The sequence below is a fragment of the Pinus tabuliformis genome, chromosome 5_1 (assembly GCF_031772625.1).
Source record: "Pinus tabuliformis cultivar Carrire ecotype Pingquan chromosome 5_1, CPIR1, whole genome shotgun sequence".
Lineage (NCBI taxonomy): Eukaryota > Viridiplantae > Streptophyta > Pinopsida > Pinales > Pinaceae > Pinus > Pinus tabuliformis.
In genome coordinates this window covers 17,147,458-17,219,546 of record NC_142305.1, presented here as the reverse complement: position 1 = coordinate 17,219,546, position 72,089 = coordinate 17,147,458, and positions in this window count along the sequence as shown.

Below are 72,089 nucleotides of genomic sequence, written 5' to 3'. Positions count from 1 at the left end.
TTGGGAAAGGAGTACAAGGGAAAGGAGTGACGCGAATTTTTTGTGTTTTAGCTTTGGGATTCATCTTACTACAGGGGGGAATTAGGAAACTATTTTAGCTAAAAGACAAATGACATGGGAAAAAATATACACAAAGCGAATAAAGCTTTTGGTGATTGGATGGAAGTAGAAAAGTGGTAAAGAGTAGAGCCATGGGATATTTATAAGTGAAATAGGGCTTAATTTTCCGTTTAAATCTAGCCGTAGGTAATTTATTGTAGAGGAGCAAGATTAATGTCTAACGGAAGGGTGAATGGTTAATTAAGGCTGGAAAGGGTATAGGAGCGTATGGAACAACGGTTTTTTGACATGGCAATTTATGAATAGCTGAGAGATAACAGATTAATGACATGGCGGGGTCTGTATGGAGAAGGGGATAACAGGTGGATAATATGGCGCGGGAACGAGGTCAACGGTTGGAAAAAAGGAAACCATTGGCGGGATTTCAGGGGGGCTGAGGTGGTTTACAGTTTGTGCTTTGGGGGCCTGAAATGCTACAGGAGTGCCACATAGCAAAAGAGGGCGACCATTAAAACTGCTTTACAGACCACACCCCTCGCGTTAGCACGAAACGACTGAATGGGGGCCGAAACACTTCCTCTGCCATTGTTCTGGGTGGAGTGAATTGTATCCATTGAAAAGTGCCTGACGTTAATTTGGTGCTAATTTGACGTTTTGTCACTGCCGCCCATACAAAAAAATCATATGTTATAACTATTAAAAAGGTAATCAAGTTTATCACAATAATTAAACCTTTATTAAGGAATTTAAGCATTATTTAAAATAAACAACAAATTTCAAAGGCATGTTTGAACTAGCATCCTTAATTTTTATTTTCTAGAGCAACTACCCTATCATTTTTTATGATATGGACCTGAAATAATAATAAATCCTAATATTTTTTATTTTCAATTTTGTTTTTGGTCCATATCCTAACTTATCATTTTTCTATGGCATTTTGATTTTTTTAACTAATGGCTAACTTATCAGAAATAAAAGTTCTACAACTCGGCTCCAACTGGGGACTTATTTCTCTTGTAGAATGCAGAGAACTTGTTAATCCATGTGCCTTCTCCTCGGGCTCTGGAGTCTTTGCTGTAAAAATCATACTGACAGTTGGAAAAGTAGAATAAAACTAGACTTATTACAATGATGGTAGTAACATGTATTTCAAGCTTCTCAATACCGAATATAATGCTTTAGAAATCTTCCATTAACAGGAAATGTGGAATATTATTCTTGTAGATTTTGTAACACAAAAGTGGTGTTCCCTTTTACTTCAGCAATAGCTAGAGGTTTGAACCATAGGTTGTCAAACTTTCCATGTTTTCCTTTGTCTTCTCTTCTGGAATCCCATCTTAGAACTAAATCTCCCTCCTTGAAGTCCCTTTCCCTGGCTCTTCTATCAAACAGGCTCTTCATTTTATTCTGATATTTTTTCAATTTGTATTGGACTTCATCTCTATTCTCATTTAGTTCAATGATTTTATTTATCCTCCTTGAAAAATCATCAGGTTCATCAATTGATTCCTGTAGAAACTTTAAAACAAGGAAAGCCAAGTTGGTAGGGAAAATTGCATCTTTCCCATAAACTAACTAAAAAGGAGACTTTCCAGTAGATCTCTTTGGAGTAATCCTATTTGCCCAGACTGCATAAATTAGATGACTGTCCCAGCTCTTCTTATGATCTGCTAAAGTTTTCTTGATAACCTTTACCATACTTTTATTAGATGATTATGGAAGACCATTGCCTTGAAGATAATATGGAGTTGAATGGTGTAAAAACAATCTGATATTTCTCGCAAAACTCAATCATTTTAAAACTGGAAAATGTTGTGGCATTGTCAGTAATAATTCATTGTGGGAAACCAAACTTGGATAAAAAAAAATTTCAATAAATTTGATCACTACTACATCAATAACATTTCTTACTAGAATTGCTTCCACCTATTTAGTAAAGTAGCCTGTTGCAATGAGGATCCATCTACGTTGATTGATTGAAGTAGGATGAATCTCTCCAATAAAATCTAATCCCCACTAGGGAAAAGGTGTTGAGACCAATGTTGGAATTAGTGGAAGAGCTGCTAGTTTTTTCTTACCAAAGAACATCTGACAAGGGACACAACTTCTGTCCTTTTCTCCTACTTGTAAGAACAATGTTTGCCAATAAAGTCCTGCCTTAATATCTTATATGTTGTTGTGCATAATGTCCTCCACAAAATCCTCCACTAAACTGATCAATGATCCCTTTAGTCTCTGATTATATTAAACATAATAACAAGATATTGAGAGGGTCTTTCCAGTACAGATTTGCATTTATGATACAGTATTTGACTACTTTCAATTTGAGAGTTTTACATTGACTTTTGGAAAATGATGCAGGACATTCAAAATGAATCAAGAAATTTACAATATCTTGATACCAATTTGATAACAGAAATTTCTCATCAATATGTACAGAAATGGTCTGATCTGAAGGTAAAGGTTCTTGTGGATTCTTTTCTTTAGGATGTAGGGAAGGTTCTTGTGGATTCTCCTCATTTAAATTTTGGGAAGGTTCTTGTGGATTCTCCCCTTCTGCATAGACAAAAGGTTCTTGTGGATTCTTCTCATTTGAATTTTGGGAAGGTTCTTGTGGATTCTCCCCTGGTATTTCCAAAACAGAGTTGATGCCTAGCACTTTACAGTTGGACTCAGCTAGAAGCTTAGCTAATCCTTGACCCTTTACTAGCTTTGTAGTTTTGATATTTATATCATACTCTAAAATTTGGGTGATCCATCTACCTCTCCTCCCATCAATATCTGGTTGAGTGAGAATAGGTTTAACAACATTGTTGGGGAGATAGGCTATGATGATTGAATGTAAAACATACATCCTAAAAGATTTCAAAGACTGGACTAGGGCATAAGCGTGCTTCTCAATTATGTCATATTTGAGCTCAACATCTCTCATGAATTTGTTGAAAAAAGTTGTAGGTTGGTCATGGGAATCTTCATTCTTTTGTAGTAAGACAGCAGTAAGGGTTGTTTCAGAGGCAAAGGAAAAGATGCTAAATGGTTTGGTATAATCAGGACAGGCAAGGTTGAGGCGAAATAGATTTCTTAATTTGATCAAATGCATGTCTAGAAGTGATAGTCCATTTAACCTCATGACCCTTCTTAAGAATATCAATTATATCTTTGACAATTTCAGCATAATTGGGTATGAATATTCTTAAAAAGTTGATTTTACCAAGAAAATATTGAACTTCCTTCTTATTTCTTGGTAATGATAATGTCTGAATGGTTGATACTCTGTTTGGATCAATGACTACTCCATTTTTAGAAATTATATGACCGAGAAATTTCCCTTCTGTGATAGCAAATAAAGACTTCTTTGGATTCAATGATATTCCAAATTTCCTACATCTTTCAAAAACCTTCATCAAGTGCTTTAAATGATTTTGATCAGAATTAGAAAAGACTGTAAGGTCATCAAGATAAATAACAAGAAATTTATTTACCTGGCCTACAAAAGCTATATCCATAGCTCTTTGGAATGTAGCTCCTGCATTTGTCAAACCAAAAGGCATCCTAGCATATATAAAAGTACCCCAGGGTGTTGTGAAGGCAATCTTTTCCCTATCTGCCTTGTCGATCATAATATGATTATAACCAGAAAAACCATCTAACATAGAAATTATGTTAGCTCCAGAAACTTGTTGAAGTAACTGATACATTTTAGGTAAGGGATAGTTATCCTTTAGTGATGCTTTATTTAAGTTTCTAAAATCAAAACAGAGTCTAATTTCACCATTCTTTTTCCTGATAGGTACTAGGTTGGCAATCCAATTAGAATATATTAGTGGAAGAATAATTTGTGCATCTAACATTTTCTTAAGCTCTTTCTCAATAGTTGGTAGAAGAACTGGGTTAATTCTTCTAAGTTTTTGCTGGTAGGGTTTAGCTTCAATTTTTAATGGGATCTTATGTTCAATGAGGAATCTGCCATAGGTTTTAATATCAGCATAAGACCAAGAAAAAACATCTTTGTATTTTTTAAGTAACTTAAGATATTTATTTTTAACTTCTGGGGCTAAAGTTATAGAGATTTTAATATTTTGCACTTGTTCTTGGGTTCCAATATTGATTTCTTTAATGTCATCTTTAGGAGAAATGGATGGAGGGTTTCGAGGGGCATCATTATAATCGAATAGTCTCTCTAAAGGAATTAACCCTTTAAGAATGAATTTGTTTGATAATTGTATGATGTCATGATCTGCAATATTGGAGTTTAGTTATGGATCATCATTAGCTTGAGGACTACTCATGTCAAGATTGTCTTCATCAATTTGCAGAAGATAAAATTCACCTACAACTTGAAGGAAAGATTTTAGTTGTTCATCATCCTCAAACACATGCCAATGCTTTTGGTTATCTGGTATGGATGGCCTATATTTGACCTAGATTTGGTATAAGACTTGTGTTTGATTCGTAATCTTAAATGAGGTTGCAAAGACAGCTAAAGAATCTACATGTATGTTTTCATTTCTAGAGACATAAGTTATGTTGAAGGCATTAAAGAAATTTTCAATGGAATCCCAAATCTCATTTTGATAATACCTAAGCCTAGGATGCTTTATTTGGTAAAGATTCCTAACCTGTCTCACAATGAGTTTGGATTCATTGAAAACACTCAGGTTGTGTAACTTTAAACTCATGGCTAATTGTAGTCCTAGAAGGAATGCCTCGTATTCTACTACATTGTTGGTAACTTCAAAATCAAATTTACATGATTGTGTGTTGTTTTCTTTTTTCTGGTGAGATTAATACTACCCCAACCCCTACTCTATCCTTTGTATAAGAAACATCAAAGAATAGCTTCCACATATCAGTTTGATTTGATATAGTGTTTTCATCTACATCTTCAATTTTTACTTGAGATTCATGTATTTGATTTCAAGAGAGTTGAAAGTAGCGAAAATCTTGATCAATTACATAGATGGGGTGGATCCTTGGTTGATCCATTTTGCATACAGTGTGCACAAATCTAACTTCTCTATACAACCTAATTTGTTCTCCCCCATAAACCGTAATAGTGGCGTAATACATGTCCATCTGAAGAGTTCCCCGTAATTTGTCACAGAAATAACTTGGAAGGAGCATTCCAAATTTGCGAGGGATATCAGTGACAAGTATATCTAATACTATGCTTTTTATTTGGATTTGGGCGAGAGTGACTACTAACTCCTTAATCAATCCTAGACAAGGTACCCTCTTGGAATCAAAGGTGCATAAATCATGATAGGATCTAGTTATATCAAGATTTAAATGATCCATGATGGTTTTTGGAATCATATTATGTGATGCTACAGAATCAAGCATACAGTTGTATAACATGGAATCATTTGTCTTTAGTGTCACATAGAAAGTGGGTACTATTTCATCTATAATATCTGAGCTAGGACCAAAGATAAATGCTGGTTTTTCATTCTACAGGCTAATAGCATTGCTTTCAACATCAACATAGGTGTTTTGTATCCATTTGAAAACTTGATTTTTATATCCATGGTTTTTTGAATGTTCTGAAAATGGTATAGGGATCTTAACTCTTTCTAAGTCCTTTTCAACATTAAATGTAGTTAAGACAATTTTATCACTTTGAGCTGTATCAGTTGACTGATTTAATGGTCGAATAGTAGTTGTATGAGTCTCAACAGCTTTGGTATGACGTTGAATTGTTGGAGGTTCCTTAAGAGGTATTCTGGGGGCAGGTCTAGGTCTAAGATCATATCTTTTGTTTAGCTCGATAATTAGAAATTCAGAGAAGGCATGGTATTTGGAAATCTGTAAGGATTCTTGATATTCTTGAACTTGTTTATTCTATGAAAGAGGAACAATAATGATCTAACAAGAAGAGGTATCCATATTGTTAATGTATTTAGTGATATTCATGGTATTGTCATCAAGCTCTTGATCATCGATCAATAAAGGAGTTGGAACCTACTGATCATTACTAGGCCTTTGAAGAATTTGCAATTGTGGAGTTCTTTTGTATTGACCTTGATTCTGATTTTGAGGTCGAGTGACCATCTGTTGAACTGTTCTGGGTTGAGTTTCAATCTTGGAAATTCTATTGGATAGATTTCTAAGAAGTGAAGTGATCTCATCAATTTTGGAATCTTCAGTTTTAGTTTTTGAAGAAGTAGAGGCCTCTTGACTAGATTTAAGCTTTCTTTGGGCCTTTTCCTCTTTAGCTTTCAAGGTGGCTAAGGCAGCCCTATTTGCTTCCACTTCTATAGAATTAGTTTGCATGTCTTCAAGAGTCCTAGAAGTTCTTTCTCTCAACATTACAACAAAATCATCTTCAAAGGCTTTTGAAAACCTAGATTTGGCTGTTGCTACAGGGGGTTTGCAATCAGGGGGCATCTTATGGTAAAGTTTGTTGAACCTTTTAATAAAATCAGCTACAGGTTCACCAAAGTTTTGTTTTAGTTCTTCAAACTCAGTCAAAAAGTAAAGAGGGTATTTCTTCACACCCCATTGGTTTTTGAATATATTTGTTAACTCCTCCCATGACCTAATGGAATTTGCAAGTAACTGCCTAAACTAGGTTCTAACATTTCCCTCAAGAGATTGGACAAAAAACCTCATATAAACATTTTCTTGTTCTATGATCATATTATCTGCAAAATCAAGAAATGATTGAATATAGTCCTTAGCCGAGGAACCAATTTCTCCATTATACCTAGGAAGGTGTTTTAAATATCCAAGAGGGAATGCATCGAGGTTTTGAGGCAAAACTAAAGCTACATATCTAGCCTATACAATGGGTTGGAATGCCATAGTAGAAGATGGTGTATGAGGTGTTTGTGTAGATGATGAAGAAGAAGAAGAGGAAGATGGTGATAAAGAAGGTGTATATCTGTGTGGAGGTGAAGAAGAAGGAGATGAAAAATATGGAGATCTCCTAAATGACTTTAAGGGAGTATTTATAAATAACTTCTGGACCTGTGACTAAATATCCTCTTTTGTTTCAAAGAGTGGGTTTGAGTGTATAGAGAAGGTCCCTTCAGGTGGTTTAGAAGTAGAAGGGAATGAATAAGTAGTGGGGGATATGAAGTTTGTAGGTTTGAATTCAGGTAAATGAACCCCCAATTCAACCTCAGTTTTAGGTGATTTTATTGGTAGTAAGGGTTCTTGACATGTTTCAAGTGAGTGAATAAGGAAAGTGGATTTAAAATCAATTCCCTTACCAAAAAGTTCAGAAACCCTAGGTGATAATTGTGTCCAGTATGGATTAGATGGAATATTCCTAAAGGGATCTGATGATAACATATCTTCAAACTATAGGGCTGAAGAAGAAGAATATGGTTGAAGTCTTCTTTTGGAATTGGCCCTTCTCATAAGTTTTTTCTAGATACAGAGGACTAACTGTGTCAAATTCAAAATGGGATCTAGTGTGCTTAAAAGGTTCCAATTTGGCACAGTGGAGTTGCCAGGTGAAGAATTTTAACCTATCTAGACCTTTAGTCACCTTTAAAGGACTAGGATTTATATCATTGTCCCGAGAAAACTAATCAAATTTGAGTCCCCAGCAATGGTGCCAGATTGATGTTGTACCTCTGAGATGAAAATGGTCAATTGATCATGCCATAGCATCTAAGATATTTGTTTTGGCATTTTGGGTTTTGGTTTTTATGGAGGACCAATACATAAAACAAATTATAAGGATGATGTATTTAACCCTTTTAGACAGTACTAATAAATAACCAATGGGCTGCTACTTAACTTCACACAGTGATTTAAGTTGATAAGATGTGCAGAAGGAATAGTAAGGATATATGATTACTTTAAATTTCAGATAGAAAGATAAATCATTGTAAGTGGGAAAACCTTGTACCAATGTTCAGAATTTAAACAAAATATGCTTAAAATGACATAAGATACTGACAATTTTATGATTTAGAGGGAGCCTTTCAGGCAAATAGTCCAATATCTCAATCTCTTTATAATAATAAATTCAGAAGGAATTGCAAGAATAATTGTAACACATTTATTCTCACCTGATATCTCTGTAAAACTTAAACATATGCAGAATTAACAGAATGATTGGAACACATGAAAGACTTACAGAAGAAAATGAGATTGTATGATATAAAATTCAGAATCCCTTGCTTTATTATCAGTGATTTAGAAAGATTTTGTACATCAATGCTTTATGGAATTTCTTATGGAAAGGTACCACCTTCCATAACTCATAGAAGAGAGTTATTTATACTAGTTTGGATAGTGAAAAAATATTCTAAACTGATTACAAAAATAGCCTGAAATAGAATAGGAAAAGAAAATTGTTGAATGATGTGTCGCTATTAGGTAGGAAGTTGCTGATGACTATTCTTTCAAAAAATATTGTGATGTCCTCTTGTTGGGATGGAAAGTTAATCAATTGTGTCACACAATTGATCCCACCTCTACTCACTTTGTATCTCTAGATTTACTATTCTTCTAAATATATCATCAACTTTGGTATATCCTTAAAAATTGCGTTTAGTGAGAAAAAGATGTCCAACTTCATATTTGATTGTGAGGTCAGGGCTCAAAGATTCCAAAAGCTCTTTGCTAGTAATATGTCTTTTTACCCCTACAAATTGACTGTTGTCTACTCCAATAGTATATAATCTTTTGCAGTAATCATCCAATTTTACTAGCTGATCACTTGATGTCACTAACTCTGGTAAACCTTTCTTTTTCAAAATACTGAATTTAGAATGAAACCTTTTGACTACAATGTTCAAATCTTCACACTTTGTTTTCAGCTAAGTCAGTAGATTCTTCTTGATTAGGAATTTCTTAATCTCCAAAATAGTAGCTATCCTATATGGAATATTTATCTCTTGTAATGGTTTCCTAGTCTTAGAGTTTAGTACTTTGATCATCCCTACTGCTTCTTTGGGTTTTACGCCCAATGCTGCCCTCTGATTATCTATCTCTGCCCTGCATCTAGCAATCAATTCTTGCTGCTAAAAAATAATTTGAATAGATGGCCATACTTTTGTTATGGAGTGGTTGATATCTAACGAGATGTCCTCTTTGGCCTGGGCCAAAGTGTCTGCCATTAGAGTCTTACTCTCTAATTGTTCGACCTTTAGTTCTAACCTGTGTGATTTTTGAATTTCCTCTACATACAAGGTATCATTATTTACCTTCTATGACTTTAGGGCTTGAATCTTCTAGAGTAACTTTTCATTCTGTTGTTTGTGTGCCTGTAACTCCTGTGGTAACCTTGTTGTTTCAATTGTTGTTGAAGAAGAAGCAATGCCATTAGGAGATGAGCTTGGATTTGTACTTGCTATGGGAATTGTTGTCACTGAGGTCACAGCAAGCTGTGCTGCCTCTTTTTCCTTGATTAGTTGTTCTATTTTCTCTTCCATTTTCTTGAGTTGTATGCTTTGCTCAATAATGAGCTTCAACATCTCTTCTCTTTGTTGTTCATTTTCTGCCATCTCTTTGGTTTGTGGATCCTTAGTTGAAGGTAGTTTCAACTATTTCTTCAAAGTTGTTATCTCTATATTATTCTTCTCGAGTATTTCTTCAATTTCTTTACATTCTTGGGTATCATATCCAATTTTGACAATAATACCTTCTAAAGACTTTAATTTGTTATCATTAGCTAAATATGATAGTTTTTCAATCTTAAGTTGTGATTACACATTTGACAAGGCAGTTCTGAGCTTGGAAAGAGACATGGGAATTGTAGTCATTGTTGAAAATAACATTTCACCTTATTGCCTATACAAATCCATTTGATCAATCAGATGTATATGGTTTACATCAAATGAAAATATGGTCTTCTTGTAATCTGCTATGGATTTGCGAAATGGAATTTGAGCTTGAAAAAATTCCATTTGCACCCTTCCTCTTTTACTGTCAAAGGTAGAGAGAATTTTGTGATGAGAAGTGGATGTCTGTTTCAAAAACTGACTATATACTTGTGATTTAAGACTTTCATTCTTTTCTTTGATTTCCAAAAATGTTGAGAAGATATTAGTATCTTCTGTTGATCTGGTCTCAGTTGACTAAATAATCTACATAGATTCAGTTGAAGAAGGACTTCAATAAGTAGAATGGGTTTTTCGATTAGTGGTCCCTGGTGATGAAACATCTTCTAAATCTCCAAGATCAATTATTTGTGGTGGCTTGCTCCTTGATGACATTGACAATCCAACGTTAAATTTCTTTTGTAGTATATAGTACTCTTTAACTAATTTTGTAGCTAACTGAGTTTCCTCTCTGGCTCTTTTGTGTGGAGTACTGTGAATGGATGGAGTATTTACCTATGGAGTGGTTATAACCTATTCATCGGATTTTAAGAGAGTCCCTTTAGACCATTACTCCTGGTTCATAAACGTCTCCAATTCTCGCCTGAGAGTATGATTGTAAGGTGTTGCCTTCAACTGAGCTCTAAGGGCTGAAATGAACCCAAAAGGACAATAAGACTAGGCGAAGCTTGGCTAGAGATTCATGCTCTTCAATAGTTTTTCTACCTCTATACCTGTAGAGTTAGTCTTACAAATGAAGGTCCTTACCTTGGCTTTGAGTTTGAACAGTGACTTTTTCTTACTTTAGACAAAATGTACTTCATCCATATTTATCATCTTCTTGATGTATTCCAGTGATAATATCCTCATTGGCACATACTTAGGAAGTTTGTATGGAGCCAACTCACTCCCATATAGCCTAATCTTGGTGTAGTTCTGGTACAGATACTAGTCACCAGTCTTGGTCTGTTCAGATAAGTGCAAAGTCTTCTTAATATCTTCTCTAATTCTGGGCTCTACCTGGCTATTGAGTAATTGAAGAACTGGATGCACAAAAGAATCTATAAACTGAGAGAATGTAAACTTTGATGATGCTACATTCACTAACTCTATCCATTGAATCATTGATTGATTCACTCCCTTCTCATCTTGCTTGTTAAGCTGAATGTGCAATGAATCTCCCTACTGAAACAAGATCAAATTGATTATGACTGAGTTATATCTAAACACTCCTTGTGTGGTGAAATTCATAAATTGTTCATCTATATTATCAGCCAGAAATTGGCTATAATTATACGTAAAAGAAGGTTGATATTATTTACTGAAAATGGAAAAGAATCCAAGGATGGATTCATCAACAAGTTAATCATCTTCATAGCCTAGGAGATATGATAGTATGGAGATGATATGTCTAGTGGCTTTAGGGAAAATAGAAGATGAATAAGGTGGGTTTTTCTTGTGTAATGCAACATTGTCTTGCAGAAAAAGTTCAAAAATAAGGGATATCAATGGGAATGTGAGTTTATTATAAAGGTCCATGAGAGCTACTGGTGAGAAATGGCTAAGGGATTCGGATGAAGGTATCATTAGCATTTGGTTTATACTCTAATGCAATAATGGTGATCAAGATCTTTCCATTCTGAGTCATCACTGTTCTTTGCATAGAATCATACCTGGCTTGACACCAAGTGATCAAATCAGGGAAGTGATGAGTCTTGGGAAAGGGGTACAAGGGAAAAAGTGTTTCCTAGAAACTAATGGGATCTTATTTATCTGCATATTTTTGTTTTAACGATAAATGCAATTCGTGGAAATCGAGTTCACACTCACAGTCAGTGACTTTGAACAGGGAGTCTACAAGGGGGAGGTGATCCAAGTCAAGAAAGGTTGTAGACAGATTCCCTTCTTTGAAAGTTTTCTATGTTTTAGCTTTGGGAACCATCTTGCTACAGGGGGGAATTCAGTGTTGGAAATAATACTGAGAGGCAGGGTCGAATCAGTATTAGCAAGTCAATAATATTTCATTTCCATATTCTGATTCAAATATGTTACTTCAGCTAATGAAACTTGCATGCATACGCACTTGTATCAAGGAAAATGTGCATATACGCACTTTTGAAATGCCGAACCAGAGTGTATACATGTCTTTTCTATAATGAAGCTGCATACATATCTATAAATGATTATTTTAACCTTTACAATTATTCAGACATCAGTTATACCCAGATCATCATATTTACAGATTACGACATGTGCCAATTATTCAGATAAAAGATCAAAACCACACAAAGATACTTCTCTTCAAGCCTTAAGATCTTGACCCATCAATAGAACTTATCATTCATCAAGCACTCAAGTTCATCCTTCATTTAGATCCAGCTGTGCACCATAACCCAATCACCCGTATACTAGATCTTGTTCTTCATTAGATAGTCAATTCATGAGTGACTTTGCCTAATGATCTTCTCCTCCTTTTATAGTCTTAGGCCTTGCTCAATACCATGGTCCAAAATCACTTAGAATCAATACCATGGACTAAATACTTGGGGTCAACACTTCAGACAAGATACCTTGGACCAATACCATGGATCACAATACCATGGTCTAAATACCATGGACCAAAACCAAGTTTTCCAACATGTACATGCCTTTCAGTCCGTGAAAGTGCATGTGTACACTCATAGGCACATTTTGGTCTGTGAACCCATGTGTACACGCGGCTTGGTCAATGGGAACCTGTGCATACCTTTCTTTCTTCATTTTGTGAGCCTGAACTATGATCTGTCATCTGTGAGAGTTTCCATCAAGGACAACACCTATGTCATAGAGCCAAATTTGTGTCATAATGCAAACAATCTCCCCCTTTGGACTTGATGGCAACCCCAAGTCACTCTCCCCCTTTTTCATCAAGGGCAAAGGGTTATGCTCCCCCTAAGTACATGATGAATTCTCTGATATGCTGAAGTGTGTCGTCTATGCTCCCCCTGACTATAAGCAAGGTCTGCAAAAAGATGTTCTACAAGAAGAACATGACTCTATACATCATAAATGACCTTCCTATCACCAAATACTCATACATACATCCATCTCCCAACCAAGTGGGGATATACCAAGATTGACTCATCCACCCAACCAAGTGGAGATATACCAAATATTTATACATGACAGAATAAGAACATTACATCATCCATCCCATGCATAGCAAGGAAACAAAATAGGTCGTTACATGACCTCGATAATAAAAGATATACAAGACATAGAGACCAAATATCCAAAGCAAGACCATGATAGTCATCAGCAACTATCATCAGCAGCATCTGTCAAACACCATCCAGACCAGCAACCCTGATCTCCCCCTGAACTTGTTCCACTTGAAACAAATCAATTGTGAATTTGTACCAAGATCTTCTAAGATAATGCCAACAATGCATTATTATAAGTATATGTTCCCCGTAAACCTGTGCCAGATGATCACTGTCAGACCCATATTAGACCCTTTTCATCTTGAGACTGGCCCACTGTTTTTCTTCAAACCATCATATAGGCGACTGTATCCACAACAACTGGCATATGTACACAGATATGCTTCATGAAACTCACGTACAACCACTTTTCTTTGAAACAGATAAGTTTCAACAACAAGATGATGCATCAAATACTCCTAACTTCTGCCTAAGATATTCAAATGTCTCTCTGGGTAGTGGTTTGGTGAATATATCAGTAACCTGTTCTTTGGAGGGAACATACTCCAATTTGGCCTTTTGTTCAAGCACTTGTTCACAGAGAAAATGATATTTGATAGGTATGTGCTTGGTCTTGGAATGCATGACTGGGTTCTTTGAAATACTGATTGCACTTTTATTATCACATAGAATGGAGATGGGTGGAGTACATGTGATCTGAATGTCTTGCAAAGTTTGATAGAATGGAGATGGGGGGAGTACATGTGATCTGAATGTCTTGCAAAGTTTGCATCATCCAAAGGAGTTGTGTGAAGCAATATGAAACAACGACATATTCTGCTTCAGCTGTAGATAATGCAATTGAACTTTGTTTCTTGTTGAACCGGGATACTAATCTGGAACCCATATAAAATGCACCACCACTAGTGCTTTTTCTATCATCCATGCTTCCTGCCCAATCTGCATCTCTATATGAATGAAGTGTGAGATCTATATCCCTAGGATACCATAAACCAAAGTTCTCTGTTCCTTGAAGATATTTCAAAATCCTTTTGACCGCCTGAAGGTGTGATTCCTTTGGATTTGCTTGGAATCTTCCAACTATTTCCAATGCATGCATGATGTCTAGTCAGGTACCTGTTAGATAAAGCAAATTGCGAATCATGTATCTATAGGTTGGTTGAAGCAATGCCACTGATTCATCATTTGAACTGAGACTGCATCTTGTTACCATAGGTGTACGTACTAGTTTAGAATCTTCCATGCCATATTTTTTCAATATCTGCTTGAGATACTTGGTTTGTGATAGAAAAATACCATCTTTATTTTGTTGAACTTATAAACTAAGAAAATATGTGAGTTCACCAAGAAGGGACATTTCAAATTATTTCTGCATTACCAAAGCAAATTTTTAACTCATGGCTCCTTCATTGCTACCAAAAATGATATCATCAACATACACAAAAAGTATTAACAATTTATCATTGTCAATCGTTGTATATAGATTGCTATTAGTTGATTTCTTTGAAAAACCTTTTTGATGGAGGTATTTGTCAAGACGATAGCACCAGGCCCTTGGAACTTGTTTTAGACCATAGAGAGCCTTTCTGAGTCTACATACAAGTTTTGGATCATTTCCAAGGATGAATCCATCTGGTTTCTCAATATATACTTCTTCTTCTAAGTCTCCATTAAGAAAGGCAGATTTTACATCCATTTGGTATAGTTTGAAGTTCTAAAAGCTAGGAAGAGCAAGGAACATTCTTATGGCTTCAAGTCTAGCAATAGGTGCAAATGTTTCTTCAAAATCTATACCTTCTTGTTGAGAATATCCTTTAAAAACAAGTCTAGCCTTATTTCTAATAACTTCTCCATTTTCATTCAACTTGTTTTTGAATATCCATTTGGTTCCTATGATATTCTTATCATGGGGTCTAGGAACTAATTCCCAAGTATTGTTCTTTTCAATTTGCTCAAGCTATTCATTCATGGCCTTGACCCAACATTCATCTTTGCATGCTTCATGTACATTTTGAGGTTTGATGGTGGAAAGCAATTCTAGATAGCTTGAAGATTCTGTAATAGTTCTTCTTGTCTGCACAGTTACCTCTTTCTGTCCCAAAATTTGATTCTCTAAATGATTTTTCTGCACATACCTGGATGGAGTCTTTTCTTCTACCGTTATCTGTTCTTTTGGTGCTTCATTGGTCTCTTCTTCAGAATTAGTTTGATTTGATGTGGAAGGATAATCCTCATCTTCTTCATAATCTTTGGTTTTTACCTGATTTGGATTTTTGCCTGCTTCATCAACCACAACATCAATAATTTCAACAATTTTTCCAAGTCTTTTATTATAACGCTTATATCCTTTACTTCGGGAAGAGTAACCAAGGATAATGCCTTCATCTGATCTAGGTTCAAACTTGCCAAGGTTTTCATCAGTCCTTTTGATGTAACATTTTCTTCCAAAAACTTTGAAGTATTTTACAGTGGGAGTCTTACCATACCAAAGTTCATGTGGAGTTTGAGTGTTGTTTACCCGAACATTTGTTTTTTTTAGAATAGTGATGGCAACAAATGCAGCTTCACCCTAGAAGTTTGCAGGAGTTCCATAATCATCTAGCATGGCATGAGCCATTTGTTGAATAGTTTTGTTCATTCTTTCTACCACTCCATTTTGCTAAGGAGTCCTTCTGATAGAGAATTCCCTTTTTATTCCATGTTATTCACAAAAATCGAAGAATTCATCTGAGGTAAATTCCCCTCCTCGATCAGACTTGAGGAATTTGATTTTGCAATATCAATCATTTTCAACCAATGCTTTGAAGGCTTTGAACTTTTCAAATGCTTCATATTTATGCTTTAGAAGTCCTATCCAACACATTCTGGAAAAGTCGTCAATGAATAATATAAAGTATTCTTCTCGACAAGGTGACTTTTTCCTTGATGGACCACATAAATTGATATGAACAAGCTCAAGAGGCTTACTAGATGATCCTTCCTTCTCAGGGAAATGAGCTCCAGGTTTCTTACCAAATTGGCATGACTTGCATATCATATTTTCTGGAATGCTGATATCTAGAAGATCACGAACAACCTTATATCTGCATGCTTTTCTTATTTGAGAGAAGCTTAGATGCCTCAATCTTTTGTGCCATAGCCAGTGTTCATCATTTTTTCTTAGCTAGCATTGTTGCTTTCCTCTCTTGAGTATGTATAGGTTATTTGGAGTTCTTATACCATTGATCACTATTTCTCCTGTATCAAGCTCATGAACAACACATCCATTTGATCAAAATACTACCTCATTTCCTTGATCATGCATTTGACTGACACTCAATAGATTATGCTTTAGACCATCAACATACATAACATTCCCAATTTTAACATTTTATTTTAAGAGAATAGAGCCTTTACCTTTTATGACTGTAGGAGTATCATTTCCAAATGAGACCTTCTTTTCCTTTTCCAAGGCATTATGTGACTGAAGTTTTTCTTTATCACTTGTCATGTGTTTCGAGCATCCACTGTCGATGTACCACTGATTTTCTTGTCCTTCTGCATACAAGGCTATACCACATATTTCTGTTTTTGGTTCTTTCTTTCTCCATGTTTTGGAACCTAATTAAGTTTTCTCCTTCTGAGATGTTTCTTGAAATTTACTCCTGCATTCAGAATCTTCATGACCGAAATTGTTACAGATAGAGCATTCTATTTCATTTTCAAGAGCAGAAAAGTTATTGTAGGTCCTTTTCATGATCCCAGTCACATTCCTTTAATATCATGCTTCTCTATTCCTGATGGTCTTGTAAGAAACAAATTGAGCAGCTTTATGTCCAAAATTATGACATGAAAAACATTGGCCATTAAAGAAATTCCTGCGATTATCGTACCTACTGACCTGGTGATTGTAGTTTCCAATGACATTCATTCTTGAAGAAAATTAAGTATGATTTACCTGAGGTTGGTTGTAGCTTATGTTCATCCTTGAAGTAGATTGAACCCGATTTACTTGGTGATCTGCTTTATGCCTTTGCTGACCATTGTCAAACTGTTCACTTCTCCTTGCTACATCAAGATAGCTTTTGGAGGTTGATGGCTTTTGTGCTTGAGATGCTTCTTTAGTATATCCAAGACGTGTCTTTATCAGAGGAGAACACTGCACTTTGATAATTTCATCTAATTTTTTTGATCCTTTAACAAATCTGAGATTGAGATCTTTTGTTTTCTCAATATCATTTCTTAGACCCACAATTTGACATTCTAATTTTTCATTGTGTTCTACCCTTTCAGTGAGTTGGAATGTTAGAGTATCTATTTTGGCTAGTTGAATTGTTTATTGATTAAACAGTCAAGTACCACATTAATTTGTCAACCCGGGAAAGTCCTTTTATTTCAAAGGTGACTGTGTACTGTATGTACTTAATTCTGAAAGCATCAAAAGCTATAGTATACACGATTCTGTTAAAAATCCTTACTCTATGTTATAACAGTGTATTGCAAAGATAAAATGAAATTAGTTAACTAGGAATACAAATCTGAAAAGAGAAGTAATGGATGCTCTGTTAGCAGAGGATCAGGACCCTATCCTCCAGGTAAGGATGTTCAGCACCTGCCCCTGTAACCAGATTGCTAATACACACTGCAATTCTAATTCACCGGTGAAGTATTCTTTTACAGCTTCAAACGATTAACAAACAGAGTAACAGCAAAAAGGAAATTATCAGAGGTAATGCTACAGAATCCAAACAGAGTACCAGCAAAAAGGAAATTACCAGACACACTTACACACTAACAGGAAATAAATGGGTGAATATTGTGAAGAAGGTGGGTCCTGTACCTCTCACAAGATTCCCCAGAACACAAATGCTGGATTAGGTGCTCAGAACAATCTTCTATTCATCTGCCAAAAGGTCTAGTTACAATAAAAATTCAGACTTGCTGTTTGTCTTTCAAAACTTCCCTTACAACTTGTTTTTCTCCCCCCCTTTCTAATGTAGATGTCTCCTCTTTATAGAGGAGACATCTATTATAATAGACTATCATCGTTCATTCAGTTAAACCTTTTTTGTCAAAAATAAGAAATCCATCCTTGTTACAGGATGCTGTTACAACAGTGTGACAGTGTATTCTTTCTTGGGTCTCTTATTGTTACACAGCTGGTAACCAAACTTCAACCGTCTTCTTGGAATCCTCGCACTATCCTTTGCCGCTTCCCCATTGTTGTTGATTTAGTAAACTCATGCTGTTCCTGGTGTTTTAGCAACTGTAACCGTGTTTTACCCTTTTTGGACAGTTGTTGATCATGCTGCGTCAGCATGGAACTCTGGCGATCTTCTGATAGTTGCCGTTTGTTATTTCCGGTATTCCAGTTGTTTGCAAAATAACATTTCCCCGCTTTAGATAGTTGTTGTTGCTGGTGCTGTAGCAACTGCGTAATTGTTGTTTCTGGTGTTGCAACAACTACGTAGTTGCTGTTCCCGGTGTTACAACAACTATGAATTATAATTTCTGCAGACTTTAGACAGTTCAACGGTTACTTAGCAACTTGGTTAACTTTTCCAAAGATAAATATAAAGATAACATGAATATGTAATGAATAATTAAACATATAGTCATGCGGAGAGTTACTTCATACCTTGGGATGATTAGGTCATTATATAATCAAAGCTTTCAACTTATGGACTAAAAAAGGGTAATATTATAGCAAAAATACAAGGTCGAAAATGGTCAATTTGGAGTCCTAACATCTATAATCATATTCTTTTGTTCTAAACAAATTTTAACTTTAAAAATTTCTTCATAAATACCATATTCATCTAAAGCATCCAAGAAGTCATCATTTTCAAAAGCCATCAGAAGTCTATAGTCATTACCATGTTCATCTTCATCACTATTTGATAAACCAATGCTATCTTCATGCATATAATAGCTCTTCTTACTTACATTATGTTTTCTATTCCATTTTGCTGATTCCTTACCTTTATCAAGCTTATCTTTATGAGGAAATTTGGCCACATAATAACCGAATCTTCCACAAGCAAATCATTTGAAAGGTAACCTACCTCTAAATCTTCTAGAACCCCGTTGAAGGTTCTTGACAAAGTTTGCTTCTTCCTCTCCTTCTGAAATATGTCCTGATTCATTGAGTTCTTCTCTTCCTGAAGCTTTGAATGTCGCTTATCTCATATCTAATGGACCCCCTTTTCTCATTTCAAAAGTAGTTAGGCTTCCGCGTAGCTGTGTCATAGTAATACTCTGAAGATTTTGCTTTTCCTCTATGGCAGAAACTTTTGATTCAAACTTAGAAGGCAAGGATCTTAAAACCTTTTCAACTACAATAACTTCTTTTATATCTTCACCCAAGTTTTTCATGCGATTAAAAATCTCATCTATACGTAAGAAGTAATTAGCTATACTTTCATCATTGTGCATTTTGAGAGTTTCATATTGAATTCTGAGAGATTGTAGTTTTTCACGTTTTACCTAATCGTATCCTTCATAGCTTAGAACGATCTTGTCCCATATTTCTTTGGTGGATTTGAGCTTCATAAGCTTGACAAATTCTAATTGTGACAAACTCCCCAATAATGTATTGACAGCCTTACCATTTGTTTCATACTGCTTTTTACCTATCGTATCTGTAGGAATTTCTGATGGAAATGTGTATCCTCCTTCCACGATTTCCCAAACATCTTCTCCAAGAGATTGAAGATAGGCTATGGTTCTTACCTTCCAATAGACAAAGTTTCTCCCATCAAAGATTCGTGGTCTAATTGATCCCTCTCTTTCGTAGGTACTCATGATGATAGATCTTCCTTCAAGCGATCAAGCTTCTTCTGAAGGACCTACTCTGATACCAATTGTTGGAAATAATACTGAGGGGGGGGGGGGTGAATCAATATTATCAAGTCAATAATATTTCATTTCCATATTCTGATTCAAATATGCTACTTCAGTTAATGAAACTTGTGTGCATACGCACTTGTATCAAGGAAAACCTGCGTATATGCACTTTTGAAATGTCGAACCAGCATGTATATGCGCCTTTGCTATAATGAACCTACGCAAAAATCTGTAAATGATGATTTTAACCTTTAGAATTATTCAAACATCAGTTATACCCAGATCATCATATTTATAGATTACGACATGCGCTAATTATTTATATAAAAGATCAAAACCACACAAATATGCTTCTCTTCAAGACTTAAGATCTTGAACCATCAATAGAACTTATCCGTCATCAAGCACTCAGGTTCATCCTTGATTCAAATCTAGTTGTGCACCATAACCCAATCACCTATATACTAGATCTTTCTCTTCATTAGATATTCAATTCTTAAGTGACTTTGCCTAATGATCTTCTCCTCCTTTTATAGTCTTAGGCCATGCTCAATACCATGGTCCGAAACAACTTATAATCAATACCTTCGACCAAATACCTGGGGTCAACACTTTGGACAAGGTACCTTGGACCAATACCATCGATCACAATACCATGGCCCAAATACCATGGACCAAAACCAAGTTTTCCAACATGTATGTGCCTTTCATTTCGTGAAAGTGCATGCGTACACTCATATGCACATTTTGGTCTGTGAATCCACGCGTACACACGGCTTGCTCAATGGGAACCTGCGTATACCTTTATTTCTTCATTCTGTGAGCCTGAAATGTGATCTGTCATCTATGAGATTTTCCATCAAGGACAACACCTATGTCATAGCGCCAAATCTGTGTCATAATGCCAACATTCATAAACTGTTTTAGATGAAAGACAGATGACAGAGGAAAAAATATACACAGAGAAAATAAAGCTTTTGGTGATCGGATGGAAGTAAAAAAGTGGTAAAGAGTAGAGCCATGGGATATTTATAAGTGAAATCAGGCTTAATTTTCCATTTAAATATAGTTGTAGGCAATTTATTGCAGAGGAGCAGGATTAATGTCTAACGAGAGGGTGAATGGTTAATTAAGGCTGGAAAAGGTATAGGAGTGTATAGTGCAACGACTTTGTGACGTGGCAGTTTTTGAATGGGTGAGTGATAATGGATTAATGACGTGGCAGGTTTTGTATGGAGAAGGGGACAATGGGTGGCTGATATGGCGCAAGAACAAGGTCAACTGTTGGAAAAGAGGGAACTGTTGGCGGGATTTTGGGGGGCGGGGTGGGGGGTGAGGTGGTTTATGGTTTTGTGCTTTGGGGGCCCAAAACACTACAAGAGTGCCACATAGAAAAATAGGGTAGCCATTAAAACTGCTTTTTGGACCCCCCCCCCCCCCCCCATATTAATGAGAAATGACTGAAGGGGGGGCGAAATGCTTCCTCCGCTGTTGATCTGGGTGGAGTGAATTGTATCTGTTGAAAAGTGCCCAACGTTTATTTGGTGCTAATTTGACATTTTGTCGCTTCCACCCATACGAAAAAATCATACGTTATAGCTATTAACAAGGTGATCAAGTTTATCACAATAATTAAGCCTTAATTAAGGAATTTAAGCATTATTTAAACTAAACAACAAATTTCAAAGGCGTGTTTGAACTAGCAACCTTAATTTTATTTTCTAAAGAAAATATTTTATTTTATTGCTTATATAACACTTTATCATTTGCCTTCCTTTATAGAGAAACTACCCTATAATTTTTTATGATATGGACTTGAAATAATAACAAATCCTAACATTTTTTATTTTCAATTTTCTTTTTGGTCCATATCCTAACTTATCATTTTTTTTATGGCATTTTGATTTTTTTTAACTGATGGCTAACTTATCAAGAATAAAAGAGCTACAACAGTCACAATATAATCAAGGCCAACATAACAATAATAATATAAGGGCACAAAAATAACAATAGTGGGCTTCTATGGGGCACAATAATAACAATATGGGGACAATAGGGGCACAACAATAATAATAAGGGCTACAATGACAACAGTAATGGGGAAATCACTAGTGTTATAGGGACCTAACATGCCCCTCTACTTAAAAAAAGTGTTGTCCTCAATGCTTGAGTAGTCCTGGATGCTTCTATATAAAATTCTCAACCTCCCATGTGGAATCTTTAGTAGGTAAGTTCTTCCACTTGATGAGATACTCTGAAATTGATCGATTTCGTAGCTATCGAGTTCTTGTTTCTGTGACTGCTTTAGGTTCCAATATGATTTTTCCTTGCTCATCTAGTTCTAGAAATATTGTTTGAACTAGGAGCTTGTCACCTATAACCTTATTTAAGCATGAAACATGGAAAACTGGGTGCACTTTGGAAGCTGCAGGAAGCTTCAATTTGAATGCCACAGTAGCTATCTTTTGGAACACCTTGTACGAACCATCATACTTTGGTGATAATTTATTATCCTTCTTAGCTTCCTTGAGGGACATTTGTTTATATGGTTTTAGCCATAGGAATACCTAATCACCTACACCAAAACTTCTTTCGCTACGATGTTGATCTTCTTGTTGTTTCATTCTATTCTACACCAAAGTGAGGTTATCCTTTAAGAGTTGGAGAACTTGTTGGTGATGCTCGATGTGATCTTCCACTGCTTGAACCTTAGAATTTTATCTTAAATATGATGTGATGGATGGTGGATGATATCCATAAATTTCCATAAATGGGGTCATTTTTGCTGCAGTATGGAAGGAAATGTTATACCACCATTCAGCTAGAGGCAACCATTTGACCCATTTTGTTTGTTTGTTAGATACAAAGCAACGAAGATATCCTTCCAAACATTTGTTTACTATCTCAATTTTCCCATCTGATTGAGGATGATAAGATGAGCTATGAGCTAACTGAGTACCAAGACAAGAAAATAATTCTATCCAAAAAATTCCAGTGACAATGGGATCTCTGTCACTTACAATAATCTTTGGGTTTCCATGTAGGTTTTGAATTGTTTCCATAAACGTATTAGAAACTGTACTTGCTTTAAATGGATGATATAATGCACAAACGTGTGCATAATTGGTAAGTCTATCAACTACCACCATGATAACACTCTTTCCTTCAGACTTGGTTAAACTTGTGATAAAATCTATTGAAACCTCCACCCAAAGTTGTCTTGGAATGGATAAATGTTGTAATAGACCTGGGTGTTAATTATTTCAACTTTATTTTGTTGGCAAACCTAAAATTTTGCCACAAACTTTTGAATATCTGATTTAAGGCCATCCAAAAAAAAATCATTCTTAACCTTGTGGTAAGTTTTTAGAAATCCTAAGTGCCCTCCTATGGGAGAGGTGTGCAATTCCATAAGAATATTTTGATTGAGTTGGGAATTCTTACATAGGTATAAGTGATCTTTGTACCATAACGAATCATTTTTCCAGCTAAATGTATCAGATGTACTGGGATCTTATTGCAACTTTCGAATGAGTGGCCAACTTCTTCGTCATTCTTCCATTCATCCCTTGCTTCATTTATTCAATCTATTTGAGTAATAGAAATGGCACAAATAAATGCTTTCACATCCTCGTCCTTTCTTGAGAGTGCATCTGTGACAACATTTTTCTTCCCTTTTTGTAGATTATTTCAAAGTCATAACCCAACATATTTGTGACCCATTTTTGTTTCTCTTCGGAAGATTATCATTGTTCTAAACAATATTTAATACTATCATGGTCCGTTTTTACCTTGAATGTCTTCCCATGAGGTAGGATCTCCATTTCTTAAGTGCATGTAGTATTGCCAACATTTCCTTCTCATAAATAGCTTTGTGTAAATACTTTCCTTTGATTAGATGAATTTCGAAAGCAATGGGTCTTTCTTCTTGCATTAAAACAACACCAATTCCATTTCCCAAGGCAACACATTCCACAATAAAGGTTTTTGTGAAGTCTAGCGTAGCTAAGACCGGTGCTTGGCACATTGCCTCCTTAATATGTTCAAAGGCCTTCGTTGCTTTTGGAGTCCATGAAAATGCATCTTTCTTCAATAATGTTGTTAGAGGTGATTTATTCTCCCATAATTATCAACAAACTTGTGATAATACCCTGTCAACCCAAGAAATCCTCGCAGATGCTTTATGGATGTGGGGATTTTTGATTCCTTAATGATTTTATTTTTTCTAGGGTCTACCTTAACATCTTCATCAAATACAATATGACCCAGATGTTCCACCTCTTGTACTCCAAAGAAACATTTGAAGAGTTTTGCATATAATTGTTTCTCTTCCTATTGTTTGAGCAGCCTGTCAACATGTTGAACATGATCCTTCTAAGACTTGTTGTAGATTACTATATCATCGAAAAACACTAACACAAGTTTTCTAAGGAAGGGTTTGAAAATGGAATTCACCAAACCTTGAAATGTAGAAGGTGCATTGGTAAGACCAAAAGGCATGACCAAAAATTCATAATGACCCTCATGAGTTCCAAATGTTCTTCTCAGAATGTATTCAGTATTCATTATGATTTGATGATATCCTGAACGAAGATCCAACATGGTGAAGTAAATTGATCCATGTAATTCATCCAATAATTCATCAATGACAGGAATGGGAAATTTATCTTTAATAGTGAGCTTTTTTAGCTCCCTATAATCCAAACACATGCACCATGATCCATCATTCTTGTGAACCAATAGTACTAGAGCAGAGAAAGAACTTTGACTAGGTTGAATTATACCAACCTCTAGCATTTCTACAACCATACGTTCAATTTCACGCTTTTGGGCATAGGGATATCTATAAGGCCTAATGTTTGGAGGAACACTTCCTGGAAGAAAATTAATAGCATGATCATAATGATAAATAGGTGGGATGCATTTGGGATTCTCATATACCTTGGAATGATTGTCCAAGACTTTTTGGAGATCTAGAGAAATAAATATTTTCTATGTGGGAACCTCTAATGAACATAATTGTGCAATTATGTCTCCTTGTTATTTATTTAGAATATTTTTCATTCTGTTAGAGCTGATTATCTTTCCGGGTTTCCCTGTGATACCCCTTAATTCAAATTCCTTTCGTTCTAAAGAAAATTTCATGAAAATTTCTTGAAATTAAAAGCTATTGTACCCAAGGATTGTAGCCATTAGACTCCTAGTACAACATCAGCACCACCCATTGGAATGGAAAACATTGGGTTATTCAATATATATTCTCCCATGGATAGCTTGATATTATGGTAGTTTCCAGAGAAGTTTATGGTTCCTCCACTTGTAACCATCAGTTGACACTCTAGTGCTAGGTATAGGAAGCAAATCAATTCCTTCGCTATCTTACAATGAATAAAATTATGGGTACTGCCTGAATCAATCAACATAATCACGTTCTTCTTCTTGATATGTCCTTCTATCTTGATAGTTTGAGGAGTGGTAATTCCAACCAATGCATTACAAGATATGGTCAGATTCATTTCTTCTTTATCTAGGTTTTTTCCTGGTGTATATCCTCTTATTTCGATGTTTCTTGCTCCTTTTATTCCTCCTCTTCAAAATCTATGTAACATAATTTCTTCTCAACACACTTATGACCTTTTGTGTATTTGCTATCACAACTGTAACAAAACCCTTTTTCTCTTTTTTCTTCCAATTGTTGTGGTGTCAACCTTGTAGGTTGTGGAAGGCTAGGGGAAACAAAACTTCCATCTTTATAATTGTGAGTGGTAGGCTTCCTTGTTGCCATAATTTTTCTTTCCATTTTTTTTGCCAACCTAAATGTCTTCTCCAATGAATTAGGTTCCTGAAGGTGAACCTCATGTTTGATGTTATCCTTTAAAGTTTATATGAACACATCAATCCTATGATCCTCTCTGATATCTTTTACCCTTATATTCAATTTTTGGAAGTCCTCAATGTGCTCCATCATTGAACTCTTTTGTTTGAGGTTTATCAATTGGCTTAAAAAGTGTTGCTTTTTGTATCCTCATAATGTGTTATCATTTCATCCGTAAAAATTTCCCTAGAGACAATTTTTTTACGAGAGAAAAAATTGATACCATACAAACTGATTTGGTTCCAAATATAAAGTTGTAATGCATACCATTTTTGTGTTTTTCACATTATGGAGATCAAAATACCGGTCCATCTGTAGTATCCATGTTACGGGATCCTTGCCATCAAACTTCCTCATATCGATCTTTAGAACATGGTGGGTCTTCAATCCAAAGTTAGAGTATATGAAATCATGATTAACATTTCTTTTTTTCTCATCATGAGTTTCCTTTACTACCCTTTCGCCATTAGTAAGAATTTCTTGTAGAAACTTTGTCAAATCTATCTTCAAATCATCCATCTTAGCTTCCACGCCTTTCTTTAAACCATCCATCTTAGCTTCCATGCCATCCATCTTAGCTTTCACATCATTCATCTTAGGTTGCACATCATTCATCTTAGCTTCTACGCAATTTCTTCAAACCATCCATCTAAGCTTCCACGCCTTTCTTTAAACCATCCATCTTAGCTTCCATGTCTTTCTTTAAACCATCCATCTTAGCTTTTGTTACTTTTTGTGAGAGTGAATTTTGTTGCACCTGGTCTCGCAATTTTGATATATCATGTTGCATTTCTTCCTCTTCTTCATGAGTCATGCTAGAGCTTTCAAGTTTCTTACTAGGTGTTTCCATTTTCTTTCTTCAGGGCATCAATTAATGACAATTATGCCTCAATATGCCCTTTGAATTCCTTCAAACTAATTTTTCAAACCAAACGTATGGAAAATGTTTTAAAAAACTACACACCTTTTTTTCACTTTGTAGGAGCTCAATATTGTATCTGATGTATCTCTGAAATTTCGGATCCACAAGGTCTGAAATTACGAATTGTGGTAGCCCTTTGAGTCTTCTTTCCAAAACCACTAGTCTAATCGAAATTGGATTCTCCAAGAAAGCATTATGCCCAATATCCCAAGATGACCTGATCATACACTTTTTCAGTAGAGCGAACTTGTAAAAAGTTCCACGCGTCATTGTTTCAACCTTCAGACCTCACAATGATACATAGAAAATGACAGCTTGTCCTCTTTTTGTAACTTATTAAATTTCAATCTGATACTCAGAGAGAAAGTTATGATGATTTTCCCAAGATCACATGTCTGGGATGTAATTCAGGAGCCTGCAAAAACCCTAACTTCTTTGGATCATATCTCTAAACGTATAGCGAGAAAATATCTGAAGTTAGGACCTAAGGATCATTGATATTTTGCCTCAAATGGGTTTTTTTTAGCTTAGGAAATGGAGCAGGAAAAACGTTATAGAGAAAATTCCATGATGACCTGTTTTGGAGCAACGAAACCCTAGAATCCAAAGCTCTAATACCAAATGTTATGAAACCAACTCACAAAAAGATAGAAAATATAGATCAATGACACAGAAGTTAACCTCTTCGAGGGGGAAACCTCCTCTACATTACACAAAGGAAAAATTATTGGATGATACAAATGACAAAACCTCCTTTCTATATATAGGAGTGTAAGGGGCCGCAATATAATCAAGGCCAACATAAAAATAATAATATAAGGGCACAAAGATAACAATAGTGGGCTTCTATGGGGCACAGTAATAAAAACATGGGGACAATAGGGGCACAACAATAAAAATAAGGGCCATAATGACGATAGTAATGGGGGAATCACTAGTATTATAGGGACCTAATAGCCGCATATCTTGTTCTTGGTACCCTTGCCACCTTTTCTACATCTGGTGAGAAATGTAGCTTCTTAGCACTTTTCCTATCAACTGATTTGTTTTTAGTCAAAGAGTTTTTGGCTGAACTTGATGTTGTAGGTGAAGCTTCTGTAATCATAATTGATGGGGTGTCTTTCTTGGTTTTTTGACTATTTGAAGAATGTTCTACCCATCCTAAAGAAACTAAAAACTCATGCCATGAATGCTCCTTCTTCTCAAGCTCCTTTATCACCAACAATTTGGTTAATGAAAAATCAAACAAATTAGCTTCAATGTGATTTCCTTTTGGTTGAACTTTGTTAGCCATCTTACATATAATCCTAAATAAATAATAAGGAAGATTAAATGAATTAAGATCCTAATGTTATAGTGATGCACCTTACTGAACCTCCCTTCACATCTGAAGTATTTTTGAATCACCTCCAACAGTTTACTATAGTGATCTTATAAATAAATCCTTGGAATAATAGAACCATACCCTTTCTGGTGTTTTAGCTTGAGAAATTCCTTGAAATCAACCAAATAAAAATCTATACATTTGAACCATTCCTCTCCACTCAAAGGGATCTTAGTGGCCTTAGTTATTGATTGAGCTGAGACTAGAAAAGTTAGACTTCCCACCTTTGTTTGCACACCATCAAAATCCCTAAAAAATTCCTTTGCCAACTATAAATTATACCCCTAATTTTTCTCACTGAATCTGATGCACCCTACTTGTTCAATAGCCATTATGATGGTTGGGTCAACATTTATGGTTTTGATATCATGTGGCTCAAAACGTACAATGGCTCCCCCTTTGTGATTTTTCTCTTTGGGAGTTGACATAGTTTCTCTTTTGTAACAATGAATAGTTTTAGTGTTATAAGTAACTTGTTTGTGTAACAATGGAGGTGTTATGGTATTTAAAATCTTCTAAAAATTACTTAAGACATATTCCAACAATTACACCAAAACTTACAATTGCAGACTTTCTTAGGAAAACCCTATAGAATTTGGAATTTCATAACTGTTGGAAAGAATTTAAACTAGGGATAGTCGCAGTGCACAAGCCAAAAATGCAACGTTGAAGAAATTTGACTTTTTAAAACACTTTTGAGCATAAACTTTAAGGGAAACAATTTTGTTACAGTTTGAATACCAAGGCACATATTTCATGCAAGGGCTCATATAGCGAAAAGGTGAATTGAAAATGAGAAAAAAAGGGATATGACCCATTGTGTGGAATCACAACAGATTAGGATAAAAACGTAGTGTAGAGGAAGAAAATGCAGTGAATTTTAGAGGAGAAATGATAGTAATTTTATCCTTTTTTCATGATTTAATTGGTTTATGTTTGCCTCTTTATAAAATTTTAGAGTTCTTTCAAGACTGAAGGATAATGATGCATCTATATTTGCACCTGTAAGGTCATTTTGACAATTGACATGCGAGAATTTGAGCATTGTATGAACTCGCAGTGCCCCTTCCACCCTTTTGCAATGAATGAAATGAGAAACCTGAGGATTTTGATGCAGAATATGAAGAGTTGAATGATATGGGATGAAGAGGCAAGTTCAAATGATCATGTGGAATGGCTTGGAGCAGAAATGAAGGTGTTGATCATGATATAGAAAGAAAATCATGAATGTGCAATGCTTTTCTGAAAATGCAACACATTAGGAAAAGGAAGGACTATCCTTTTGACTATTATTTCCTGGTGAGATCATGAGTTTTCCTTTTGAAATGACATTCAAATTGATACTAAAGAGCCTCCAAATTTGTGCCAAGATCATTTCATGATTTCTTTTAATGTATACATAGCCTCTAGACTTAGGTGACCTACTAACAATGACTAAGAATGATGATCAACTCACAATAACCAAGGATTTGTAAAACATGATTCTTGTACCTTTTCTAAAGTTACCAAATACTTCCCATGGTTACTCTTTGTAAGGAAAACACATGACTTTAGACATTGGGTTCTTAACGAAATAAATACCTTTACATGACACCCAATATAAACCTAGACCAATTTGAACATTAATAGTCAGGTGATCATGACTAATATTTACAAATTTTCCCTTAGGTACATAGCAATACTAACATGAGAAAGATTCATAGACATAGGACCCTCACACTGCCTACAAAATTTTTATTTATTTATGAAAAACTTTAGCAAGCTATAACTTTCACATACGGTGTCAGATGGAGGTGTCATTCATGGCATTGGATTCAAAACAAAGAGCTATTCAATTTGAGATATATTTCACTGAGTTTCATGGAATTTCAAAATTTGGCCATTTAGGATCCTCCTTGATCATTCCTCCCCACTGAGGAGCTTTTGGTCATCCAAAAGCATGAGTGCAATCTGCAATCTGTTGTACTCCCTCATTTGCACAATAAGTCCCCTATCAAGTGACACTTCCTTCTCCTTCACCATTTTACTTTAGATCCATAAGTGATGAACCAATACCTGGATTTTATGCAAAATTGTAGTACATTATTTGCAAAATACATGTTCTTAATACAATTCCAATCATGACCCAAACAACCCCATACTTGACAAGAGTTTATAACACACTCTTTGGTCACGTTTACATTGGAATCAAAATAGAAACCAATACCCAAGATATCAAAAAAAAGGAAAAAAACATCATCATGTTGCTTTCATAAGTGATGGGAAACACTTCATCACTTTTACATTCATTTCAAAACATGTTATTTACAAAATGCGGCCATGACAAGATACTATATCTAATTAAACAATATCTCACCCAATAAAGAGAATGGGTCATCTCCCTCTTATTGATTTGATTATTGAATAGCTTCACGAGCTAGTTCCTTCATATGTGCCTTCTAGTCATGGAGTAACTGACATGTGGCTTTCTGATGTCCGTCCTTATTGTAGTGATTGCAATGATTCTTTGTCCTCCAAAATTTATGGAGAGTCTTGGAATGTTTTTTTCTAGTGCATCCTTGATGAGGAAAACGTCTTATGGAATCTTCACTATCACTGGAATGTGGTGATGTGCTCCCTTCATCCGTCATTGGTTTCTCACTGGTTGTCTTGGAGCATTATCCAACCTCCTTTCTGACATAACCAATTCCTTCATAATGTGGCAATTCATCCACTTTTATAGGATTCACAATGCTCTGGTCATTAATGTTGAGGCCCTTTCCTTGATGCCCCATTTTCTTTATCAATTTCGATCCAAATCATGTAGTATTTTTTTAAAAAGAAGCAAAATCATCATCATAAAGAGAACATGAAATTGAAGAATCACTTTTTACCTCAAGCTTGTTATGCTGCAACTTTTCCAAGGCCTCTTCCTTGGCTTGTAACTTATGTTGTAACCTTTGTTTTTCCTCCTATGATTCTTGTAGGAGTCTCTTTAGTTCAACATTCTCCACTTGAATTCTTTTGGTTGATATCTTCAAGTTCATAGAGCCATGTACTCTTTGGTTCCATTCTCATCTTTGGCACAACATCTGTTGAAATTTTTTTATCGTCGCCTAAATCAAAACCCAATTCAATAGGTTCATATCAAGCAATCCCAAGAGCTACAATATTCATCTCATCACCTGAGTCTGATCCCAAGTCAATTGGCCCAACACTTGCAAATCCTGCATTTCTGATCTTCTCCTCATCCTTTTATTCAGATTCTTATTTTTATTGCACAGTAGCAACCATCTTCTGCTTCTCTTTTCTGTCATTCCTCTTTGGCATCAATTCTGAATGTAAATTCTAACAATGCTCTTCATCATGCCTTTCTTTCTCAAAATGAGCACAAGATGGCTTTGCTTCCTTTCTCTTAGATTTTGATTTCCTTGTTGGGTTGTGTTATATTCTTTCCATGACTAGCCCACATAGTTAATTGGGGGGCTATAAGGGGGGTAGAGGCCCCCCTTCGTTGCATTGATTGCATAGCGGGGGGAGTCACAGGGGGTTTAAAGGGTGTAGGTAACCCAACTGTATGGGGTCTGGGGCAGCACCCCAGAAAATTTTGGTTTTGGACCATGTGTTAGGTTGCGCAGACTTTCCTATGGTTTTGTGCATGATTTTCGCACATGGTTTTGGATGCGATAGTTTTCAGTCCATGGTTTTGGACGCGATGGTTTTCAGTCCATGGTATTAGATGATTTGGCATGTATAAGTATGTATTATAACATTGAAAAGAACATAATGAAAATTCAAGCTAGTAGTCCCGGTTTTGGGATCCAGGGGAAAATCTCTGTTTATATGTGTTTTATGTGTTATGCTCTCACATTGTTTAATTTTTGTTCTTAGAATTTGTATGCAGATAATTTCTATACAAGGTTAAAACCTACATTTGGTATCAGAGCTATTTTGGCTTCAAGGGGATGCCTTTGTTGCTGAGGGGTTTCACTCGGGCCTGTGGTAGACCCTGTTCCGTGGGAGATCTATGAGATCGATTCTAGTGGTGAAAGAAGATGGCAAGCAATGGAAAGATAGAGATCAATAAATTTAATGGTTAGAGTTTTGAGTTGTGGAAACTCAAGATGGAGGATATGTTGGTGGATAAAGATCATTGGATCACAGTAGATCCATGTACTAAACCAATGGGAGTGTCTGGTGAAGAATGGAAGAAGTTGGATCGGAAGGCAAAGAGGACAATATGGTTATGTGTCTCAGATTCAGTACTGCTAAATGTATTAGGGGAAGCTACGACAAAGGGTTTGTGGGACAAGTTAGGGACTTTGTACCATTCTAAGTCTCTAGTGAATAAATTGTTCTTGCAGAAAAAGCTATATAACCTGAGGATGAAAGATGGAGACTTGGTGAGAGAGCATCTGAATGCGTTTAATACTGTGGTAAGTCAGTTATCATCTATTGATATCAAAATTTCAAATGAATATAAGTGAATTAGTTTGTTGTGTTCTCTACCAGATTCATGGGATAGTCTGGTTATTGCAATAGGTAGCAATGCAACTGCCTTGCAATTTGTTGAAATAATCTCATGCTTGTGACAGAGGTGATGAGACAAAAAAATATGGAGAGCCAGAATGGTGATGCCTTGTTTGTATGAGGACGGTCCCAGTACAAAAACAAAAATAAGTCATCAAGTGGGAGATCTAAATCTAAAGGGATATTTAAAAATCCCGGAAAACCTGTAAATGTGGTGTGCTAGAAATGGGAAAGGAAGGGCACTACAAAAGGGACTATAAATCTAAAGCTCCTAACAAAGGAAAGGGATCTAATGATGCTCCTTCTGCAGAGGTGAAAACCACTTCAGATGAAGTTGCGGATGTGTACTTGGCTTATTCAAGTACACATGTAGATCATGAGGCCGGGTTGATTGACTCAGGTGCATCCTTTCACTTCACTCCCCATAGAGAGTGGTTCTTCGAGTATGAGAAATAAGATGGTGGTGATGTCTTCTTAGGGGATGATGGGAAGGCTAGAATCATTGGTCGTGGAAAAGTAAAGTTTAAGTTGCAAGGTGGAAGGGTTAGAACACTTCCAGGTGTTCTAGATACTCCTGCATTGGCCAGAAATCTAATTTCTATAAGAAAGCTGGATGATGCAAGTGTAGAAATAGTATTTGAGAAGGATACCTGCAAGTTGGTTTGGGGAGCACGGGTATTGATGCCAGGAGTTCGGATTGGAACTCTGTACAAGCTGCAAGGTAGCACTATTGTTGATGGGTGCAATAGTTCTGTGGTTCCTAAAAGTGGAGCAGAAAATCTAGTGGTCTCTGGAGAGAAGACCATGCTGTGGCATCAAAGGCTTGGAAATATTGGAGAGAAGGGCCTTTGAATACTTCATGGTAAAGGTATGGTAGAAGGTATGAGTAATAGCTCTTTGGATTTTGATTTTTTTGAAAATTGTGTATATGGGAAGCAGAATCGGGTGAGTTTCCCCTCTAGTGGTAAGAGGGAAAAACAGATATTAGAGCTTGTGCACAGTGATGTGTTTGGACCTATGAAGGTTCCATCATTGGGTAAGTCTATGTACTATTTATCATTTATAAATGACTTCTCAAGGAATACATGGATATATTTCCTTAAGAGGAAATCTGAAGTCTTTGAGAAGTTTAAAGAATTTAAGGCTCTGGTGGAAAACCAGATGGAGAAGAAGATAAAGGTGTCAAGGACAGATAACGGTGGAGAGTTTTGCAGTAAGGAATTTGAAGAATTCTATAAGAAGTGTGGTATAGCATGGCAGAAGACTACTCCATCTACACCTCAGAAAAATGGAGTTGCAGAAAGAATGAACAAGACGTTGATGGAAAGGGCAAGAAACATGCTTAGTGGTGCCAGGTTAGGACAGGAATTCTGAGCAGAGGCGGTGGAGACAGCATGTTACCTAGTCAACAGATCACCTTCATCAACGTTGGAGGATAAGACTCCACAAGAGATATGGAATTGGAAGAAATCCTCTCTTTGACATCTGAGGGTACTTGGATATGATGCATATGTACATGTTCCAAGGGAGAAACGAACCAAGCTGGATAGTAAATCTGAAAAGTGCATATTTATAGGGTATAAGGATTGTTTAAAGGGTTATAAGCTTTAGAACCCAGTAACAAAGAAGGTTGTGTAGAGCTGAGATGTGGTGTTCAGAGAGGTGAAAGATGTTATTAAACATGAAGTCCAACCAAAGGAACCTGAGAAGATAGATTTTGATCTAAAGGAGGAAGAATCAGACTCTATAGCAGAGGAGGAATCAGAAGATGAAGAGCCACAAACTCTGAGTGTGAGAAGATCAGCTCGAGAAAGAAGGCAGCCAGAAAGGTATATTCCATCTACTTTCTATTTAAATTTTGATTTATCTATTACTGATGATGATCATAGAACTGTGAAGGATGAAGTAGATTCAGAGGATGGAAAACTCTGGAAAGAGGCTATGGTTGATGAAATGGCATCATTGCACAAAAATGAGGCTTGGGATCTGGTGGAGTTACCGGCTAGAAGGAAACCCATTGGCAGCAAATGGGTGTTCAAGAACAAGACAAATTCAAAAGGAAAGGGGTGGAGAAATACAAAGCTCAGTTGGTAGCAAAAGGTTATTCCCAGGTGCTGGGAATTGATTTTGGTGATATTTTTTCTCCTGTTCCCAAGGTAAGTTCTATTAGATTACTTTTATCTATTGCTACTGCTTTTGATTTTGAGGTAGAACAAATGGATGTGTGTTATAGACATTTTTGGGCACATCAACCCAAAACTCATATGTCAATGATATTGGGGCTCATTAACCCCTAAAATGGTTGTATTATACCCTAGAGAAGCTTAGTCATCTAAATGCTTCATTCCACAAAAGTTCCATCTCAGAAATCATCTAGAAAAGTGCCAAAACTGAACCATATCAGAAAGCTCTGTGTTAGGGTGAGATGCATACTAACTTCTGCACTAGCTAAATGCGATGCATCTCACTTAGGCCTTCTATAGGGTGCGATGGTCGAGGTAGGACAAATTCCGGGACAGTTTGTTAGTTGGTTGCTTATGGAATCTTCTAGGAGCTTCTCCTCTGTCACTTGCCTCTCTGAATTCGCCCAAGGATGACCAAGGGAACTAGGAAGCCATCTCCAATTCCCCTCTCTTGTGGAACCAATTTCAACAAATGGAATGACACTCATCAATTCCCATGGATGAATCACACCCTTGCAAACATCTATGAAATGATCTCTCATCCAAGAGATTAGAAGGTTGAATTGTTGTGAATTGTAAGGAATTGCTATTGCTTTCAGTATTGAGGAGAGAGCATCGTATGATTGTTGGTGTGTTCTTGCTAATTCATGAGGTGAAGAAGGATTGAAGCTGGGAGGATGGCACTGGATCAGACAAGTGGGTTGTAATATTCCTTGTTATTAGTAAAGTTCTTTGAGATTTTTCCCAATAGATTGTGTCAATTGTAAATGCCTTCAATTGTTCATTGTATTTGTGATTCTATAATTTTTATGTTGTAATAGATCACGATGTTTTGATAGGTCTTTGTTTCTGTAACTGTGCAGGTACTCTCCAAGCATGTGAAGTACGGGGAGGAGTTATGGGATTGGCCAAAGGAAATGGAGATCAAGCGAGGGATCAAATGAAAGACATAGGTTGGTCTTATATCATCTCATTCTTATCTATTACTCATAGGAAATCTTTCGAATTTCTTTAACTGTTGTTTCTAGGGTAGCTGCCAAACCTAGAGGGATAGCATTATTTAGGAATACTAGTTTTCCCAGAAACAATGTGAAGACAACATTTCTTCATGGGGATCTAGAAGAGGAGATCTACATGAAGCAACCTGAAGGCTTTGTCATGAAGGGTAAGAAAGAACTGGTATGCAAGTTAAAGAAGTCTCTATATGGGTTAAAACATTCACCAAGGATGTGGTATCAGAAATTTGATACATTTATACAGGGACTCGGCTTCATCAGAAGCAGAGCAGATCACTGTGTGTATTTTAAATTAATTGGTGAACGTTTTATTTATCTGGTCTTGTATGTGGATGATATGTTGCTGGTTGGAAATGACAAAGAAATTATCTAGGATTTGAAGACCCATTTGTCCTCCAAATTCGACATGAAAGATTTTGGTGCTACAAACTATATTTTGGGCATGGAAATTAAAAGAGATCAGACAAAGAAGAAGCTCTACTTAAACCAGAGGAAGTATGCTGAGACAATATTGCATAGGTTTAATATGCAGGATAGTAAACTGATGAAGGTTCCTATTCCTATAGGTGTAAAGTTATCTGTTGAACAGTGTCCCAAGGCACGAGAAGAGGAAGAGGACATTTCCCGTGTCCCATATGCAAGTGCAGTCAGTAGCCTGATGTATGTGATGGTCTATACTAGACCAGGCATTGCACATGCAGTGGGAGTATTGAGCAGGTTTATGTCAAAACCCGGGAAGGAGCACTGGACAGCAGTGAAGCAGGTTTTTAGGTATTTGCATGGCACTAGTGCTTATGGTTTGTGCTACCAAAGAAGACCAGGATTGGACAAAGTGTTGGATATTCATGGCTTTGTTCATGCAGACTAGGCTGGAGATCTGATTCAGAGAAGATCTACAAGTGGGTATGTGTTTAAGCTATTTGGAGGTGCAGTCAGTTGGATGAGTAAGAAACAATCTCTAGTGGCACTATCAACTATAGAGGTAGAATACATGGCACCCACTCATGCAAGCAAAGAATCAGTTTGGTTGTAGAGATTGTGTTCAAATATGGGGTTATTACAAGGAGCTATAAGGATAGACTGCGATAGCCGAAGTGCAATTTTCTTGGAAAATAACCCTGCATATCATTCAAAGACAAAGCACATTGATGTTCAGTATCACTTTGTGAGGGATATGATAGAAGAAAAAAACGTGTTGCTAGTAAAGGTGGACACTTTGAAGAATACTGCAGATGCATTGACAAAATCTGTGACCTCTAATAAGTTCTCTTGGTGTAGAGAAACAATGGGTGTTACAGGCCTAGATAAATGACTAAGCTCTCTTGTGGCCCCATGTGGAAAGAAAACAACAAGTGGGAGAATGTTGGTTTGTGTTATATTCTTTCCACGATTAGCCCACGGATTTAACCGGGGAGTTAGAAGTGGGGCAAAGCCCCCCCTTCGTTGCATTGATTGTGTAGCGGGGGGAGTCACAGGGGGTTTGAGGGGTGCAGGTGACCCCACTCTATGGGGTCTGGGGCAGCGCCCCAGAAAATTTTGGTTTTGGACCCTATGTTAGGTTGGGTGGACATACCTATGGTTTTATGCATGATTAGGGACTTAATCTCGGTCATTGAAGTTTCAACGAGAAAAGTATAAGAGGAGGCTTGAGGGTCACATGGAGAACACACACCGAGTTGATTAAGATTTTGGTTTTTTGGGGCAGGGTTTGTTGAGGAAGTCGAAAGACTGATCAAAGTTATAGTTGATAGGTAGTCAATACAGAAGTAGAGAGGTAGAGATAGTACCGGGAGGATTAGCACAGAAATCGGGAGAGAGGGACGCAAAGCGAGCTAGAGGTTCGCGCAGAGCTAGCCACGGCTCATGCAGAGGCAGCCAAGTGTTGCGCAGTGCCTTAGAGATCCAGTGTGGATGACACAGAGGATAAAAGGGATAACTCAGTGCCTACAGAGGCTGATGCAGGAGTAGCTAGGGCAACGTTTGGCAAACGCTAGGCCAAAAGGGTTGACGCAATCCCTAGAGGCTGGTGCTGGGGTTTTCGTGGGGCAGATTGGATCTAGGAGCTGTTGGAGTGTTTATCTGGGGTTTTAGCCAAAACATATATCTCCGACTAAGAGGTACTAATGCCAAGATTATTCTCTATTGGGTGAGCTAGTTTTGGCACCCATATTGTATTCTAAAACTGCTTAATAATTAAAACCATCAGATAGTTGCACCAGTTTTCCCGCATTGGGTTTTTCCGTGGACATTGGTCGAAAAACAATGGTGTCACTTGTGTGCTTGTTTTGTTTCCCTTTTTTGATGATATGTAATGTGTGTAGCATGTACTTGTATTTATTTTCAGTATTTACATGGTAAATAACTTGTTAATTAATCAGAACAAGTAGGTAGAAATAAATCAGAAAAGTACATGAAGGGTTTCTAACAGTTAGACCTAGAAATTCCAACATGGTATCAAAGGTGTTTTGGCTTCAAGGGGAAGCCTTTGTTGCTGAGGGGTTTCGCTTGGGCCTGTGGTAGACCCTGTTTAGTGGGAGTTCTGTGAGATCAATTCTGGTGGTGAAAAAAGAATGTTGGGCAGCAAGCCTAGCATCAGTACAAGGACCAATGCCAGATGATCAGGGTAATGCTCAGTGAGGAGTATTACTAGAGCACAGTCCTTGCTAAGAGGGAGTGTTGATTTGGGGTAGCATCAGATGTTCATGGTGGTGAGGCTAAAGTGCATGAGATCTCCAATACCTAGAAATGGTTTGGGTAGATTCTAAACAATTTGGGAGATATTAAAATAATTAATATTTTTAATGGAGTCCCTAAGTCTAAACTTAGGGAAAATAAAATATTAATGTTAATTAATATAAAACTATGTTAGAAGGGTCCAAAGGTCATGGATCAAGCTAGAGTTAATCTTATCCATTGATTAGGGACTTAATCTTGGTCGTTGAATTGTCAACGAGAAAAGTATAAGAGGAGGCTTGAGGGTCACTTGGAGAACACACACCGAGTTGATCAAGATTTTGATTTTTTGGGGCAGGGTTTGCTGAGGAAGTCGAAAGAGTGATCAGAGTTGTAGATGAGGGGTAGTGAATATAGAAGTAGAGAGGCATAGATAGTACTTGGAGGATCAGCGTAGAAGCCAGGAGAGAGGGATGCAGATCGAGCCAGAGGTTAACGGAGAGCCAGCCAAGGCTCACGCAGAGGCAGCCAGGAGCTACGCAGTGCCTCAGAGAGCCAGCATGGGTGATGCAGAGGCTCGCAGGGCTAACGCAGTGCCTCCAGAGGCTAAAGCAATAGTAGCTAGGGTGATGTTGGGTGGACTCTGGACTAGAAAGGGCTCATGCAATCCCTAGAGGCAGGCGTTGTGGTTCTCATGGCACAGATTGGAGCTGGGAGCTATTGGAGTGTTTATCTGGGGTTTTAGCCAAAACATCTATCTCCGACTGAGAGGTACTAATTTCAAGATTATTCTCTATTAGGTGAGCTAGTTTTGGCACCCAGATTGTATTCTGAAACTTCTTAATAATTAAAACCCTAAGATAGTTGCACTAGTTTTCTCGCATTGGGTTTTTCTGGAGACATTGGACCAAAAACAACGGTGTCACTTGTGTGCTTGTTTCGTTTCCTTTAATTGATGATCTGTAATGTGTTGAGCATGTACTTGTATTTATTTTTAGTATTTACATGGTAAATAACTTGTTAATTAATCAGAACAAGTAGGCAGAAATAAATCAGAAAAGTACATGAATGGTTTCTAACAGTTAGACCTAGAAATTCCAACATTGAAGAGACCCTTCCATTGATATAATTACCTTATTCTATAATGATATTTGGAGTGAATAAATCATTCTTGAAACTCATGGTATGCACAATTGAGAAACATTAGAGACATGTATACCTTCAATCAATGATATTTTTCAAACTTATGAAGCGAAATCAAATTTTGTAAAAAACCTATTTGATCTAATTAGAATTAATTTAAAATGAGATATTTTGAACCCTCTAATATGGTCTTTATAGGTTTTTGAGTCTACATAAAGTTTGTTGAATATTGCTACCATGTGTTCCATCCATTATTGTGATTCTATAGCGGCCATACCACTATGAAAAAGATAAGAAATTGATGTAATGGGGTTTCCCAATGCTCTGTGTGTTGCATACCATTTTTTTAAAGTTATGGAATGGTTGTATAGATTTGAAATAACAAATAATTCAAGAATTCCAAGTGTAGAGTGCCACAATGGATCCCAGGGTTTGTAGAGAAACATGGGTTGTTATAGAGGTCATGGAACGTCCATGTTGCAAACCAATGGATGTAATGAATCCATGTAAGAATGCTCTTGCAATGGTGAATCAATATCTAAGGGTAGAAAAACTTCTAATGATAATGAACCAATGATGATACATGTAGTGCATGTCCCAACAAATGGACTCCAAAGGTGTGAAAAGGAGGTTGGATATTACTATAAAACTTCGAGACCAAAATATGCTTCAAACCCTCGTTCCCATGCATTGATAAGTTTCTCTAATATCAATGATATAAATCTTGGGGGATAACATCTAAGAGGTTTGAATTCCATGAGATGAGGAGAGAAACATATAGTTCTTCCATGAATTTGACCACATGAGCATTAATAAAAATTCAAGAACTGAATACATCACAAAAATATGAATAGAGAGAGAGAGAGAGAGAGAGAGAGAGTTGGAGAATTATTCCATTAATAATAACCATTACATGCAATGAGGAAAATTTTGGGATGTCTCCTTCTTGACCTCACTCTCTTCCTATTACGTTCTTATATAATGTCTCATTGATGGAGTTAACTTTAATTAGGGTTTAATCCCTGAGCTAAATATCTATCAAAAAACCCTTTTACATAAATAAAAAAAGACTTTGTAAAATACATTTCAACTTAGATTGCAAGCCCCCATAAGATTCATATCATAAGGAATTATTCTAGGTATCTTCGTCTCTAAACTAAACTCAGTGATATGTAGACTTTAAGTCTAGTTTGGTAAAGTATTTGGCTTGCTCCAACTGACCCACTAGCTCATGTATCATAGGAAGGGGGTACACATTCTTGAGAATAATTTTGTTTAACACCATATAATCAACACATATTCTCCATCTCCCATCATTCTTTAGCATGATGATGATGGGAAGCCCATATTGCAAGGTATTTTTTCAAATGACACCTTGTTCCAGTAGCTGCTACTACTTCTTCACCTTGATTCTATAATAGAATTTTTATACAACCCATTGTTTCATAATGGGGAGTCTGACAATAGTTGGATATTATGCAACACTTCCCTCTTGGTAAGTATCCCTTTAGGCTCTTGGAACAAATCCCTATATTCCTATAGAAACTCTTCTAGTTGTTATTTCTATCTCTTTCTACAAAATTCTAGGGATGGCTTTTCTCTCATCGACTCTTCTATAGACAATTTTTCTCTTAAAAGTAGTAAAACAAAATTCTTGCTAGAACAAATCAGTTTCTTGGCTTGGTTGGCACTAACCAGTGAAATTTTGGACTTGTCCTTATGTGCATTGATGTTTAGGATTTTTCATCCTTAATGAGGTGTTTGGATCTCTGCATGAATATTGCATCCAACATGTACATACAAGGATTTCAAAACGCCACTTTGCATACATCAAGGGGAACTATGTCTTATTCTACATCATCAATCAAATCATCATTAATAACAAATCAGATTTTACATCATTTGGTTATATTTATTTCCACATCCTTATTTACCTATCCCAATAGATGTGGGTTTGGATGACCATGAAATTCCAGCCCATTTGTTGACCGACATTGTTGTAATAATATTTTCCTATAATCCTAAGTTTAACAAAGCATCAATATCTTTCTTCTTGACATATATATTTATATGGAAGTGTCTAGTTTTTTTGTTTTCTTCCTGTTACTATAGGATACTCAAATTCAACTCCTTCTACACTAATGTACATATTATATTCTCATAAACATTGTTATCATTCCTCCGGATCTCCAAGGCCGAGGAAGAGTCCGACTGAGGTAACCACAAACCAGTCTTTTAACTTGGTAGCTAGCCCTACCAAGCCGGAGAGGGCTCTCTCCAAAGGATCACATCCAGAAGGGCTGGATAGATTAGGATTTTAGGCTAGATGTAAAGTGCACAGGGTTGTTTGATTTGATTTTGGTTGGGTAGTCACAACGATGGGTGATTTAGGTTAGAGGGACTAGGTTAGGGAAAATGAGATATGATTGCAGACATTCAAAGGGGAAAGGTAGGTATGAAGCTTAACACTTAAAAGGTCATTTGATGAGATGGTTTAAGACTGATGAGGAGTTAGGAAGAGCATAAGAGATGTATTCTTCCTAAATTGAGGAAATATGGACAAAGTATGATAAATTACCCAAAACAAAGCATGAGTAATCATGTATTCTGCCTATCAACTTGAAAATTACCATATAACAGACATGAAATGGTTTATGAACTAATAAAAAATTCATACAAATGATCACAAAGAAGAAACAATGCTAAAAATTCATACCACATGTATCCCAAAAAAATAGCTGCAACTCATCTATTAAAAAATGCGAAAATCTAATACAATATTCTCTAATCACTAGTATAACATCCCTACTGAATCCAACCTGTAAAATGACTAAGAAAATAGATAATATAGGCCTAAAAGCAACTCATCCTAGGCTCAGGGGTTGAATCCATGAGAGGAGGAGCAGTTGTAAGAAAGGTTGAATTGATAGATGGAGTGTAGGGTGGTCAAAGTGACTCATCCCTCACTCTAGCAAACTAATTCGTTACATGCCACTTAGGCCATTGAACTGATGTATCTACCCTAGATAAAGTAAAAAAATAATAATTAGATCATCTAGATCAATTACATGAGTAAAACATGAATTTCCCATAGGTAAAAGTCAACTTGGAGTGAAATAGTGAAAATAATGGAAGACTGTCAAATGCGCAGCGACGTGGTTAAACGTGTAGTGACTTGTTCAAACATGCAACGTCCTCTTCAAGTTGACTTTTAACTACCTTCCCAATGTCCAAATTTATCCTAGGATAGCTCATTGGAAAACTTATCCTGTCTAGTTTCAAAATGGGCTTGATTTTCCCCTAAAAAATTGCAATCTCCCAAGACTACTCAAATGCGCAGCGACCAGGCCAGAAAAGGGGGAGAAAGGTAATTTTTTGGTAGTTTTTGACCCTTTTGGCTGACCATTTTTTCTCCAAATGCTTAGAAAACGTACAAGGTGCATGTCCTCATCATTCTAAATCTAAAAATTCTAACCATTTTCTCATTGGATACCCCAAAGAAAAGCGCAGCATCCAAGGTGTTGCGCGTTTGACAGTTTCACTGTCAAGAGTGCCCTCACAGTGTCAAACAGGCAATGCCATCTTCAGGTCTACTTTTGGAGTCCTTCCTAGTCTTCAAATTTTCTACAAGATAGCTTCCTGGAAATCTCTCTGAGTCTACTTTCTATATATACCTTTATTTTTCAATTTTAAGGTCATTTGCCCTATCAAAATGCCAATCTCCCAAGACTGGTAAACGCATAGCGACCAGGGTGCAAAAATTAAGTGTTCTCTTGCAAGAATATTTTGGAGGTCTTACTCAACTCCAAATTGAGTGCATGATAGCTCATTGGAAATATATGTTATCTAGTTATCATTTGACTCATCAATCAAGTCATTTGGACACTCCAGATATAAGACAAGGTGATGTTCCCAAAGTCACTCCAGAAGTGTAGCAACTCTCTTATAGCAACTGTATTTTTGAAATTTCTCTAAAACCATGACACCTGTGTAAAAAGTGAAGGATTTTTTTCATCCTTGGCCTATGATGGACAAAACATCTCTCACATTTTCCAAATTCATCCTTGTTTAGCTTGAAACATAGTTTGAAGAAAAATCGGCCCTATGTGTGGCAAATAATTTGTCCCTTGGAATGACTTCTTGAAAAATGATGGAGACATGATGTCTATAAGTTTGGAATGACCTCATACTTGTTGAAACGACCTCCCTTATGCTTCCTCTACTCATATGTCTCTGATTCCATAGCCAACCCTAGCTCAGTGGGAGAGGAAATTAAGGTTTAGTGTAGGCAAAACAAGGGATTTGGGAAATTTATAGCAATCAAGGGAAATAAAGGGGATAGGGGGCTTCTAAATTCTTAGGAAAATTTTTGGAGGTAGGGAGGTATATTAGGAATTAGGGGAAACTTGAATTTCAAGGATTGAGTTAGGGGAAGGGGTCCAAAAGGGCAAAACATAGGCCTAGTCTAGAAAAGTGTCAAAAGCATAGCAATAGGCCAGGGTTTGTAGAAAAATGACAATTTTGAGGGATAGGAGTGATGGGAAGTGCTTAGGAAGGTATATTAAGGATAGGGGAAGGTGTAAGAGCATCAGGATACAAGTTTTGTTGATTATTTGACCATGGAGGTCATGAAACCAAGAAAACTTCCCTCAAAACCCTAGGAGAGGGAAATGAGAGGAATGGGCATGGGAAAAGGTCAAGGGAGGTAGATAGAGTGTAGTTGATTGAGATATCAATGGATAAGAGTGAAAATGAGCCTTGCCTTGGTCTTTTATGGCCTTTATACCTTGTTTATATTTTCAAAATTAGTCTTGGGACCCACTTTTTCTTTCTCAAACTTGACTTGTCTTTTACAATTTACCTTTGAACTTGATCTTTTGATTTGATCTTCTTGGTGGATTTGGAAACTTAATGAATTTGAAACTCTTCCTTTTGGATGATGGAACTTTGAAATTACAACACTTGGAACCATGAGAATTATTACATATTAAAACCATAAAATTACAATTTTGCTTGAATGTTCAAATTACAAACTATTTTTTTGATGAAATCCTGTTTAATCTTACTCCTTCACTTGCTGGTATTTTATGTAGGAGATGGTGTTTTAGTGGACCTTGGAAACCCTAAGACCTAATGGAGACTTTGAATGGTTGTGACCATGATGAAAATGACTATCATGATGAAGACAAGTCATGACTAATGGTATACTTCAGCAATAGGTGAAATGAGCCAACAAAAGGTAAATTTCTAAAAGGAATAAAGGAAATCCTAATTCAACCTTCAGTGACCAAATTTTTGCATGATGACCTAGTGGATGTTAGGACTCTGGACACCACATATCTCCACAATGGTATGATATTTTCGACTTTGGGCCTAAGCCCTCATGGATTTGTTTTTGGGCTTTACCCCAAAAGGCCTCATACCAATGGAGATATTTGTCCATCCTTATATACCCATGATCCTCCCCACTTCTAGTCAATGTGGGACTTTGGTCATATACCCAACAATCCTCCCCTCGAACAAAGGACCATCGAACCTCCCCTCAAACGATTATCCATCCGTCCACTCTCTACCAACCAGGATTCTCCGCTCCAATGCGTTGGAAGCACATGCCTTACATGGAAGCACCACCTGCCTCGAGAGCTTGCTCTATCCCAGCTCAACTCCTCTTCACCGTGTTGGGACCAGGACACATCCATGAAGAATCCAGAGCACACCGCCTGTCTAACCGAGCTCATCCACGAATCCCATCGTGATATTACTGGGGCCCACCACCTTCTTTCAGCATTCTGAGGATTCATCCACTTGGCTAACTTCAGGGCATGGCTCTGATACCACTTGTTAGGACTCTGGACACCACATATCTCCACAATGGTATGATATTGTCCACTTTGGGCCTAAGCCCTCATGGATTTGTTTTTGGGCTTTACCCCAAAAGGCCTCATACCAATGGAGATATTTGTCCATCCTTACATACCCATGATCCTCCCCACTTCTAATCAATGTGGGACTTTGGTCGTATACCCAATAGTGGAATGAAAAAATTTCTGACGGGACTCTCATATGATATAAAAGAGAGATTTTGATCACTGGTGGCAGTATGCAAATATTGACTCTAACATTGGCCTTATTTGGGGTTGGTAGCTCCTTGGAGGTGCCAAGAAAACCGTAGACCAAGTAGCCTTACCATATGGTCCAATATGGTAAAAAAACAAAAACTCAAATCTAACTCGAAACTGACTTGAAATTGACTGAAAAAATGACTCAAGACTTACTTAACTGAAACAAGTACTTACAAAACTTATTAATGGCAGTAGACCATTGAGATTTGAGGGCTTCAAATAATTATGACAACCACCTGCGTACTGAAGAAATATGTACAATCATGTAAAGTGAGCCTTCCAATGTAACCAATCTAGCAGATGGCTACTTACTAAAATTCTTCTCTCACTTTCCCCGCGTAGGTAGAACGATGTACATGTAGGCAAATCACAATAACAACTTAAACCAAGGCTTATGCTAACAAACTAGACAACATTCATCTTCTCCAATGCTTGCAAAAGGCTGTCGAATGGATCTTGAAAATCCTGAAGCATTACCTTTTCTTGAGATCTAGTAGCAAAAATACAAGTACTCCCTTCATTCAAATGTGAAAATTGATTAATAGGAAGGCATAGAGAAGTATTACCTTCTACTATCTGAGTGTTGGCTGTAAATTCCTCGAGCATGAGAAATTCTTACTTGATTTCTAGCATATTGTCTCTCTCAGGCTCATACTCCTCAAATTCATAGTCTAAGTCATTCTTAAATAGAAAACATTCTTCAAGATTATCAAACATGACTACCCTATCATCTTCATGAAGGAAAGAAATATCTTTTAGCTGATCTATAAATATAATTTCAAGACTGTCCTCATTTTCAAAAGTGGAAGAAGTTTCACTAACATCTTCTTGACTATGTGAACACTAAAACCTGCATTGGCTTGGGCCAGAACATGACTTTTTAGGAGTTGATCTATCTCATCTTCAGACAAAGGGGATAGTACTTTTTGTTTTCTCTTTCTAAAAAAATAATTGTCTTCTTTCCCTCCTAAATTTTGACAAGGATGTTGAATATAATCATTAATTTCAAGCAAAGGAGTATATAAATTTTCATCAGACTGCTGATTCATTTCATGTGATTCCTTTTGACTATCAAGATGAAAAATTCCTTCATCTTAAAGCAAATAGGAAGCTACTATATGCTGACTATTATCTTGTGTATCAAAGTGACTAGCTTCTTCAAACTATTGTTGAAGGGGAAAATCAGAGAAGGCTTCAATGATTTCTTCATCATCCATACATTCGATATCATCAATACTTTCAAGATATGCAATGAAACCTTCACTATAATCACAACAACTTTGTAAAGAAAGATAAGACTTCACATAATGGTTGGAGAACACATTATGGAAATATTTTAGAGAACATAAGATTCCTTCTAGTAACCCTTCATACCACACCCTAGCTTTATCTTCAAGGGTAGCCATAAACAACTTCATGAGACAGTCCTCAAGCAACTCAAATCTTAGTCTACATACTTGTACATGAAACGTTACTAAATGCAATGTAGCATCATCATCTGGTCCATTTTTAAATATAGGAAGATTTGTAAACCAGTCAACATGAGGCATGGGAATTGGAAATCCAGGGATCTAAGATTGATCCATAGGAGAATACCTGGGATTTCTTCTTGCAGCATAACTCATCTTGACAAAAAATGAAGTCACCAAGAAGGTTTTCAAACTACTAGTTCTTGAATAGTGGAGTTGCTATGCAGTGTTGATTTTCTGGCTTTTAGTCAATGGAGTTGCCAAGTGAATGGTACAACCTTCCTATGTGTCCAACTGTTGTTCACCATCAACAATTAGATAAAAATCATTATCATTATTTCCAAGGGAAGATATAGCTTTCGTTCCTTGGCAACGGTGCCAGTATGTTATCATTCCCCCTGATCTCCAAGGTTGAGGAAGATTCCGACTGAGGTAACCACAAACCAGTCTTTTAGCTTGGTAGATAGCCCTACCAAGCAAGAGAGCGCTCTCTCCAAATGATCACAGCCAGGAGGGTTGGATAGATTAGGGTTTTAGGCTATATGTAAAGTGCATGGGGTTGTTTGATTTGAGTTTGGTTGGGTAGCCACAAGGATGGGTGATTTAGGTTAGAGGGACTAGGTGAGGGCAAATGAGATATGATTGCAAACATTCAAAGGGGCAAGGTAGGTATGAAGCTTAACACTTAAAAGGTGAGTTGATGAGATTTTTTAATACTGATGAGTTAGGAAGTGCATAAGATATGTATTCTTCCTAAACTGACGAAAAATGGACAAAGTATGATAAATTACCCAAAACGGAGCATGAGCAAGCATGTATTCTGCCTATCAACTTGAAAATTACCATATAACAAACATGAAATGGTTTATGAACTGATAAAAAATTCATACAAATGATCACAAAGAAGAAACAATGCTAAAAATTCATACCACATGTATCCCAAAAAATAGCTACAACTCATCTATTGAAAATTGTCAAAATCTGATACAATAGTCTCTGATCACTAGTATAGCATACCTACTGAATCCAACCTGTAAAATGACTAAGAAAATACATAATATATGCCTAAAAAGGAATCATCCTAGGTTTAGGGGTCGAATCCATGAGACGAGGAGCAGTTGCAAGAAAGGCTGAATTGATAGCTAGAGTGTAGGGTGGTCAAGTGACTCATCCCTCACTCTAGAAAACTTATTTGTTACATGCCACTTAGGCCATTGAACTGATGTATCTACCCTAGATAAAAGTAAAAACATAATGATTACATCATTTATATCAATTACATGAGAAAAACTTGAATTTCCCATAGGTAAAAGCCAACTTGGAGTGAAATAGTGAAAATAATGGAAGATTGTCAAACACGCAGTGACCTGGTTAAATGCGCAACCACTTGGTCAAACATGCAACGTCGTCTTCAAACCGACTTTTGACTGCCTTCCTGATGTCCAAATCTAGCCAGGGATAGCTCATTGGAATGCTTATCTTGTCTAGTTTCCAAAAATTCCCTTGGTTTTCAAAATGGGGTTGATTTTGCCCTAAAAAATTTCAATCTCCTAAGACTACTCAAACAGGCAGCGATCAAGCCAGAAAATAGGCAGAAAGGTGAGTTTTTGGTAGTTTTTGACCCTTTTGGCTGACCAGTTTTTCTCCAAATGCTTAGAAAACGTACAGGGTGCATGTCCTCATCATTCTAAATCTAAAAATTCTAACCATTTTCTCATTGGATACCCCAAAGAAAAGCGCAGCGTCCAAGGTGTTGCGCGTTTAACAGTTTCACTGTCAAGAGTGCCCTCACAGTGTCAGACGTGCATCGCCATCTTCAGGGCTGGTTTTGCAGGCCTTCCCAGTGTTCAAATTTTCTCCAAGATATCTCATTGGAAAGCCCTTCAAGTCAAATTTCCAGATATACATTTATTTTCAATTTGAAGGTCATTTTCCCTGTCAAAATTCCAATCTCCCAAGACCGGTAAATGCGCTGCGACGAGGGTGCAAAAATGAAGTGTTCTCTCATAGGAATAATTTTGAGGTCTTACTCAAATCTAAATTAAGTGCATGATAGCTCATTGGAAAGATATGTTTGTCTAGGTATCATTTGACTCATCAAACAAGTCATTTGGACACTCCAGATATAAGACAAAGTGATTTTCCCAAAGTCACTCCAGAAGTGTAGCAACTCTCTTGTAGCAACTGCATTTTTGACATTTTTCTAAAACCATGACGTCTGTGTAAAAAGTGAAGGATTTTTTTCATCCTTGGTCTACGAAGGAAAAAAACCTCTCTCATATTTTCCAAATGCATCCTTGTTTGGTCTGAAACATAGTTTGAAGAAAGGTTGGCCCTATGTGTGGCAAATGACTTGTCCCTTGGAATGACTTCTTGAAAAATGATGGAGATGTGATGTCTATGTTAGCCTCACTCTCATAATAAAACAATTATAAATCCAAAATTATAATTAAATAAATCAAATCTTGAGAATTAGGAGTTAGTTCCACAAACTGGGGAGTTTAGTTAGGATGAGAGATTCTCTCCAACTAGTTCTCCTAGATTAGTGTGTTGTTGAGATATTTTCTCAACAAAGTTTGTTCAAGATAGACACACTATCTTGAGAGAAACTTCCTCATGTATTTATATGTATCATAAACATTATTTTAATAGTGAGAATGAGAATGTGAGGAATGTTGTAAGGCTGAGGCCATTTCCGCCATGTTTGGTTTTTTCTATATTTCTGCTATTTATTTTATGAGTGTTTTATTATTGGTTTGTTAAATTCCTTCAATTGGTATCAAAGCTAAGGGTTGTGAGACTAAAGAAATTACTATTTTGTGTTTAATTAATGAGTTGATCTCTATGGTGAAGCACTTGGCCATAAGAAGAATCATGGGTCCAAATTGATGCTGACTCCTGTGCATAGTGGAGGATGATTAAAGAGTGTTGCATAGATGTTGCATAGAGCGACAGTGATGTCTGTTGTAAGAATCACTTTTGGGTAGCCAAGACTATGACCTGCGGGAATACCACCAACTGTAGAGCTAAATTGAGCCAAATTTGACTTTTGATTTTGAACTCAGATGGATTCCATAATGCGATCTACAATTTTTTATCGATGTGCATGAAGTCTGCAAGTCTCCGCTACTTTTCCTTTGAGAGTGTCATACGGTAAAGGAAATGAAGTTCAAGGAACTCCTGCAACCTTAATGATTTCAAGGCCACGATGAATGCACTCCACATTACAAGCAATGGAATCACCTGCTTTCAGAAGAAGCTTCACAGTTGTATCCCAGTCACCATTTCTATGGAGTGTTCTAAGCTCCGAGTTCACATCAGAGACAATTTCAGGAGATGTTTCTGGCACATCCGGCTTGCCATACAAATACCATCAATAGAATTGCGAAAGTCCAGCATTTCTCCCATATTGCAATTCATGATGGTAAATGTTGTTGCAACGTCCATGGAATTCTTTCTTGAAGGTGCAAGGGGTTTCTACTGACATCACGACATCTTAGCCTGGTGCTTCTGCTACCTACAAAGAAATTGTGTTTAAATTTCTACGTGTTGGATCGTTGGTTGAGATTGCATGGTCGATATGCATTTTTAGATCTGTTTGGGAGGCTACTGTATTGAAGGTTTGACTACATGGTCCTTGCCATAATAAGACTCTGCTAGCGTTATTGATTATCAACAAAGGAACGTTCACGACATCCACAGAGTTGAAAATGTAGGCAGGTTTCACGTATTGGTTCCAAGTATTGATTGAATGGGTCAACATTGCAACACATTAGCTACATCAATATGCCATGGATATCCAACCCAGGTCAAAAGATAACTCTGAAAGGGATTACGATTTTTACTTCTAACAGTAATGATTTTCCCACATGGCTCATTCCCCATCAAAAATCTCGAGATTGGTTCACGGTGGTTGGTCAACAATGTGAATGGTCAGCAGAAATAAGGTATGGTGAATAGTGGTCGTGATGTGAATGGTTCCAACCATGCCACAGTCAATACGTTCAACTCAAATCCTTCTACCGCAAATGAAAAAAACATGGAACAACTCTGAAGTTGTTACGATTTTATTGCGAGTCTACGCCAGAGATACTGCAAATGGATTAATTATTGAATTCGTTATCGTATATGTGATTTTCTCTTACACATTTTTACAAATAATGAAGGAAGAAACTAGTTCCACATAAATTTAATTATGCATGGTGGAGATGCGGGGTAAACGATTTTGGCTCAGTGTAGAAATGGACGATTGCAGAGTTGTGAATGATGTTGAGTGCCATTAATCTTCCACCTTCCATGTAGAATTTTCGCTCACCATTGATAGGAGGTTACAATTTGGGAAATTTTGTTTCAAACATCGGCTCAAGAGAAGTAGTCCAATCAATGAAATTCATTGGAGATATACAAACACAAACGAAAACTGCATGGAGGAGGATTGGATTAAAGGTGTGCATTATTTTTTTTAAAAAGGAACAAGCACAAAATTCTAACTTTTTGAAATAATTTCACTTGTATAAGTGACTTCATACACTTTATTTCACTTTTTAAAGTTACATCATAAAGTAATTTTTTTATATAAAGTGATATCAAGCCTTTGGAGGAATAAGGACATGTTTTAATGTTTTGGAGCGATAAGTTTTTGAGAGATAAGGAGTATTCATAACTTTTTGTGTAATGGAGTCATAAGTGATTTTGTGAAGTCATAAGATGCATATTCAGTATTTGGAGCGATAAGTGAATTTGTTTGGGTGAAATTCATTATTGTAATCCGAAGCAATATTTTACTTTGAGAGCGATTGAGTCAGTGCAGGCAGTTTTTGAAGACAATTTGCTTCCAATGTTTACCAGTGTGACATTCTCATTGATAAGTTTCCATGACAAAGTTGTGACATTTAAGAATGATGTAATCCAGTAATTAATAAAATCATAATTTTTGTGGTGCTTGTGTCCTAGATCTGCCTGAAATTGAATAAGGTGATCTTAGGTACACCATGTGTAATGAATGCGTGTGCATGAATTGTGTTTAGATTATCAAAACACTCTCGTTGTATTATGCTTAAACACCTACATGCACATAAGAAAACTTAAGTATAAGAACACTTAATCAAGCTCCTGTAATCAAGTTTAAGTACACAAGCACAAAGTGTCACATCATCAACTTGATAAGATGATCTTCCAATAAAGCACATTTCACATCATGTAATCAAAGCAATCAAGTTAAGGATGCTACAAAATCAAGCATTTCAAGCCAAGACGACATCAACATCATCAACAATTTTTGTATCTCTCACAGATAAATATTTTTTAACTGAATTGTATGGGTGCATTCTTGGTTGTAACTGACACCCTAATTTGAATTGTTAAGGTGAATACATTAAGTCAAGTAAGTCTTCAACTGAGTCATCAAAATTGAACTCGTCATTTGTCTCTTGGGTGCATTTTCAACAATGTTTGACACCCTTCCTTTTTTAAAATCAGCACATTTAGTAAGTACATTAAAGAAAGCACAAAGTGTCAGTAATCAATCAAGCAAGTTTAAGCAAGCCATCTAGCAAGCAATCATCATCAAACAAGTGTGAATTCTAGTATTCTATTCTTCAAGTGAGCATCAAATCAAGCTACTTTTTAACGCAAGTGCAATAAATAAAGGGAGCATGTCATTCAAACAACAAAGAAAGTGAGCTTGTCATTCAAACAACGAAGCAAGCGAGCGTGTCAAAATCAAGTACGAAAGTTCAAAGCACGACATCTACAACAAACAACCCAGTGTGAAGTTGATTGAAGCCTTCACAAAGTGTCAGTGAAGCATTCAAACAAAGCGATCGCCATCAAGCGAGTGTGAAATCAAGAGTTCAAGCAACCAAGTTATAAAACTCTAGCAAGTGTTTAAAGAATTAGCCATAAGCAATAGTACAAGCAAGCCTAAATTCAAAGTGAGCAAGACAACATGGTGACACACATTCAACTGTCCCAAATTCTTAACAATTTGATTTTATCATTAGCTGGCGACATGGTGAACATTAGCAAAATAACTCTTGTTGATATTCAAGTGCATCTTCAACATGCACATGAAATGATTGAGTTCCTTCAATTGGAGTCACAACTACAAAGAACTGAGTTGCTAGAGAAGAGTGATGCTTCCAATCCTTTGAACAATAAAAATACAACTGATGATTCCAAGTCACTAATCCAACCAACTTCAAGTGTCAAAGTGGTCTCTCATCCAGTTCAACTTTCTTCCAAATCCATCATCAAGCCATGGGAAGAAATCTAAAGTAACAGAAATCAACGAGGCTTAGGATATGTCAAAGATGATGCCAAATTGCATATCCTAGATTATTCAAGGCCCATTAAGTTTGTCAGTGCAGGGTTTCTTGCTCAAATCACATCGGCTAGTTTTGAGAAAGTTGACGACAAACAGAAATACACACAAACTGAAGCTGTAGAAAAACATACATGTGCACAAACTGAAGTTGTAGTCAAACCAAAATTCCTTCATTGTCAAAGAACTAGTCATCTATAAGATCAGTGTTTTGATATCCATCCTTGTCACCATTGTGGCAAGTCAAATTATTCATCAGTACAATGCAACAAACAACAACAATCAACCAGATTGAAGATAAATTATTCATGGATTGATCCCTGGGAATGTTCATCCTTGGTCAGAATATTGTATGCATTTTATAATCAAATTCACTCACACATATTGGAGCCAATAGTAAAAATGAATATGGTACTCTTGTGCAGTTGAATGGGGGAGTACACCAGTGAAACAGTCCTACACCTGAACGGGGGGAGTTCAAAAATAATTTGAGAAGATTTTCTCTCTTTTTAGCTGACAAAGGGGGGAAAATGTCAATGAAATTGATAGTGGTTGTCAGACTGAAAGTCTCAACAACATCAGTGAAGCATCCAGTGGGCATTTTCATCAGCGAGTGAGAATCAACAAATTCGCCAGTGGGAAATCGACAGCAAAGTCAGCAGTGAGTAGTTTTCAAACACATCAAAAGAAACATTGAGTTGTTTTTCAACATCATCAAACAATGGGAAATCATCATTAGCAGGTTCGCCAATGGGAATTCATCAACTTTTGTGAGTGGACAAATAAATACGCCAGTGGGCATTCATCAAATTTTTTCAGTGGACATAGGATGCTAATTTCAAGCAAAGGAAAATTTGATCCTTTTGCAGCTTGGCACGTGATGGAGTTGTCAAGCAACATTTAGAGATGAATCAAACATGTAGTTGACACATGGTCTCTTCATATTGCAGTTTCTTCAGCATCCAACTTTGGCAGTTTTTTGGGCAAATGTTTTTTGAGGATCAACTTGAGAACTTCGAAGAAGATTCCTTGTCCTTATTTTGGATTTATCATTTTGGGGGGAATGTTAGCCTTGCTCCCATAATAAAACAATTATAAATCCAAAATTATAATTAAATAAATCAAATCTGTAGAATTAGGAGTTAGTTCCTCAAACTAGGGAGTTTAGTTAGGATGAGAGATTCTCTCCAACTAGTTCTCCTAGGTTAGTGTGTTGTTGAGATATTTTCTCAACAAATTTTGTGCAAGATAGACACACTATCTTGAGATAAAATTCCTCTTGTATTTATATGTATCATAAAAATTATTTCAATGATGAGAATGAGAATGTAAGGAATGTTGTAAGGTTGAGGCCTTTTCTGCCATGTCTGGTTTTTTCTATATTTCTGCTATTTATTTTATGAGTGTTTTATTATTTGTTTGTTAAATTCCTTTAGTCTATGAGTTTGGAATGGCTTCATAATTTTTTAAATGACCTCCCATATTCCTCCTCTACTCATATGGATCTGATTCCATAGCCAACCCTAGCTCAGTGGGAGAGAAAATTAGGGTTTAGTGTAGGAAAAATAGGGGATTTGGGAAATTTATAGGAATGAAGGGAAATAAATGGAATAGGGGGCTTATAAATTCTTAGGAAACTTTTGGGAGGTAAGGAGGCATACTAGGAAGTAGGGGAAACTGGAATTTCAAGGATTGAGTGAGGGAAAGGGGTCCAAAAGGGCAAAACACAGGCCTAGTCTAGAAAAGTGTCAAAAGCGTAGCAATAGGCCAGGGTTTGTAGAAATATGATGATTTTGATGAATAGGAGTGATGTGAAGTATTTAGGAAGGTATATTAAGCATAGGGGAAGGTGTAAGACCATTAGGATACAAGTTTTGTTGATTATTTAACCATGGAGGTCATGAAATTAGGAAAAATGCCCTGAAAACCCTAGGAGAGGGAAATGAGTAGAATGGGCATGGGAAAAGGTCAAGGGAGGTAGATAGAGTGTAGGTGAGTGTGATATCGATGGATAAGAGTGAAAATGAGCCTTCCCTTGGTCTTTTATGGCTTTTATACCTTGTTTAGATTTTCAAAATTAGTCTTGGGACCCACTTTTTCTTTCTCAAACTTGACTTGTCTTTTACAATTTACCTTTGAACTTGATCTTCTGATTTGATATTCTTAGGGGATTTGGAAACTTAATGAATTTGAAACTCTTCCTTTTGTATGATGGAACTTTGAACTTACAACACTTGGAACCATGAGAATTATTACATATTAAAACCATAAAATTACATTTTTGCTTGAATATTCAAATTACAAACTATTTTGTTGATGAAATCTTGTTTAATATTACTCCTTCACTTACTGGTATTTTATGTAGGAGATGGTGCTTTATTGTACCTTGGAAACCCTAAGACCTAATGGAGACTTTGAATGGCTATGACCATGATGAAAATGACTATCATGATGAAGGCAAGTCATGACTAATGTGATGCTTCACCAAAAGGTGAAATGAACCAGCAAGGGGTAAATTTATAAAAGGATCAAAGGAAATACTAATTCAACCTTCAGTGACCAAATTTTTGCATGATGACCTAGTGGAATGAAAAAAAATAGACGGAACTCTAATATGATATAAAAGAGAGATTTTGATCACTGGTGGCAGTATGCAAATACTGACTCTAACTCACATCCTAGCTACTTTCAACATGGTTGCTCAAATTAGCGGCCATGAAGTTATTCTTCTTTTCATATTTATTTCTCTTCTTTTGGTTAAGATCTAGATGCAACTTCAAACACATTTTCTCTATATCATCATAAATTTTATAATCACTATAATGTTTACTGACATCTTTGTACAAGCATGTCATGGCTACTATATTTTTATCTTCCCCCCTTTCCACTTCTTCTTCCCCTCCTTAGAAGTGTCTTGGTGCTCCTTCTACTTAGACCCACTTGGTCACCTTTTCTTCCGGCCTATGTTCTGTAGGCATTATTCTTGTACATAAACCTCATCCACTGATCTAGGTTTAAACAACATTAGTTGCTTCCACAAATGGATGTGTAGACCCCCTATATACCTAACGAGTATGTCTAGGTTCTTTGGGGAGATACCTAGCTTCATGGCCATATTTTTTAAATTATGTGGTGTACTCATGTACACTTTGTCCCTAAGTTTTCTTGATGTAATGACATTGGATCCACTAGTCCTCTACATATGTGATAGGGTAGAATTGTAACTTTATTAGGGTTTTTAAATCCTCCCACATACTCACTAGAGGATCTCACTCCAACCTCAAGGTTTTTGTGTGGCTTTGACATAAGGTTAGGTCATGGCCCTCTAATTTTAGCCAAACAAATGAAATATTGTGTTCTTGCTCTATATGAAGAACACTAAAATAAACTTATAATTAATGCAACCAATGATTTAGCTTCAAAGTGTCGATCTCACCTTGATATGGCTTGGTGTTAACCTTCCATTTTATTTTTAATAAGGAATGTGAATGTTTCATGACACTCAACAGGTTGGTCCTTTTTGAGTTCCTTCTTAGATTCCCTCTCTAGTTTTTCCTTATCTACTGATTTCCCCTCTCATCTGACCTTTGATTAGAACCTTTGTCTTCTATAAATAGCTTGATATTATTGGCTATGGTCACTATGAAGATGTTTACATTATGATTTATATTTATGAATTTTTCTTCTATATTCACAAAGCTCTCTTCTATGGGATCATGAGATTTACTCCCCAATTCATCAACCATGACTAAGGTTTTGTGACTTTTATATTAACCAATATGGATTGCCTGAAACTCCCCACAGTATACCCAATGAAACATCTTTTGATACCAAAACAAAAATTCCCTGCTACCCAACTGTAATGTGCCTCCCAAATGAGTAGGGAATACTTACTTGAAGGAGAAAAAATGTGGCCTAGATAGCACATGACCACATCCTTGTTATAGCCCATTTTTCCCACTCTATGTCATGAAGAAAAACCCTATTATTTTCCTCTTACTTTTTTTGCTTAAGTGATTTATTATCCCTCTTTAACTGTGCATCTTTAGTATCCCAACACTCTCATAGGATTTCTAAGTTGACACCCATCACTCCCTTGTAGTGGAACAACTTAACACTTGGGTATTCTACTTTCCTTTAGCATGGGAGAAATGTAGGAGGTTTTTCTAAATCAATCTTGAGGAGATTAGTTCGATGGACTTATACGTATGTTGGATGAGGATCAATTATTGCGAATTTTTCTTAATTTTCATGGCTCTAAGTGTCCAGATACATCATCGTGAGTATGGGAGAAATCATATATATAAAGATACTATCAAGAGGGAGGCGTAATATAAAGTATTGCTAAACTATGTTGGTAGATTTTTATGAGAAATTACTTTTCATGTGAGGTGAACCCAATCTTACAGTGAGTCAAGGGAGAATTCATGCAAGGTATTAAGGAGGAGAACATCTATATGCCAAGATATAATGTGTATCTTCCATTGATTAAAAAAAAATGGGTTCTCCACAATATGTTTTATGTATTTTCATATCTATCTAGATTTTAATATTGTTTGTACATTCCGAGCTTCCCTCTTTGAAGGAAAAAACATTTTTTGTTTGGATGTGATTGTGTGTAGTGGCTTGGATCAAAGAGCTAGGAGTAGGATTTTTGAGTGGAAGAAGGATCTCCAAGGTTGTCTTCAGGATTCACAATATTCACCAAAATTATAAGGATCATGTATGCATCCTCTACTCATTAGATAAGTTGTTTGGTATGTACTTGCTTTGAATCTTAAGAATTTCATGTACATTATGCCACACATTGTCTAACAGATCTAACAGAAAGGTCCACGGAGCAAAAACCCTTACCTTCTGAGATTTTCCTAAGGTAACATAAATGTTGATGATATTGAAATAAAATTGATAGAAGACATGTACTTGAAATTAATAATATTTTAATTTATTTGATAATTTTGGATTATTTATGTTATAGGTTTATAGGTCAAGGTGGAATATTGAAAATGTCCAAGGGCATCCTTATTGTTATGAATTTTGCAAAGATTAAGAACATTTATGAGTAGGAAAGGAATAACTAAATAAATTAAGTAACTATGGCATCTGAGGAAGAAAATGAATATCATAATTTATGGAATTAGTGATGAGGTCATATTATCTAAAAAGGGCTAAAGATATTGATAAAATACAAGCTAGATCCAGATTTGAAATCTTTGAATTTGAATTTATGCAAGCATTGTGTCTTTGGGAAGCACTATAGATAAAAGTTTAAAACAAGGAATAATGTGAGGCATTCTTGATTATATTTATTTATATGTGTGGGGGGGGGGGGCTTATTATAGATAATTACTCTAAGAAAGAGTTAGATCTATGTTTTAAAAATGAAAGTTGATTTATTTAATGTATTTAAACAATTTAAAACTTTTTGTTGAAAGAAGAAGTGGTATTGTAATCAAGTTCTTAAGAATAGATAATGGAGGTGAGTTCACATCTTTGGAATTTGAGAAATATTGTAAAAATATAGGATTGAAAGGAATCAAAGCATGTTCAGGATGTTTGATAGTGGTTCCAAGTTATCAATTTGATTGAGTTTTATATTAATAAAGCTTAACTATTTTTAAGGTTTTAAAATGGAAGCATTAGATGGAAATTGTCATTAAACAAATGAACTAACAAGTATGTATGATTGGGGTGTTTCTAGAATAGCCTAAAATACAATTGTTTTGCAAGTAGAAGATTTTGAATGGCTTCACATTTTTGTCAAGTTTGCTTGAATGACTGGAAACTACCTAAATCAAGACATAGTTTCTACTTCATGTTAAAAGCACATGAAAATAACAAAATTCTAGTAGCACCTACACCTCCCCACAGTAGACTAGGATTGGTTTCATTATTTCAGGGGTTGCATATGCTAAAAAATTTCACACAATCTGTATTTAAAAAATCAAAATAGAGGGAAGATCCCTCTTTCTCATGTCTATGGAGAAATATCTTTTTCTTTCCACACCTAACTATTCCACCATATACTAAGAAGTTGTTAAACTATTACAAAATGGCCGAGAGGGAAGGCCCCACAAAGAATTTGTTCATACCTTCTAGGATAACAATGTTTAGCCAACATTGTTCTATTTTGTTAAGACTCAAAGAGAAAATGGTGAAGTAATTGGAGGAAATGGTGAAGCAATTGTTGACAGAGAAATTGGGTATGAAGCCATCACGCTGCTAGAACATTGGTTGTCTCGACTCTCAACTCTCCCTACTTTTTCCTCTTTGCTTCAAGGTAGCAAGCTAATAAAAACACCATATTTTTCTGTCATGCAACCTTTGGAGTTTTGTGTGGTGACTCTTACATGGTTATGATGGTGTTCACTCCATGTAAGCAACAATGTTGCCTTACCTATTGGAAATAAAATATTTTAACATGACCCCACAAAGTTTCAAATAGTAGCCACCAAGGTATTAAAACTCTTATGATTCTTGGGAATACCTCTCATGAAGCCCCGTGGACTTGGCCACCAAGAAGCAAACTTCTCACAAGGACTAGATGCTTGTTTTAACATTGTGTGGTTTGTATTTGGCTCGCCCTTGGAGGGAATATCTTGATTTTTAACCTAATTGTATTTTTTGTTTGGAGTTTGCAGCTTTTTTATTTGCAAAATTTATGTTTAAAGGTTTTCCAATCTGATGGCCATTTTATGGTTAATATGCTTGGAATGTGAACTCTGCAACACAACCTTAGACGGATGTTGGTCTACAACATACCTTATTCCACCACAATTTTCATGGACTCACATGAACCCACTAAGGCCCGCATTTCCCAAGTTCATTATTTCTTTTTATTGACTGTAAATATTTATAATTAATTAATTTACCCTTTTCAGAACTAATTCATTTGAAAAAATGAAATGGTTCCAAATGCCAAAAAACAATTAGGAAATAAACTGATATTTAATTTCACTAAGATCTTGCCTCAGAACTTGAAAAGCATTCAAATCAGAGAGACTAACAAATAGGACCTACATAGTGTAATGGAATTCCACTTCAATAGAGTGTTTGTTTAGGCTAGTGAATCTTACTGATACTTAAAATGGCAACTATAAAATGTTATGCCAAAATATTCAAGTTTCTAAGGATTTTATATATAGTTTCTATAACATTTTGGCAATTATTTAAGAAATAGAAATTTATGCTAGAGAGTCTGGGTGAACCATTTTTGTTAAAAAATGGACACTTGCAAATCATTTTTTGGGAAGAAAATAAAATTAGCAAGAACCCTAAAATGTTCCATCTGTTGTAGGAATGTGAATCTATATTTTTACTGTTGTTTAGATTGATAAAAAATGTTATTGGGAAAGTTGCACATGTAATGTTTTCTGTGCAAGAATTTTTTTTGGTTGAAAGTGGAAAATTTTACATTATATTTTTAATGGTTTCCTCTCTTGCATGCCTATGTTGATGAGGACAACACAACAAGACCATTGTTACTAGTGACATCATTAGTTGACAAGATGGTGTTGAAAAAAGCCAATCCATGTAGATACTGACGTGAAAGTTGTTGGTGTTGTTACTTGGGTTGGAAACTCATCACTTGAGATTCAAATGATGATATCTCAGCCACCTGAAGGTATTTATATCAGAATATCTTACTCTTTTGTGTTCCTATTGACACTAAATCTAAATAAAATCTATACCAAATCCATTTTGTAAAATCAGGTAACATTCATTATGTATCATGGTGTCTAGGTTGCCTTCCTGGCCTAGATATTCACTTCTCTAGGAGTAATGATAGTCAGACGTAAGTAAAAGCTAATATGATGATGATGTCTCAGAAAAGGTGTTATAGCTATGATCCAAATACGAGATAATAACACTTTTTAGACCACTAAAAACAAATAGAAAGTGGAGCAAATTGACAACTTTCAAAGCTAAATTGTATCTATGGAGAGGAGACGCTTTGCAAACATCTCATAACTATTAGTAATTTCCAAAGTTATTTACTTCTCCAGGGATTATTAGTAAATAACGGAGGACAAAGAAAAGCGGACAGTCATGAAAATGAAGCTATAAATTGGATCTAATTGAATTCCTATTCCAACTCAAACAAGGAAATCTAGTGAATGAACCCTTAACGAAGAATTAGAGTTAGATTTGTGCTATAATTGAGTTCATAATTTTTTCTTTGGCTGGACGGTGAAATTTTGGGCAAGGTAGAGTCAAACAATAGCTGTTGCAGAGTCAAGCTTGTAGTGTCAGAGTGCTACAACTACAGAAGCTATACCTACACAAAAATTTAGTGAAAGTTGTGGAATGACTATCAAAACCATTAAAGCATTGTAGGCAAACAGAAAACAAGATAGGAGAATGAAAAAAATCAAACTTCATCCAAACAATAGGGTTGAATCTGCATGTTACATCTTGGACTAGAGTTCTTAGTCTCCCTCATACATCTAAAATGCAACCCATGATTTCTTTGGCTGCAATTTGGTCCTGAACTCCTTGATATCAAACTGGACACAGAACACACAGCTTATCTTTCTGCAAGTCTCAGGAGTTGAACTCTCTTTCTGAACAAGGAACTTTTGGGGCTCCATTTTAGACATTAATAGAATTTATATTCTCTTAATTTTGTAGATCAAACATGTTGTTGTTTAACTACCAAAGAGGTTTTGTGAGCCTTAGTGCACTGTAAGATACTCTAAATTTTGCATTATGAATGTCAAATTAGAATAGTTATTTGGACATTTTCTTTTCACATTTGAAGTTTCTATAATCCCTCATAGGAAAACCAAGTTTGCAAAGCCTGCATTTATGGTTTTATATATTTTCTGATATGTGGCAGAATTGCTTTCTATTTTTCAAATATAGATTAAAAGTTTTCTGACTTGTTTTCTTGTATGTCCATTAGTAGAAACCTTCATATCTTGACATCAACTCTTGCAAGCACCCCTTTATTTACAAATGCTAGTCTTATGAATATAGATTAAAAGGAAGCATGGGCTTGCAACACCCAAACACCAAAAACCCATGCACCTTTCTTGGGACCTACTTGTATGCTATGTCTTACAGTTTTGTATTTAATAAATCATTTTACATACTCTTATTTTTTTGCGCAGTTATAATCCTACTCCGTGTCTTAAAATTTACCCTGACATTGAGCTCATATTAGCCATGGATTTGTTTCTCCATGCTTCATATCATATTGTTCATTTCTCTGTCATGTAACTTATGGTAAAAATTTTGAGTATTGTATTTTGAGAGACAAACTATTTTTCCAATTTTCATACAAGGAATTAAATTTTGTCAACGCTATTTCCAAATTTCCACAGGAGGATGGTTTATCTTTAGATGGTGACAAATGGCATTGGGTGGTTGGAATTATGGTTTCAGTTTCTTTTGTGAAGTTGTTCCTCGTAATGTTTGTTGAAGTTTTACTAATGAGATTGTGAAGGAATATGCTCAAGAACATTTCTTTGATGTGATCACCAACACAATTAGTCTAATTGTTTCTATTCTTGCAAGTACTCTGTACTTGTGGATAAATCCTGCTAGAGAAATTGTGGAAAACAATTCTTTGACCTTTTTCTTTACAATTCATATTTTGCAACTTTTCACATGTTATGCTTATCTATTTTGTTGAGTGTGTGCCATGGTTTCTTGGCACTGGCTACTGAAGAATAGTTTGTCTTCCATTACATCCTCCTCTCCTTTCTATAATCAACGTCCACTTGTTTAATAAGAAACTTGTTGTTGTTTTTTTCATTATCATGATATATCTTTGCATTTAGTAGCAACATAGATGACATTTTTAGCACATGTTCTCGGTCATCAGTACTCTTCACTGTCATAAACAATGGCTAGTGTGGAACTCCTAAGCCATAGAGGACCCTGAATAATTTTGGAGCTAGGATGGAGCCATGAATCTATCCAGCTTAAAATTCAAAGGAAAAACATATTCCAAGTCTATTAACTTTTAAGTAGGGAGAACTGATTGTAAAGGTGCAAGAGAATATATCCACTCCATTTCATTTCTTTTGCTTTGGTAACGACTCAATTGTAGATTATATATTCACAAATCATCATTCTTTTTGTTTTACGTTTGGAAATCAAGACATTTTGTTATAGAATTTTATATGGGTGCCTATACACAAAAATAGACACATACATGTGTGGAGAAGAAGAAGAAGAAAAAAAGTCTTAACATGGAATGAAATCCCAACACAGGGATATGCCACTATAGCAAGATAGCTTGTATACATGAAAATTTAACTGTATACTAATATAAGAAATTTAATTTTTTTGCTAGAGATATAATCCGCCTCTCTTTGTGCCTTTTGGGGCAACTGCTAATTTAGTAAGTTAAAAATATGGTCTGCATGATTATAGTTTTTATAAAGATTATAGATCATATGTCAGATTTTTTTATTATTTTTATTTTTATTTTTTATTTTAAATCAATGGCTATAAATGTAGTTTTCAGGATTGCCATAACTCTTAACGTAATTCTTTAAATTGTGCTAGCTCAATGGAAGAGTGCTTTCCTTACGAGCAAGAGGTTCATGGTTCTATTCCAATGTGCACTAACATGAATTAATCAACGATTTTGTAGTTTATTTTTAATTAAATGTTTTTTATATTGATTTATTTCAATGGTGAGATATTTCTGGATTCATTGTTTTATATTGTCTCTAGAGAGACAAAAGTGATCTTTAAATAAAAATTTATTGTCTCTAGAGAGACAATAGCTAGTATTAAAGACATATTGTCTCTAATCCGAGTGTTGTCTCTAGAGAGACAAAAATGAAATTGTCTCCTAAGAGACAATTTTTTAAGACAATAATCTTTAAAACAATACTTTTTTAGACACCCACTTAAAGACAATATTTAAGACAATAAACAAGTTTTTTTTTCTCAAGTTAAGACAATTTACCCAAAAATTGTCCCAAATATTGTCTTAAAACCCCCCTTTATTTAGTAGTGTTAAAACAACATTTTTAGATGGAGAATTGGATGATGGATATATATGGAACAACCAGAAATGGCTTATTAAAGGTTGTGAGAGAATGTTTTTTTCCAAGCTCAAGAAATCATTGTATGGCCTAAAAAATTCCCAGACAATAGTGCAAGAAGTTTGATTCTTTCATGGTGAGCTAAAGCTTTACTATAAGCAACCCTGACCATTATGGTTACTTCACAATTTTAAATGGCATATTCATTACCTTGGTGTTATATTTTGATGATATGCTTGTTACAAGAAAAAACATGGTTGAGATTAATAAATTAAAGGATGAGTGGGCTAGGAATTTTGATATGAATCGTCTAGGAGTAGCAAAACAATATTTTGACATGAATGCTAAGATTTGTTTACTAAAACAAAATTATGCAAATAAAATACTCATAAATTTCGATATGAATTATGTGAAATTTGTAAATTTCCCTTTGGATTCCCTTTTTAAGTTTTCTTCAAAATTATGTAGTAAAGAAGACAAGAAGTGTATGTCTAATGTTCTAGCATAGCATTAGGATATTTAATGTATTTATATTTCACATATAGTTGGCATTGGTGTTGTCCGTGGATATATGGAAATTCTAGGAAAAGATCATTGGGCCACAATGAAATGGGTGCTTCCATATGTTAAAGGCACTAGTGATTATTTCACCACCTTTGATTCAATTTGTGGTTATGTTGATGCATATTTTGAGTGTGATTTGGACAAGAGGATATATTTCCATTTATTTCTTTATTCGTGTAGGAGGATTTATTAGTTGAATGTGAAAGCTTGAAGAAACAATTGATTTATCCACTAGTGAGAAAAAATATATCATTGTTTGTCATTCATGCAAAGAGAATGTTTCATTAGAGGGTCTCCTAAGTGAAATTGGAAACATTAAATATATTATGTTATAGTCAAAGTGTTTAACATTTGACTATCAATCCAACTTATCATAACAATACTAAGCATATTGATATTAAATATCAGTTTGTAAGATATGTTATTGATGGAGGTGTAGTAGATCTTAAGAAGGTTCATAGTCAAGATCATGCATACATGTTTACAAAACCTAATCATTTGGAGAAATTGTGATGGAGTTTGGCTTCTCTTAACTTGCATAAAAGGTGATGAATGGGTTTGAACATCTATAAGGTAAATTATTGTCATTGTGGAAATTGTTGGTTTCTGTGATAGCAGTGAGCTTTTCAAAAATGTATGGCCATTCCTCTTCTCTTGAATTGTAGGAGTTTCACAAAGTTTACAAACGAATAATGGTATATATTGTTGTGGTGGTGAAATTTTTCATATTCCTAAAATGCAAAGCAAATATTGTATAAATGCTAGTAATGGGGAACCACAAATTTCATTAACAACCAAATCAAAATATAAATAAATTTCTGGATATCAATATATTTGGTTTGTTTTCTTCAATTTATTTATTTACTTCCTACCTATGTAGTCGAGGCCAAAAGCTCCATCTTGTCTTTAGTCTCAAATATTTGATTTTATTATAATAAAACATACTACTCTAATATCGTATAATTCCATTGGTTAATCAAATAAAAATATTGTAACATCATCTAATTCCATTTGGTACTAAATTAAAATATTCTTACAACCACGGCCATTACGTAAATAGGACCAATTTGCATCATACAGTAGCTGTAAAAATTATGTTCTAAAATATTCTCTCTTGGTCCTAAATAAAGGAAATCATTAATATTACTAAACTTCACGTTCATGTACAAACATATATTTCCTCATCATAACGTTTTGTGAAAAGAGTCTGAACGAAAGGGAATAGGATGATGATCCGTAAGCTTTACATAAATTTAACATATCTACAAATAAATGAAAACCCTATGAAATGATTGTATTAAGGAGAAGCTGGTTCATGCCAGATGCAATGTGCTGAACATTATTACGTGAAGAATTTTTAAGTATTCCCATCACCCTTTGGAAGAAAGTTTCATTGTCTCTGCCAGTTTAACGAGTGCACGGGTAGAATACATGTTTTTATCTATTCAGCTTTCCAACGAACATCATCACTTAATTTCCTCAAAACTTTTAAACCAAACTCATGTCTGCCACAGCCCACGACATACGATATATATATATATATGCTTTAAGAGTGCAGATTCTTGCCTGCTATGATGCAATCTTGATGTTTAATGGACTGCAATCTTCTTTGCATGATTGATAATAAGAATGCGAGGAATATTATATTGTATGAGAATGAATTTCATTATGTCTGTCTTTGTTTTTATGGACGTCCCTACATGCTATGGTTTGGGGGAACCGGGTTTCGACAGTCACCTGATAAATTGTAATGCGCAATCAAGTGAAAAGTACAAGCATTACTGACCGTATATAAAAAGCATATAGCAGGCAGGAAAAACACGGACAAGGTGGCACGTCGGTAATCTTGATCTAGAAATGGATAGAAAGTAATGCAATCTTTGGATTCATAAACAGGGAAGAGAATTGACAACCACGACACACGGCTATGTCTGCCACCGCCATTATCAACATTACTTCGAAATTGTCAAACTAAAATGCATGCTTGTAACCGCAGGGTATTCAGTGCAGAATGTCAAACTTAAAAGGTCCGTTCGTTTTGGATTTATATATATACATATATATACCCACAGGGTATTCAGTGCAGAATGTGATGCGCCAGGATCCAGATAAATATGTTAGCAGAAAAAAAGAGTTCTGCTGTATACTTAAAGTTGTTAAAGTTGTTAGACAAAGGATGACAATCTTTTCAGTGTACTTTCACCATACCACCCAAACAAACAAATCAATAATTTTCTACTTTGAAGTGGACTAGGTCTTTCCACTCGCTCCAGGTTTGAAGAGTGTGACTTAGTGTGAGATTCAAGAGGAAACCAAATTCAAAATAATTTAGAAGAATACCACAGAGTATATATTAGAGTATACTATAGTAGAGTTGTGGTTATATTACTTGAATTGAGTTATTTAATTGTTTGAAGTTAGATGATTAAATAGACTCAAAATTATTAATAATAAATGTGTTAATTAGTTTATATATTGAGTAACACTTTCCAAAGATTTTATATAAACTTCTAGAAACTATGTGTAATATTCCTAATTGGCTATGGCTAATTGGAATATTTGATTTCGTCCAATTTTGCATTCTATAGTTATTTATAAATAAAAAGGTGAGGAAAGAGGGACATAACTCACTTTATGAATAAAGTCACTCCCTAGTAGTGCAACGTTGTAACTTAAAAGGGGAGCCAAGGGGGCCCAAGGACCACGTAGAGAAGGGGCCCACGTAGACACTTGGAGGGACTGCACAGATGGAGAAGGAACACGTGACAAGAGAGAGGCTACGTTGGAGGAGGTGGGCCTTAGGGTTTTGAGAAAGGCCAATGCTATAAAGGAGAGAGAAGGCTTCTCATTTTGATCATTCGATTATGTTGCATTTCAGCTAGTCACTTCGACTTAGAGCACGCTCGCTATTTAGCCTGTCTGCAGCACTATTTTGTGCATCGAGTGTCTCCGTTTGGAGATCTCACCCTTAGCCCCGAGGGACTTCGAGTGCCTGCTCAGGCAAGGTAGTTTCATCAGTATTTTGCAGGAGGAGCGATTTCTGGAGTTGAGGAGGAGCTGAGCATTTTGATGACTACATAGTCTTGAGAGGGGAGGACGCAATCTCTTTTGGTAGGAACTCCGAATTGGGTTTGTGTCGAGGATTTGAGCTTGGTGATTGTGCAAGGGATCAGCCCTTGCATATTGGAGGATTTTGACAGAGTTTCGGGTAGATTTTTGAAGGATTCTCTTCAGGGGTAGCGTAGAGCCTTGAGGGATTGCGTAGATCCCCAAGGGGGTGATTTTCGGGGGTCAGCTATTTTAGAAAAACTTTCTGGGCTTTTCTAGGTTTATTGAGCAGACGCTGATTCCAGAGTTTCAACATTTTCTGAGGAGGGGAACAACCCCAAATCCTCATTTTATTCTAGCAGTAGCAGCAGCACAACAGTTCTCCATCAGTTTGGACGCAATTCAGAGAGAGGCCATTTCCTTACCATTCTGAGTGTATTTCTTCATTTGCCTTGTGCAAGTCGAGGTGCTATCTTTTTTATCACCTCTTGTACTCTTTCCATTAGTCAGTATAATAAAATGGCTTAGCATTTCTCTCCACATTTCTCGAGTATCTGCTTATATTCCATGTATACATTATTGTATGTTGCACTACTGTTATTTCTCTGGTTGGAGTTTGCTTGTGTTTGAGGGATATCTATGATAAGGGATATTACAGTGGTATCAGAGCATTGATCTGGCTTAGCCTGTGGAGCTCACGGTCTATGACACCAAGGGAAAAGCCTTACATCTGTTACAGAGGTAGGAAGTACAGAGATATTGGGCGTAGGTTGGAGAACACCTACGGAGAGGGAGACTATGTTCGGGTGGTGGACACAGAATAGGAGGAGCCTGTGGTGAACATAGAACAGGAGGAGCCTGTGGTGGACACAGAGCAGGAAGATCCGATGGCAGATGAGGACGGGAAGAGATTTGCGGACATGCTCCTCAAATCAATGCAGGATCTGTCGAGGTAGATCGAGGTGATGGGGCAGAGATTCACGGCAGTGGAGGCTAGACAGCATGAGAACCCACAGGTTTTCCAAGTTGGTGAGGGATCAGGCACATCCCACCATTTGCCAGAGCAGGGTGTCACTTAGCGTGATACTACTCAGCAGATGGCCGCACATGCCCTTATACGCTCTACCATGCCCACTTTCCTAGGAGCAGACACGGGGGCCGAAGCCTAGCAGGAGGCAGAGACCGGTCATATGGGCGATTATTTTATAGAGTACCAGGCCTATGGGTAGGAGTTCAGGGATGCTCTCTCATTCAGAGACTTTGTTCAGCTCCAGCGAGATAGGAGACCCCGCGACCATCACAGAGGATATCGGCATTATCATGATGGAGACACCCACCGCACAGCTAGTATATTCCACTTGCCTACGTTTGATGGCTCATCACATAGTTTGGCAAAGTCTTGGGTGGAGAAGATGGACATCTATTTCCAGCTTAACCAGATGTCGGAGATAGAGGCCATAAAGGTGGTGACATTACATTTGGATGGTGAGGCCCAGGACTGGTGGTTCCATGGGTTGGTTACACTCGAACACTCCACAGTGACGACATATGCCAAGTTCACCAGGAGACTGATAGAGAGGTTTGACCGGAGGGATCCACAACAGCACATTGTTGAGCTGATGAGGCTCAAACAAACTGAGAACCCAAAGACCTACATTGCAGACTTCTTTAGGATTTCAGTGATGGTGCCAGATCTATTCGCGGCATGGAGGATCTACATGTTTGTTGAGGGGTTAGCAGAGCCACTTCGAGGTCTAGTCAGATCCACTAGACTAGCCACACTCCAGGATGCTATTAGCAGGACCCGAGACTTAGAGGATGCCTTACCCAGGACCCGAACACCTTACCCCCAGAGACAGACTTTCCAACCTAAGGGGAAGGATGTGAGGATTCTGCCTCCAAAGGGGAATCCAGGACAAGCACAGATTGATGATGATGCTAGAAGGGAGCTGAAGAAGAAGCAGTTGTGCTTTACCTGTCAAGAGCCGTGGGCACCAGGACATAGATGTGCTGCTGGCAAAGCACATTTTATTGAGGTCTTCTCCGAGAGCAGCAGGGAAGAGGATGAGGAGGATGATGTGGAGGTAGGAGATAGTCATGCACCGCAGGACCCTTTGCCACCTCCACCACCAGTAGCAGGAGGTGTGGCTTTTGCACCTACCGAAGGGGCCCTTGCAGCATTGCGAGGAGTTCCCAAGTATTTGATGCTACGCGTACAGGGGACAGTACGTGGCCAGTGAGTATCAGTTTTGGTTGACAATGGGGCAACCCACAACTTCATTGATGCAGAGATGGTTGAGCGGAGAGGTATACAGACAAAGAGCTTTGATGGCTTTTCAGTTTTGGTCCTAGGAGATCAGACCATGGTGTGTGCCTATTATTTCCCAGAGTTATCAGTGACGATGGGCACCTACACACTGACTGACCACTTTTTCGTGGTAAATATTCCGGACACCAACATGATACTAGGTGTTTAGTGGCTTATCACTCTAGGGAAGGTCACGATGGATTGGAAGGCCCTAGAGATGGAGTGGGATGATGAAACGATAGGGAGGCATGAGAAGATACAAGGACAACACATATATCTGCCTCAGACTGTTTTGACTCATCAGATGGAGGCAGTCTTCCAAAAGGGAGACGTAGAGTGGGCAGTGGAGCTGCGTGCATCAGAGGCAGGGACTATAGGGCAGACGGCGCACCCAGAGATACAGTCCATCCTTGACCAGTATGCCACAGTGTTTAGGGAGATTCTACCGGGATAGCCACTGGACCGAGGGTTTGAGCACACCATTGAGCTTGAGCAGGGCATACAGGTAGTGATTACCACCCCCTATAGGCATCCCAAGGCCTATCAAGATGAGATTGAGTGAGCCATTCAGGAGTTGCTGGCTCTTGGGCACATTCAGCCGAGCACGAGTCCTTTTTATTCTTTCATGGTGTTGGTGAAGAAGAAGGACGACACATTGAGGATGTGCATTGACTACAAGGCCCTGAACAAGAAGACCCTGAAGAACAGTACCCCTTACCCAAGATCGATGAGTTTATGGATGAGTTAAGAGGAGCACGGTTCTTCTTAAAGATTGATTTGAGATCTGGGTACCATCAGCTTTGCGTGAGGGAGAAGGACATTCCCAAGACTTCCCTCAAGTGTCACTATGGCCACTTTGAGTTTTTGGTGATGCCCTTCGGGCTAACCAACGCCCCAGATACATTCCAGTCCTACATGAATCACATCTTCCGCAGTCACTTGAGGATGTTTGTGTTGGTGTTCTTTGATGATATTCTCATTTACAGTAGGGCTTGGGAGGAGCATCTCCAGCACATTGAGATAGTGTTGCGCATCTTGGAGGAGCAGCACTTCTATGCCAAGCTCTCCAAGTGTGAGTTTGGGTTGACGGAGATGTTGTAATTGGGACACAGCATAGGAGTGGATGGAGTGAGAGTCCACAAGGAGAAGATCAGGGCCATCAGAGATTGGCCAGAGACGAGGAATGTGACAGAACTTCGGGGATTCATTGGCATTTGTACTTACTACTGGAAGTTCGTCAAGATTTTCTCACAACTTGCTGCACCCCTAACAGATCTGACGAGGAAGGGGGCATTCAGTTGGTCGGATACAGTGCAGTGAACCTTTGACAGGCTCAAGGAGGTTATGAGTAGCTGCCCAGTGCTTGTATTGCCAGATTTTTCGCAACCATTTGTTTTGGAGTGTGATGCGTCAAGAGAGGAGATCAGCATAGTGTTGATGCAGGGAGGTCACCTTATAGCCTTTGAGAGCCGGAAGCTCCTTCCACATGAGAGGTTGTATTCTATATATGACAAGGAGATGCTGGCCATTATGCATGCATTGGCCAAATTCCGGTAGTATTTAGTGGGTAACAGGTTCAGGGTGAGGACTGATCACAACAGCGTCAGGTTCTTTTTGGAGCAGAAACAACTACAGGAGAGGCAGCAGAAGTGGATCAGTAAGATCCAAGCATATGACT